This window comes from Ovis aries, chromosome 25 (assembly GCF_016772045.2).
Source record: "Ovis aries strain OAR_USU_Benz2616 breed Rambouillet chromosome 25, ARS-UI_Ramb_v3.0, whole genome shotgun sequence".
In the NCBI taxonomy this organism is placed as follows: Eukaryota; Metazoa; Chordata; class Mammalia; order Artiodactyla; family Bovidae; genus Ovis; species Ovis aries.
The window spans coordinates 38,068,887-38,140,975 of record NC_056078.1 but is presented as its reverse complement, the minus strand read 5'-3'; the positions used below and the strand labels follow the sequence as shown (position 1 = coordinate 38,140,975).

General features: G+C 43.2%; 1 long non-coding RNA gene across 1 annotated transcript; it reads left to right on the top strand.

Annotated features, from left to right (window-relative positions):
* The first annotated feature begins 37,973 nt into the window (after nt 1-37,973).
* On the top strand, nt 37,974-53,144 carry LOC132658668 (uncharacterized). Its single transcript, XR_009598593.1, has 2 exons — nt 37,974-38,100; nt 49,494-53,144. It is a non-coding gene; the product is annotated as an uncharacterized LOC132658668 (long non-coding RNA).
* Nucleotides 53,145-72,089: the final 18,945 nt, after the last annotated feature.

Genomic DNA, 72,089 nt, shown 5'->3' with positions numbered 1-72,089 from the left:
ACAGTTCAAAAGCATCAATTCTTCGGTGCTCAGCCTTCTTCACAGTCCAACTCTCACATCCATACATGACTACTGGAAAAACCATAGCCCTGACTAGACGGACCTTAGTTGGCAAAGTAATGTCTCTGCTTTTGAATATGCTATCTAGGTTGATCATACTTTCCTTCCAAGGAGTAAGCATCTTTTAATTTCATGGCTGCAGTCACTATCTGCAGTGATTTTGGAGCCCAAAAAATAAAGTCTGACACTGTTTCCACTGTTTCCCCATCTATTTGCCATGAAATGATAGGACCAGATGCCATGGTCTTCGTTTTCTGAATGTTGAGCTTTAAGCCAACTTTTTCACGCTCCACTTTCACTTTCATCAAGAGGCTTTTTAGTTCCTCTTCACTTTCTGCCATAAGGCTGGTGTCATTTGCATATCTGAGGTGACTGATATTTCTCCCAGCAATCTTGATTCCAGCTTGTGCTTCTTCCAGCCCAGCGTTTCTCATGATGTACTCTGCATGGAAGTTAAATAAGCAAGGTGACAATATGCAGCCTTGACGTACTCCTTTTCCTATTTGGAACCAGGCTGTTGTTCCATGTCCAGTTCTAACTGTTGCTTCCTGACCTGCATACAGATTACTCAAGAGGCAGGTCAGGTGGTCTGGTATTCCCATCTCTCTCAGAATTTTCCACAGTTTATTGTGATCCACACAGTCAAAGGCTTTGGCATAGTCAATAAAGCAGAAATAGATGTTTTTCTGGAACTCTTTTGCTTTTTCCATGATCCAGTGGATGTTGGCAATTTGATCTCTGGTTCCTCTGCCTTTTCTAAAACCAGCTTGAACATCAGGAAGTTCACTGTTCACGTATTGCTGAAGCCTGGCTTGGAGAATTTTGAGCATTCCTTTACTAGCGTGTGAGATGAGTGCAATTGTGTGATAGATTGAGTATTCTTTGGCATTGCCTTTCTTTGGGATTGGAATGAAAACTGACCTTTTCCAGTCCTGTGGCCACTGCTGAGTTTTCCAAATTTGCTGGCATATCGAGTGCAGCACTTTCACAGCATCATCTTTCAGGATTTGAAATAGCTCCACTGGAATTCCATCACCTCCACTAGCTTTGTTCGTAGTGATGCTTTCTAAGGACCACTTGACTTCACATTTCAGGATGTCTGGCTCTAGATGAGTGATCACACATTGTGATTATCCGGGTCGTGAAGATCTTTTTTGTACAGTTCTTCTGTGTATTCTTGCCACCTCTTCTTAATATCTTCTGCTTCTGTTAGGTCTATACCATTTCTGTCCTTTATCGAGCCCATCTTTGCATGAAATGTTCCCTTGGTATCTCTAATTTTCTTGAAGTGATCTCTAGTCTTTCCCATTCTATTCTTTTCCTCTATTTCTTTGCATTGATTGCTGAAGAAGGCTTTCTTATCTCTTCTTGCTATTCTTTGGAACTCTGCATTCAGATGCTTATATCTTTCCTTTTCTCCTTTGGTTTTCACAGCTATTTGTAAGGCCTCCCCAGACAGCCATTTTGCTTTTTTGCATTTCTTTTCCATGGGGATGGTCTTGATCCCTATCTCCTGCACAATGTCACAAACCTCATTCCATAGTTCATCAGGCACTCTATCTATCAGATCTAGGCCCTTAAATCTATTTCTCACTTCCACTGTATAATCATAAGGGATTTGATTTAGGTCATACCTGAATGGTCTAGTGGTTTTCCCTACTTTCTTCAGTTTAAGTCTGTTACCCTAGAGACTAGTAAAAAGTAAATACCCAGCAAAACAACAACAAAACTGTGATATACATGACAATATGATTCCATTTATATAAAACTCTAGAAAATGTGGACTACTCAAAAGTGACAGAAAGCCCATCAGTGGTTGCCTGGAGAGGGTGGAGGCAGGGAGAGGCGAGAGGAAGGAATTACAGCAAAGAGGCCTAAAGAAACTTCTTGAGTACCAGCTATGTTTTTGTCATGATTATGGTGATGGTTTCATGTATGTTCATACATCAAAAAATTCCAAATTGTACACTTTAAATACAGTACAGTTTCTGTACATCAATCATACTTCAAAATATATGCAATTTTTTGGTGTCAGTTATACCACACACAAAGAAGCCAGTGCTCTACAGATTAAAGAAGAAAAACAAAACAACCCATAATCCCAGTGGTCAGAGGTAAGCACTGTTTTGTTTTTTGGCTGCACCACATGGGATATGGGATCTTAGTTCCCCAACCAGGGGTTGAAAGCACAGAGTCTTAGCTACTGGATCACCAGGAAAGTCCCTGTAAACACTGTTAATGTAACAGTTTTGTACTTCTAGAACATTTTCTATGAATGTAATCACTGCTGTATCCATCTATCTCTTTCAAGGATTTATAATATTTTCCTGTTCCACCTATATATTTATATATAGGATATATATACATATGTATATATATGTATACATGTATACATAGGATATATATGTGAATATATATATATATATATATATAGAGAGAGAGAGAGAGAGAGAGTGAAAATGTTGGCTTAAAACTCAACATTCAAAAACTAAGATCATGGCATCTGGTCCCATCACTTCATGGCAAATAGATGGGGAAACAATGGAAACAGTGACAGACTTTATTTTGGGGGGCTTCAAAATCACTGCAGATGGTGACTGCAGCCATGAAATTAAAAGATGCTTGCTCCTTGGAAGAAAAGCTATGACCAACCAAGATAGCATATTCAAAAGCAGAGATATTACTTTGCCAACAAAGCTACATCTAGTCAAAGCTATGGTTTTTCCTGTGGTCATGTATGGATGTGAGAGTTGGACTATAAGGAAAGCTGAACACCAAAGAATTTATGCTTTTGAACTGTGGTGTTGGAGAAGATTCTTGAGAGTCCCTTGGACTGCAAGGAGATCCAACCAGTCAATCCTGAAGGAAATCAGTCCTGAATATTCATTGGAAGGACAGATGCTGAAGCTGAAACTCCAATACTCTGGCCACCTGATGTGAAAAACTAACTCACTGGAAAAGACCCTGATGCTGGGAAAGATCGAAGGTGGGAGGAGAAGGGGACGACAGAGGATCAGATGGTTGGATGGCATCACTGACTCGATGGACACGATTTTGAGCAAGTTCCGGGAGCTGGTGATGGACAGGGAAGCTGGGGCGCTGCAGTCCAGGGACTGCAGAGTCGAACGAGACGGAGCCACTGAACTCACTGACTGGTATAAGGTCAAGTTGCTGCTTTCAGGAAAATGACTGTTTCTGAGTGTTCTGCCATCCTCTCCCTCAGAGAAGAGATGCGGTGTTTTTGAAAGTGAAAGTGTTAGTTGCTTCAGTCTGGTCCAGCTCTTTGTGACTCCATGAACTGTAGTTTGCCTGGCTCCTCTGTCCATGGAACTCTGTAGGCAAGAATACTGGAGTGCGTAGCCATTTCCTTCTCCAGGGGATCTTCCCAACCCAGAGACTGAACCTGGGTCTCCTGCCTTGCAGGCGGATTCTTTACTGAGAGATTTGTCAGGAGTGCCCAAATCTTCCCTTCATCCCTTTGCTCCTATGTTTGAAGTGTTTGCCCATGAATGTCAGCCTGCCTGAGAACTGCGTCTCTCACATGTGTGTCTACAAATCCACCTCAGAACTTTGCAAAGCAGAAAAGGAACTGCTGTCTCGAAAGGCTGGCATCCTCAGACATGGCACTCTCAAGTTTTGAAAAGTGGTATTTACCTGATTGTGAACAATTTCTAGAGTGGAGTACATCACTAGCCTTGGGCATAGCTGCTGTGATTCACTCTCTCCAGGCAATTTTGTCTGGTTCTGCCGGGATTGCAGTGTGATCCACGGGGCTCTTCAGCACCCCAGGAAAAAAGCTTTCAACGGCACTGCAGTCCTTTCTGACCCACAATGATTGCTCGTCTGCTCCTGTGGCTTCTAGTAGCTCTTTGCCTCACTTGAATAAGAAGTTTCCTCTTCTGCTACTTAAAGCTGATATTCTTAAAAAGAAAAAAATATATATATACAATATATACATACATATACACAATATATTATATATATATACAATATTATATATATATATATATATATACACACACACACAATGTAATATATATATAGATTGGTCATCCTGTACCTCTGCAACCAAGAGAGAAAGGAAAAAGAGAGCAAGATTAAGAAATAAGAGGATTTTCAGTTGCTGTCTTCATTTCTTTTATTTCAGAACCCTTTACTTACGGCCAGGCCCATCTGTCTGCACTCTCTGCTCCCTTTACTAAGGCTTTAGCTTTTAAAGCTCTCAGGAAAGGATTTTGGGACCCAAAAAGTCAATAGGACTCAAAGAATTGTCAACATACTTATACACAGAAGCTAACCAATCTCAATAAAGCTCAAATAAGCACGGCTAACACTTGTCTATAAAGAATAGCTATTTCAACTGTTTGCCAAAGCATAGATCTATGAGCCATTTTATTTGCCATCTTCACAGACACAGTGTTATTAAAGTCATTCACCTACTGGAAATATTTCCCAAAAAATTACTGCCCCATGGGAAATTATAAAAAATTTAGAACAGTACATTTTAACTACTGAATATTAATGCAACCTTTTCTAACTACTACTAAAAGAATCAAATCCCTGTTTGTGAATATATTAAAAAGTTAGACCAGGCTGTTTCATATGCACCAGTAATTTTTTCACTGTGACATTCATTTTCACTTTAGAATTTAGACAGGATTATAATGGGACTGATAAAAGCAGAAGTATACACTTTGAAATATGTGTTAATTGTGCCCATTTTTGTCTTCATGACAGTTGATTGCAGTGTTTGCATCTGAGATGAATAAAAGTTCAGAGTCCTCAATTCCATGTGTGACATACACCATTATAGGGTATTCAGTTCAGTTCAGTTCAGTCGCTCAGTCGTGTCTGACTCTTTGTGAGCTCATGAACCGCAGCACGCCAGGCCTCCCTGTCCATCACCATCTGCCGGAGTTCACTCAGACTCACATCCATCGAGTCAGTGATGCCATCCAGCCATCTCATCCTCTGTCGTCCCCTTCTCCTCCTGCCCCCAATCCCTCCCAGCATCAGAGTCTTTTCCAATGAGTCAACTCTTCGCATGAGGTGACCAAAGTACTGGAGTTACAGCTTCAGCATCATTCCCTCCAAAGAACACCCAGGGCTGATTTCCCTACTACTTACTCCCCATCAAAAGGTTCAGTTACGCTGGTGGTAAAATTAAGTTGATTACCTCGACTTAGTTATGATAGGTGAGATGTCATGACTTGAATGTCCCAGTGGAATTATATTGATTGAGTCAAGACTAGCAGTTTAGGAATCAGGAAACCTGAATTTTAGTCCCATGTCTGTTTATAATAAAATTGGGCAATTATCAGTGGGCCTCATGTGTTTTGGGTGTGTGAATGTATATGAATGTGTGTATGAGTGTGTAGATTTATGTGTATGTTCATAAAAATGGTACGAAGTAAGACATTCAGCATAGCTGAAATATTGGATGTGTTATGAGTAGTGGTAGAAGATAGAGGTTTACAAGGAGGTCATATCATATGGGACATTATATACCATGTTAAAGAAAATGAATTGTATTTTATAAGTGCTAGGGAAACACATTAAAAAGTTTTTTTTTACTTTGAAATAATTTGAGCATTGCAAAGATATTCCCATATGCTATTTACCTAGCTTCTTCTAATGTCAATGACTCATTTATCAAAACTGAGAGGAGCCTGTTGCTGTTTGCCCTGTACTTCTCTGCGGCTGAGGTGAGTGCCTGGCACAGGGAGGGACGTGTGCGCCACGCGGGCTGGGACCGGGGAGCGGGGGCTGCTGGTGGCGCTGACAGCAGCTGCAGCGCTGGTACTCTTTTTTTTTTTTAATTTTTATTTTTACTTTATTTTACTTTACAATACTGTATTGGTTTTGCCATACATTGACATGAATCCACCATGGGTGTACATGAGTTCCCAAACATGAACCCCCCCCCCAACCTCCCACCCCATATAATCTCTCTGGATCATCCCCGTGCACCAGCCCCAAGCATGCTGTATCCTACATCGAACATAGACTGGCGATTCGTTTCTTACATGATAGTATACATGCTTCAATGCCATTCTCCCAAATCATCCCACCCTCTCCCTCTCCCTCAGAGTCCAAAAGTCCGCTCTACATATCTGTGTCTCTTTTGCTGTCTCGCATACAGAGTCATCATTACCATCTTTCTAAATTCCATATATATGTGTTAGTATACTGTATTGGTGTTTTTCTTTCTGGCTTACTTCACTCTGTATAATCGGCTCCAGTTTCATCCACCTCATTAGAACGGATTCAAATGTATTCTTTTTAACGGCTGAGTAATACTCCATTGTGTATATGTACCACACCTTTCTTATCCATTCATCTGCTGATGGACATCTAGGTTGCTTCCATGTCCTGGCTATTATAAACAGTGCTGCGATGAACATTGGGGTACATGTGTCTCTTTCTATTCTGGTTTCCTCGGTGTGTATGCCCAGCAGTGGGATTGCTGGGTCATAAGGCAGTTCTATTTGCAGGTTTTTAAGGAATCTCCACACTGTTCTCCATAGTGGCTGTACTAGTTTGCATTCCCACCAACAGTGTAGGAGGGTTCCCTTTTCTCCACACCCTCTCCAGCATTTATTGCTTGTAGACTTTTGGATTGCAGCCATTCTGATTGGTGTGAAGTGGTACCTCATTGTGGTCTTGATTTGCATTTCTGTAATAATGAGTGATGTTGAGCATCTTTCCATATTTAGTTCTTTGGCCCATTTTTTGATTGGGTCATTTATTTTTCTGGAATTGAGCTGCATAATTTGCTTGTATATTTTTGAGATTAGTTGTTTGTCAGTTGCTTCATTTGCTATTATTTTCTCCCATTCAGAAGGCTGTCTTTTCACCTTGCTTATAGTTTCCTTTGTTGTGCAGAAGCTTTTAATTTTAATTAGATCCCATTTGTTTATTTTTGCTTTTATTTCCAGAATTCTGGGAGGTGGGTCATAGAGGATCCTGCTGTGGTTTATGTCAGAGAGTGTTTTGCCTATGTTCTCCTCTAGGAGTTTTATAGTTTCTGGTCCTACGTTTAAATTTTTAATCCATTTTGAGTTTATTTTTGTGTGTGGTGTTAGAAAGTGTTCTAGTTTCATTCTTTTACAAGTGGTTGACCAGTTTTCCCAGCACCACTTGTTAAAGCGCTGGTACTCTTGACCCAGCTGGGCACCGCCGACCGCCAGTGAGCCGGCTTCCTGTGCCACCGCCGCGCTTCACCAGGGCTGGACAGGTGGCCCCGCTGAGCGCCGTTGCTTGCGGCCTGACCGCCTCGCTGCTCTTTCTGCTAAAACAAACAAACAAAACTGAGCCATTTTCGCTGGTACAATACTAATAACTAAATTATAGACTTCATTTAGATTTTTATCAGTTTCCCACTAATTTTTTTCTTCTAAGATCCAATCCGGAACACCACATTGCATTGGATTGCCATGCCTCTTCAGTATTTTCTTATCTGTGATTGTTTTGCAGACTTTGTCTTTCCTGACCTTCGCACCTTCACGTGTCTGCAATGTGCTGATCAGGTGTTTTGTAGCTGTCCCTCAATTTAGGTTTGTCTGAAGTTTCCTGAGGATTAGATTGAGGTTTTACTTTTTTGGCAAGAATAGTGTAGAAGTTGCCCTTCTAGGTGCCTCATGGCTGATGGTATTGATGTTGATATGTTATTATTGGTGATTTCAGCGTCATTCATTTGGCTAAGGTGAAGTATGCAAGGTTCATGCACTGTGAAATAATTTTTTTTCTTTGTGATTATTAAATATTTTGGGAGGACATTCTTTGACATAGTGTAAATGTCCTGCTTCTTAATTTTCTGCCCACTAATTTTGGCATTTATCCACGGAGCCATTATTATTGTAGTGTTTGAGTGGTGGTTTTCTATTTGCATTATTCCTGCTGCATTTATTAACAGGAATCTCCTGTAAAGAAGAGCCTTGGCATTATTTTGAGGAATGATTACCATGATGCTAATATGTGGATGATAGATTGGAAAGAAGAAAGAGTGGAGGCAGGGAGACTACAAGTTAGGAGACTGTTAAAATAATTTAGGAAAGATGACAAGAGCATGAACTGAGGCAAATGCAATGCAAGTAGGTAATTAATATGAGACCTTTTCAGAGGCAGACTATTGTCTGAACAAGATGACTTGTAAGAGTGAGCAAGGCAGGCAGGCAGGCATCAAGTATGGCAACAGGTTTCTTTCTTGGAGATAAGGAACATAGGAAAATAGATGATTTCAGAAGAAAAGAGCTAAGGTAAATTTAAGTATGGACATGCCAAGTGGAGGAACCTTTATGAAACATCCACAGAGGGTTGTGTAGTAGGTTGGTCATACAGAAGGCTGGAATTTAGAAGAGAGGTCTGGCACAGAAATAAAGAGCTGAAAGTCGTCTGTAGGTTGCTGGGAGTTAGAATCCATGGAAATGCACGACATTGTCTAGGAAAAGAATGTGGAAACAGAAAAATCCTAGCAGGCTAAGGGATCACCAACGTAAAGATGGGAAGAAGGAAAGGAACTCACACAGAGAGAATGAAATTGGGCATCTAGAACAGTAAGAGGAAAAGTAATATGGTGGGAAAATGCAGGCCAAGTGAGGAAAAGTCTCATGGGGGAAGGAATGCTTCGCCACCACCTGGGTTGCAGAGAAGTCAGTCAAGTAAGACATAGACTGGAACAACGGGGCAGCTCTGAGTGCATTTCATCAGAGCAGTTTCAGCACAACGGTGAGAGATGATTATTGCATACTCTGCCCTTTTCATACCCATAAGTTATGACTGTAAGTATATTTATTTTTTATTCTTTAGCATGGGCCATTCCCCTTATTTTTCTGAGTGCTTTTTTTTGATGGGGCGGGCCGGTGTCGGGGGCGGGGGGTGGACAGGCTCACTGCTCAGCTTGCTGGATCTTTATTCCCTCACCAGGGATCGAACCCCAGGCCCTGGTAGTAAAAGTGCCAATTCCTAACCACTAGACTGACAAGAAATTCCCTCTCTGGGTGCTTTACATTGAAATACACATACACATTCACACACACACACACACACACACACACACACACACACACATTATCATCTGGTGGCATTCTAGATAATTCATCATTCCACCGAATGACTGTGCTTCACTTGACTGGTACAGAATTACCTACAAGCATTTCATTATTGTATCTCAATTCAGTGTGTTTGGATTGAGTATTTGGCCAAGGTCTCAGTGTACTCAGTGGATGGGTCAATTTGCTTTGCTTGGCCAGGCTCCTGAGTGCCCCCCTGTCCCCAGCCTTATAAATGTGTCATCAGCTGAACAGAGAGCAAGGTGAAAGGAGAAAGGATGGTTCAGCTCAAATCTATCCCCACGAGGGAAAAAGCAATTCAAAACATATGCCCTGCTCACAGAGGAGCAAAAGCATTATCTTTGTATAACATTACTTCAATGTAGAGGTCAACTTTTCCTCAGTAAACTCAATTACTTCCTTTATTCTCTCTGGAAAGAAAAATATTTGCCACTAGAACAGCCTTCGAGCATGAGAAATTAACCCTGGAATATGAATCATTTAAGCTAAAAGTACAAGATATTCTGGAGGCTGAGTTTGGCTTTGTAGCTATTTATTAACATTTGTAAGAAACTTCTTTTGATTGTAAAAACAATGTAATAATAAAACAGAAAGTCAAAAAGCAGAAAAGAGCACCACTGCTAATCTTATTAGCATAGTTACTATCCTTTTTGAGTATTTCTATATTTCTTCTATATGCACTCATATTTTTACTTAATTACAATCATACAGATTATATATAGTTTTATCACTGGCTTTTTTGGTTGACTCAAGCATTGTTCTGAGTTGCTAAGTAGCCTTTATAATTATTCTTTTTAAATGATTGCATAATATTCCATGGAATATATAGGCCATAAGTTAATTAAATATTCCTCTACTATAGGACATTTAGTCTGTTTCTAATTTATCACTATCATAAGTAAGGCTGTATTGAAAAATCTTGTACATGTGACTTTATCCCTATATTTTATATTGTGTTGTAGGTTATACTTTCAAAAGTGGGATTACTGAGTCATAGAAGATGAACGTTTAAACCATATTTATTTCCATATTGCCTTTTATTATTTTTTTTAATGTTTCTTTTTTTAATTTTTTTTAATTTTAGTTTTTTATTTTTTAAGTTTTAAAATCTTTAATTCTTACATGCATTCCCAAACATGAACCCCCTCCCACCTCCCTCCCCATAACAACTTTCTGGGTCATCCCCATGCACCAGCCCCAAGCATGCTGCATCCTGTGTCAGACATAGACTGGCGATTCAATTCACATGATAGTATACATGTTAGAATGTCATTCTCCCAAATCATCCCACCCTCTCCCTCTCCCTCTGAGTCCAAAAGTCCGTTATATACATCTGTGTCTCTTTCCCTGTCTTGCATACAGGGTCGTCATTGCCATCTTCCTAAATTCCATATATATGTGTTAGTATACTGTATTGGTGTTTTTCTTTCTGGCTTACTTCACTCTGTATAATCGGCTCCAGTTTCATCCATCTCATCAGAACTGATTCAAATGAATTCTTTTTAACGGCTGAGTAATACTCCATTGTGTATATGTACCACAGCTTTCTTATCCATTCCTCTGCTGATGGACATCTAGGTTGTTTCCATGTCCTGGCTATTATAAACAGTGCTGCGATGAACATTGGGGTACATGTGTCTCTTTCAATTCTAGTTTCCTCGGTGTGTATGCCCAGAAGTGGGATTGCTGGGTCATAAGGTAGTTCTATTTGCAATTTTTTAAGGAATCTCCACACCGTTCTCCATAGTGGCTTAGGGCAGAAATAAATGCAAAAGAAACAAAAGAGACCATAGCAAAAATCAACAAAGCCAAAAGCTGGTTCTTTGAAAGGATAAATAAAATTGACAAACCATTAGCCAGACTCATCAAGAAGCAAAGAGAGAAAAATCAAATCAATAAAATTAGAAATGAAAATGGAGAGATCACAACAGACAACACAGAAATACAAAGGATCATAAGAGACTACTATCAGCAGTTGTATGCCAATAAAATGGACAACATGGAAGAAATGGACAAATTCTTAGAAAAGTACAATTTTCCAAAACTGAACCAGGAAGAAATAGAAAATCTTAACAGACCCATCACAAGCACGGAAATTGATACTGTAATCAGAAATCTTCCAGCAAACAAAAGCCCAGGTCCAGATGGCTTCACAGCTGAATTCTACCAAAAATTTCGAGAAGAGCTAACACCTATCCTCCTCAAACTCTTCCAGAAAATTGCAGAGGAAGGTAAACTTCCAAACTCATTCTATGAGGCCACCATCACCCTAATACCAAAACCTGACAAAGATGTCACAAAAAAGGAAAACTACAGGCCAATATCTCTGATGAACATAGATGCAAAAATCCTCAACAAAATTCTAGCAATCAGAATCCAACAACACATTAAAAAGATCATACACCATGACCAAGTGGGCTTTATCCCAGGGATGCAAGGATTCTTCAATATCCGCAAATCAATCAATGTAATTCACCACATTAACAAATTGAAAAATAAAAACCATATGATTATCTCAATAGATGCAGAGAAGGCCTTTGACAAAATTCAACATCCATTTATGATAAAAACTCTCCAGAAAGCAGGAATAGAAGGAACATACCTCCATATTGCCTTTTAAAAGAGCTTACTGATTATGACATCACCAGTTGAAGTTTGCTAAGTGGGTTGATGCTGTTGTTCAGTTGCTCAGTTGTCTCTGACTCTTTGCAGCCCCACGGACTGCAGGACACCAGGTTCCCCTGTCTTTCACTGTCTCCCAGACTTTGCTCAAACTCCATTGAGTTGGTGATGCCATCCAACCATCTCATCCTCTGTTGCCCGCTTCTTCTGCCCTCAATCTTTCCCAGCAACAGGTCTTTTCCAATGAGTTGGCTCTTCGCATGACGTGGCCAAAGTATCGGAGCTTCAGCTCCAGCATCAGTCCTTCCAATGAATATTCAGGGTTGATTTCCTTTAGGATTGACTGGTTTGATCTCCCTGCAGTCCAAGGGACTCCCAACAGTCTTCTCCAGCACCACAGTTCGAAAGCATCAATGCTTTGATGCTTAACCTGCTTTAAGGTCCAACTCTCACATCCGTACATGACTACTAGAAAAACCATAGTCTTGATTATATGGTCCAAAAGGCTAGAGCAGGGTCAGGTAGAATGACTCTCCCATGTGGAAAGAGGTTGAAGGCCACTGAAAGTTCCATCTAGGGATTTGCTGACAGTAAAACTCAGTGAAGCTGAAATTCTGCTGTGAACTTCAAGTCAGAGGTGGAATTGTAAGTAGGAGGAATAAAAGGAAATAGGAAGTGAAAAAGAAAAGAAAAGGTCAAAAATCTGATGGACACTTAAAAGACTGAAGAAGCAGTGGGGCAGAAAAAGCCAGGAGGGCGGGGTGGGCAGGGTTAAGTACAAGGTTTGAAGCCTGTATTGGTTGTGTATGTATCAACTCACAGGAAGTGTTTCAGACACACACAACGACACTGGACTCAGCAATAATTAAAAGTCGATTTTTACTGTCTAATGGATACTTTAAGTTTTTAAGGGACTCCCTCATTTCATCTTCATTACAGTATGAACTTCGGCCACATGATGTGAAGAACTGCCTCATTGGAAGAGATCCTGATGCTGGGAAAGATTGAAGGCAGGAGGAGAAGGGGATAACAGGGGATGAGATGGTTGGATGGCATTACTGACTCGACGGAAATGAGTTTGGATGGGAGTTTGCGATGGACAGGGAAGCCTGGCATGCCGCAGTCCATGGGGCCTCAGAGTCAGACGCGACTGAACTCAGCTGGCTGAACAGTATGAACAGGTGCTATGACTGCCCCCATTTTCAGGTGACAATGGCAAGGTTGAGAGGTGAGCTGGCCAGTGACTGTCCTCAGAGGCACAGTGGTCAGCTGTCAGATGATCTAATGCTTTTTCCCTTTGCCCCACCACGCTGTCCACTCTGCTGACGTTTCAAATTTTGTAAACACACTCTGGGTATTAATATACCTCATTCTTCTTTCAATTTCCATTTCTCTGGTTGCAAGTCATGCTCGATATTTGAATAAGACACTTGTAATATAAGAATTGGGAAGAGGGATTACTTTATACAGTAGTAGTAATAATATTTATTTAAACATTTGATATCCCCACTGCTAGAAGGACATAAGCATTGTTTTATTTCACTTAAAACATTTGTTTTTTGGCTGCATACTATGGAATATGGGACCTCAGTTCACTGACCAGTTCACCTGAGATCCCTGACCCTCTGCCCCCTGCTTTGGAAGATGGAGTCTTAACCACTGGACCACCAGGGAGTTCCCTTATTTCACTTTTGCGGTACTCAGCAACTGTTGTTGAATTGTCAAAGGGTTCTCATAAAAAGGTAGAAGAAAGGTTTTGAAATGTTAACAGTTGTCTTTGGGGCTTCCCTGGTGGCTCAGATGGTAAAGCGTCTGCCTGCAGTGTGGGGGACCCGGGTTCGATCCCTGGGTTGGGAAGATCCCCTGGAGAAGGAAATGGCAACCCACTCTGGTATCCTTGCCTGGAAAATTCCATGGACTGAGGAGCCTGGTGGGCTGCAGTCCATGGGGTCGCAAAGAGTCGGACACGACTGAGTGACTTCACTCACTCACTCAGCAGTTGTCTTTACATGGTAAGAAAATGAATAATTGTTTACACCCTACACTTTGGCATTTTCTAAATGATATAAAATTGCTATTTTCTTTGAAATTAATAAAAAAATTTTAAAACAAAAGAATTGGAAAGAGAACAAAAGGGTCACTTACATATCTGAAAAAAGTAGCCACAGACAAGGAGGTGAACATATTCTAAATTGATACTGAGTCAGCACAAAACTCAGTGATGGCATTCGACTTTCACATTCAGCAGTGTTTGCCCAACACCAAAGCTTCCTCGACCAAGGGTCCCCAACCTCTGGGATCTAATGCCTGATGATCTGAGGTGGAGCTGATGTAATAATGATATAAATAAAGTGCACAGTACATGCAATGCGCCTGAATTATCCCAAAACCACCCCCCCACCTTCTCATTCCATGGAAAAAGTGTCTTCCACGAAACATGGTCCCTGGTGCCCAAAAGGTTGGGGACTACTGTCCTAGATTATGGCTATGATTTATCATAAATATTTCACATTTAGAAATGAAAAGGAAACACAGTTAAGGCTTATTATTTCAGTGTCTTGGCCACATTGTGCATGGGATTATATTGTGTATAGATGAGAAAAAATTGTCTTTAGAGTCCAGTGAACTGAAAATGAAGCCAGTATCTTCTACAAGAAGGCCATGGATATCTTGAGCAGAAATACCAAATCCAAATGTGGCCAAAATTCAGTCTCTATACACTGGTGCTGGATTAAACCCCATAGAGCTTCGGGTGAAGTAGAAAGAAATGTCTTTATTGATTGGTTTGCCAGGCAAAGGGTGCCACAGTGGGCTAATGCCCTCAAGACTGTGCCTTGCCCCACAGAAGGTATTGAGGAGCAGGGTGTGTTCAGCTCATGGACATTCTTCTGATTGGCTAGTGGTGAGGTAACTGGGAGTCAGCATCATTAGCTTTCTGGTTCCAAATAGCCTGGGATCCATGTGCTAGTGATCAGCATATATAGTTAACTTCTTTCACCTGGGGCGGACAGCGGTTTGGTCTGTGTAAAATAGCTCAAAGGAGCTATTTTTGAGCTCACAATATTATCTGTAGCCCTTGTGTGCCTGTGTGCTAAGTCGCTTCAGCCATGTCTGACTTTGCGACCCTATGCACAGTAGCCCTCCAGACTCCTCTGTCCGTGGGATTCTCCAGGCAAGAATACTGCAATGGGCTGCCAGTGCCCGCCTCTAGGGGATCTTCCCAACCCAGGGATCGAACCTGCGGTTCTTAAATCTCCTACACTGGCAGGCAGGTTCTTTACCAGTAGCGCCACCTGGGAAGCCCAGAGGACATGTTGCCTCTCTGTCAGGAAATCAGGCCCTGGCCTCCCGAGTGACAGGTGGGGATGCTTGTCACTATACTAAGGAGGATGACAGGTGGGGATGCTTGTCACTATGCTAAGGAGGACAGCATGGTCCTTGAGGGGGAGCTCAAGGCCCTTAGCTTTGTTTAACGGCTAAAGTCTTATCATTTTGTCCTGCTTGACTGTTTTTGCGTTTTCTCACTTCTCTGATTAAATTTATTTTTTGACTAAAGTTTTCTACAGACAAAAGGCAAGCAGAGGACATGGGTGGGGGCCTGTCCTGGGAAGGCCTCATAGCGTCCTGCTTGGTTACACAAGTTTTCATCTTAGTTCTGTTTTTGAATAGAAGTCCTGAGCAAGATGCTCGAGGAAGTGGCGTGGATGGTCTTTGGTTTTGAAATGACACATGAATCTGTTTTTATTTCTGTTGATAACTTTCCTTTATGAAACTATGATGTTTAGATTAACACTGAAAAGATTTCCAGGGATTTCCCTGGTGGTCCAGCAGTTAAGACTCTGCCTTCCAATTCAGGGGCATGGGTTAGATCCGTGGTCAAGGAACTAAAGTCCCACGTGCTGTGGGTGAGGCCCAAATATTTTTTAAAAAAGGACTTTCAATTCAGCTTCCAAATGTGAAGAGCTTGGAATCTGTCACTCTTATCCTTACAACAAGAAAAACTGGACAACCTGAAAACCAGTGGCTTTTCTTGGCTGTATTATGGGAACGAGGATGAAGGGGAAACCACCATCCTGAAACCTTGGGTAGAGAACGAGTTCATTAAAGAGAGCAAGCGCTGGGGCTTCCCTGGTGGTCCAGTGGTTGAGAACCCACCTGCCAATGCAGGGGACACGGGTTCAATCCCTGCTCCGGGAAGTTCTCATGTGCCACAAGGCAGCTAAGCCCCTGCACCACAACTACTGAAGCCCCCGTGCCTAGAGCCTGCACTCTGCAACAAGGGAAGCTATGGCAATGAGCAGCCTGCAACTAGAGAGTAGGCCCTGCTGTCCACAGCTAGAGAAAGCCCTCTCGCAGCAGTGAAGACCCAGCACAGCCAAGATATAAACAAATAAGTTAAAAAGAATTTTTTTTAGAGATGTTTATAAAAAAAGAGAACAAGCACTGAAAATTAATAAAGTGAAAATTGGCATCAGTTTTTTAAAAATTAAATCAACGGAGTCCTAGACTGGGGTTCAGGGCCACCTGGGCATATCTGGAGAGTTTGCAGTGTCTCCTAGGGGAGAAGGCTACCTAAAGGACGAAGGGACCACGGAGAAGTTTTGAACCAAACAGAGCCAAGGGGATGTGGTTGGGAGGACTTAGAAGTGTTTGTTATTCCAGTGTGTGCCCAAGGTTTTCATCCTGGGGTTTTGTAGAAGACGTGGGAATCCCTTGGAGAACAAGTATGCTGTACATACTGTGACAAGGCTTTTTCTCCAGGCCACTTGGGCGTGAGCCACACAGCTCTGACATACCTGAAACAGAGCATAAGACGAGGGGAGAGGGGCCGCCGTGCACTGCTGATACCTCGGGGGTTCGGAGTTCAGCTGCAGGGGGAGAAGGGACATCGGGAAGGAACTAGAGGGACAGCAGCGGCACTCAGACGGCAGGCATGCTCGTAGATGCCCCCGAGACATAGGGGGGATGCCAAGAAACACTCCAGTTGCCCAGGAGGGGCATGACCCACTGCAAAATGAGTTATTTCTGTTAATGTCACACTGGTAGCTCCCACAGGCTGTGAAGGGCTGGGCAAAGTCTCATTACCTGCAAGAATAGTTTTGTGTCATCTCTCATTCTGGACATTCCTTCAACTAGCCCTTTGGTTGGCTTGCAGAAACATCCAGAACTCATCTGAGAAAATGCTTAGGAAGCAATATTATGTAGGATCGTTTCCTTGGTTCTGTTTCTCTGCTTGATTTTATTATAGAAAATATGACTTTCATTAATATCTCCTTGAAATGGATAATGCGGGCCAGCCTATTGGTTCAATTCTTTGTGCCATCTAGGTTTTATCCTCCTTCAGTAATAGAATTTAAAATTAGTTGAACTCTAAAGGACCCAGGTTTCTCGGCTTATCTCACACTTTACAGGTTTCCCCTAAGAACACTGTATTTGCTTCTCAGGACTTTGGTTGTGTGCTTTATTTCCTCTTTGGAAAGACCCCGGTAAAGTTTAAATTACAGTTAATTGATAGAGGCCAAGGAGGAAGATTGAAAAATTTAATTAGTTTCCCTGCAAAGTAATGTGTATTAAGCTGACTTTCCACACTAGAGACTAACATATCTTAACTTAGGGGCACACAAAGTGTTCTGTTTAAATATACAAGGTCTGAGTCATTCTCCCAGCTTATTTTCTGTCTAGACAGAGGAGAGAATCAAATCCCTTTTAAATTATAAAATTGTTCTGTGATTAGATATCATGGCTGTCTCCTGAGGCACTCACAGGACCTCATAAATAGTTAACACCTGTTAACACTTGATTATATATTAGGAATGGAGCAGACCTGTTGTTGGCCCGTGGTGCACGCCCTGAGCCCTCTTGGCCTCCAGCTGCCATGTGGCGGGAGCTTTCAACGCAGACCACCTCCCTTCTCACATACTCTTGGGACTCAGCTCTCTGCCTTACCGTCTTTCTCCAAGTGCAAGGGGCTTGCTCAGCCTGTGTGTTTGGGCCTGGAAGTGTGAGACAGGGGTTGGTGCCCCTAGATTAACCAACATCCCCTGGGGACAGGAACTGATGAATAAATACTCCAACCCAACCTTAGACCCAAGTTTCATTTCTGTGTATCTTCCCGAGCAGGACTGAGCAGAAACTGTAAGGCCGGACCCCGGGGCCATGATGGGCTGCCCCTCCTCTCCCTCCCAGATCCCGGGGGACCAATGACAGCACACTTCGCCAGCTAAAGCCCCCCCACCCCAGCCACGTAGAAGGACCTGTCAGCCCGCGACGCCTCGGCCTGGCAACCTATCCGAACCCCCGTCCATCTAGCCTTGACCATCCCTTGCAATGAACATATAGAAACCACCCCCAACATGATCCGAGCGCGGACTTCCTCGACCTGCCTCATTCGGTCCGGGAACCCCGCCAGGGAGCGCTTTGCCATTAAAAAGCCTGTTAGACACTCTTTTCGGTGTCCTGGTCGTCTTTACCTAACAGTAACCACCAGCTCCATCAAACAACTCTCTGTTGGGTTTTCGTCCTCCCCTCTCTCGCCAGCTTCTCTGGCCACTCTGAAATGAACTACCTGAGCCCTCGTCCTTGTCTCAGTCCCTGCTTTTGGAGAAGCCAAACTAAGAGGTGGTTAGTTTGGAGGGTTACATAGACTGATCTTGAACATACATTTGACTAGCACTTGCCTGCGACTATTCATTAAATGAATACCTTTGAGAGCCTCCTGTGCACTAGGCAAGGATTTTTGGTGTTGAACAAAGCATACAGAACATCTGCCCTCGTGACCTTTCCATATTCCTCTTTTAAACTTCACAACCATGTGAGTTAGATGCTATGTTTACCCCATTTCATATCTAACTAATATGGTTGAGGATTCTCAGCTCTTTGGGGATATGAACATGTTTAATTTTTCTAAAAAAAATTGTAGCTTTTCTCTGTTGTTCCCAGATTTCTTCCCAGTTTTATAAATCTTCAGCCATTTTTTCTGATTAATGATCCTATTCCAGTTTTATGACTCACTGCTCTTTTTTTAAATTGAGGGACTGTTGATTTACAATTTTATGTTAATTTCTGCTATATAGCAAAGTGATTCAGTTATACATATATGTATATATGTGTGTATATATATATTATTTTTAGAATTCTTTTCCATTTTGGTTTATCACAGGATATTGAATACAGTTCCTGTGCTTTAAAATAGGCCCTTGTTGATTACCTACTCTCATGTAGGTTACACCTTCAACGTCCTAATCAGTTCTAAAGTGCCCATTCCTGTGCCTTCTATGCTTGAGAAGGCTTAAAAATCCACTTGGAGACTTGTGTGAGGCGTCCGTGGAGGGAGTGGTTTTCGGTCTTGGCAAGCAACTCGGATGAAACTGTTGTGATTGCTGGCTGACTCCGCAGCTCCCGGGGGCAACCTGAGGCTCTGACCCCGTCCCCATCCCCTGTCTTTGGGATGGGAGTTCCGCTGGCTTTTCCGGAGCTGGAAGCTGCCTCACTCCTTTGGGAGAGTAGGTGTTGTCGAGATCACCTGGATGGTACATTTGACTGAATCCAGTAAAGTCCTCTACAGAAACTTATAAGATTTCGGCAGGTAGGAATGGAGAGCTACTTGTCTCATGACCACCCAGGGCCAGCCTCGTGAGTACGTCCCCTTTCTTACTAAACCTGCCACCTACCAGTCTGGAAGTGGTTTGCCTCTTTCTTCAGTCTGTCCCTGCCCTCCGTGTCCAGAGGGCCAGTTTCCAATTCAACCCCCGCCCCTCCCCGCCCACAACCCCCTCGCCGCGAAGCTCCCAAGGTTGGAAACTAACTGAAGACTGGATCTTGGGAGACACCCAGGGGGGAACTCCTGACTTGGCCATTGACCCCTCTCTATGGAGAGGGGTGATCTGTACGTTAGATGCTTTGGGCACCCGGTGAGTTCAGGGGCACCTGGAAAACACCGACTGGTCTAATGCACGTTTGAGGAACTGTGCAGAGCACCAGGAGGCATGGGAGAGAAACACGGGGCTGCGCGGTGGACTGGGCTCTGTCGTCCAGCTAGAGGTTGAGCTCAAATCAGGAAATTGCAAGGAGAACTGACGTTGGAGAGGATGTGCAGGTGTCCACTGCTCTGCTAATTTGGGGCTGGCGGATAAATCGGGAGCGCAGGAGACAGTACTGGAGGCCTTAGTGTGCAAAGCCAGGAGGGCTTACGCACTGCTGATCAAGTTCCGGGAGCTTTGGACAAAGCCTCTTTGGTCTCTCATTGCCCACCAGGTATGCGGACTAGTCCCAGATTTCACCCTTGGAACTCCCCGGGTTACGAAGCAACAGATACAGAGATACAGTTGAACAAAAGGGATTCTGAAGTCTCTGGTCCAGGGAGAATCTCTTGCGGTGAAGTTTTCTTCTGAGGAGTTTCTGATATTCATAGCAAACATAATGTATATGCCATTTGTACCTTTGCTACTGGGAAAAGGAAGATGGAGAGGAGAGAGGGCAGATACAGTCGTCTTCATCTCATTTATAATCAGCTTAAAATGACATGATCTCTTAGGGAGGAATGGCAGATAGTCCTGTTTATTCTACTTTGCTTGCATTGAAATGGAAAATATCTTTTAATTCCTGGGTCAGCTATGTTAGGCAGTGGTTGCCTGGAGAGCTGTGTTGAGAAGGAATCTGAGGCCATAAGCAGGTGTAACAGGAAGGTCGTTAATTGGTATGAAATTAATTATCAAAGTCATGGGTGTAGGGAGGGAGGAAAGCTACCCTTCTGAAATGTGTTTGGCATTCTTGGCCTGGTTTCATGTTAGCAAGTTGCACTTACTAGATGAGGCACCCTGAAAGTCTTCCAGAATTTTAACTTACTAGGTATTACTATTAAGGTCCAGGGCTTCAAACTACAGGAAATTAGGCAGAAAAAAAATGTACTGTAGGATATTGGAAATTCATTGACTCTCCAGGAAGGCTGGAGAACCTAGCTCATAAAATTGGCAGCAACCAAGATAACCTGGGGGCTTGCCTATGGCTCAGCGGTAAATCCACCTGCAGTGCAGGAGACATGGGTTTGATCCCTGGATCAGGAAGATCCCCTGGAGGAGGGCATGTCAACCCACTCTGGTATTCTCGCTGGGGAAATCCCATGGACAGGGGAGCCTGACAGGCTACGGTCCATAGGCTCACAAAGAGTTGGACATGACTGAAGTGACTGCGCACGCACACAAGATAATCTGGGCCATAGGCAGGCACCCTTGGTGTTCCTGGATGCTTATCACTGCCTCCAAACCCACCAGTGCTCTGGGACCTTCCCTGCAACACTCATGGGCTTTTAAAAAAGTTTTTGAAACTTTTTACAAAGAATTTTAATGTTTCATATAAAACAGTATAGTGAAGCTCCATGCATTCATTCCCAGATTCCTTGATTATTACAATTCTGTCAGTTCTATTTAATCTATCCCCCATTTAAAAATAATTTTTTTGCTGGAATATTTTGAAGCAATTCTAGACATCATAAGTCGTCACTTGTAAACATTGTGTAGTTTTCATTCTCAACTTAAAAAAAACTTTACTGACGACACAATTACACTAATTCCGGATGCCATCTATAAACTAAATTTTTGTTGGACTTTGTCATTAGTTGACCCTTTATTACTTTGTCAAGTTTCATCATTTCATGCCTACACTCTTGTAGCCCAGGAGTTAGGCTGTCCCTTGGTCATCCACTATGGGAGATGGCCAACCATCTTGGAATTATCAATACTCTCAGATAAGAAGGGTGTATCCAGTCTGGGCAGACAAAATGGTAGATGAGGAGGCATAGTAGAGTTTGGAAGGAACATGCTCACACAGTCATTTAAGTAGCCACTTGTCAAAATTGCCATTTATGTTTCCCAATTGTCTTTGACTATAGCCTAGCATTCTTCTGTAATTTCAGAAATATAACTTAATAGTCATTGAGTTTTTATTTAAAATGATATGGTTTCTACCTGGTTGGAAGGCTATTTTCTTCCTGGGAGGGTTATTAGCAATTATGTATGTAAATCTATGCACGCTTTCTTTTGATACATTCTCTTGGGGAAAATTACACCAAGAAATTATTAAGGTACATGAAAACAACAGTTAAAATTTCCAGAGGAAAATTGAGGCATTGAATATATTTACATATTTTAAGTCATCCAACCAATATCACTTGAGGGTGACAGGGTTGAGGAAAGAATGTTAAAATAATAATTTTCCCTGTTTTGACCAATGAATGTGAAAAAGAATTAAAGTTATGGACTATAGAGTTTCCAGAAGTAAGATGGAGACAACTGCAGGCTCTTGGCTTTATCTGGTAGGATCCTTACTTAATGCAAATTTCTGAGGTTTCCTTATATGAGAAGTGGGATGCATAATTCTTCTTTATCTTCTTGTTTTGAATCACATATTCGCCGTCATTTGCACTTCCTTTGACTTTCGTTTATCTTTTATCTTCATCATCACTAGGGATCATGAGTGCTAATCACAATCTAATTTCTACTGTCAGCCATCACTGGGGACTACAATTATCGAAATAAATTCAGCAAATACCTATTGATTGGTATTGATATATCCATTATGAAGATGGAGAGCCTAGCAAGGTTTTGCAGCTTCAGGAGGATCAGGGAAGGTAAGATGCAAAGCCGTAAATAAAGGTATCAGAAAGGAGCTAAAGTAAAAAGCATTTAGCGTTTAGAGAGGGAAAAGATTAGGTTTATTTTTGCCTGGAGAGATCAGGGAAGGCTTTCTGGAGTATGTGGCATTTGAACTGGGCTTTAAATACTGGCTTAAAGCCATTTAATGTGGAAGAGGCACATTCAGAAAGTATGGGCAGGCTCTAGGAATTGCCCAGCTTAAAGGTGTGTGCACAAGTGGATGCCTGTGCGCGTGTGTGTAAAGGGAACAATGTTGATGAATCCAACAATCCCAGTTGGATTCTGACTGAAAACAAGACATTTCAGAGTTTATTAGTAAAGTCTGTAAGAGAAAAGGGTTTCCCAGGTGCATCAGTGGTAAAGAATCCACCTGCCAATGCAGGAGACCCAGGAGACTTGGGTTTGATTCCTAGATCGGGAAGATCCCCTGGAGGAGGAAATGGCAACCTACTCTAATATTCTTGCCTGGAAAATTCCATGGACAGAAGAGCTTTGCGGGGTGCAGTCTGTAGGGTCGCAAAGAGTTGGATACAAGTGGGCATGCAGACATAAGAGAAAAATCATTCAAAGTTAGTAAGAAAAGCTTTACGGAGAAATGTCACGGTCACATAAGCTCTTTCTCGTTGGCAGCACCCTAGGGGGGTGCACACCTCCACGTGGCTCTGTGGGACAGGCTGCCACAGTGGACACAAGGCCCGCCTGGGGAGGTGCCCTGGGTGACCAGCGCTCCCCGCCTATACCAGCAGACCTAACCCGTGCTTCTTGGGGTTTTACATATATCACCTCCTCACTGTGCCTCCTGCTCTTTCACTGGTGGTGTAGCCTCTGTGTGCCCTGATACTGAACTGAATCTCAGAGGCACAGTTTTGGGTGAAGTAGAAAATAATAGCTTTATTGCTTTGCCAGGCAACGGGGGCACACAGTGGGCTAATGACCTCAAAACTGTTTGTTCCAGCCTGAAAGTGGTCGTGAGGAGTTGTATAGTAATGGTTCAAAGAGAAGGGTATGATCAGCTCATGGACATTCTTCTAATTGGTTGGTAGTGAGGTGAGTGGGAGTCAGCATCATCAACCTTCTGGTTTCTACTGGTCTGGGGTCTCTGTGCTAACGGGCAGCATGCAGTTAACTTCTTTCACCTGGTGGGACTTTCAGGCTCTGCAAATCAGCTTAAAGGTGCTGTTCTCTGTATCCCTAGAGGGGAAACCAGGATCCTGCCCCAAAGCTGCACGATTGATTTTTGACGCAGCCCAGCTTGTCCCAGCATCCCTCTCCCTTCCCTGATTAGCAGCTCTGTGAACCTGCCCTTTGGAACTCAGGGAAGATCACGTAGGCTGAATGAAGCCTATTTCCTGCCAAAAAGAAACTCAGGGGGTAGAAAGACTTTTGTGCCCAGGAGCCCCACAATGTCCTGTTTGGTTTCGGTAGGGCTGGGCACCAATCCAGAACTGAGAGAGCTTTGCAGTTGAGTCTTGCTTGTGGTTTTATGCTAAAATCAGCAGAAGCGAGGTCGGGAGCTCAGACTGTGAATACCTTTCTGTCGCAGTCTGTGTGTAGGTTAGGAAAGAATTTCCAGACGTGAGGCAGTGAGTGGAGAGTTAAAGTTTATTAGAGTGGGAGAAGCTATTAGAACAGCGGGTTGGCTCAAGGGAGAGCCAACCTTGAACGTGGGTCCTTGGTCCGTTTTTATAGCTAAGGGACAAGGAGCTGGCAGGGGTCTTGCGAGTCATTTGCTGATTGGATGAGGTAGGTATACCCGGTGGGAGAAGAGTAAGGTAAATACCTTTTTCTTATATGAGGTAGAAGGGGAGATAGGCCTTAGAACTCAGGAGGGTTCAAAAATTCCACAACGGTTACAGCATGGCGGAAAGGGTGATAAGGGTCTGGTTTTTCTCCATTCCTGCATTCCAGGACACTTCTTGTTCACCTTGTTCTTTTGTCCTTGGGGCACCACGCTTTTCATCCTGGGGAGTGAGTGAGCCTGGATGTGAGTATGGGCTCCAGTGCTTAGACTCTGCGTGATTTCTGGCAAGTTGCTTAGTCTCGATTTCAATGTTGTCTCACCTGTAACATGGTGGGAGCCATACTGTTTTCTCCCTTTATGTTAAGTTAACGGTATAAAGTACTGAACAGGCTTGCTGACTTTTGCTCTCGCTGGTGCAGCAGAGTGTGGGGAGGAGCCTTGGAGGGGGAAGGAGTACTGACGGACCTGTGGATGGTCTTGCATGTCAGGCCGGGAAGCTGAGGCAGGAGCCATCCTTGCTGCAAGAAGAGCAGGGCCTGGGCGAGCATCTTTATTTCTGAGCTTGAGGTTATTTCCAGCAGACTGGGAGTGCAGCTAATCCCTTTCTAGGTGCCGCAGGAAAACTGGGTCCCTCTCCTGTGGTTTCTAAGGTTACTGGAGGAGGGCAGTGGACACAGTGTCCTGCATAAGCCTGTCATACAATGAAATGGCCTGTGACTGCATCAAAGGAGTGGCTGGTGGGGGCATATATATGACTCCTAAGGACTCATCATGTGCCAGAAAGTGTCCCTTCTAAGGCAGGTCACACAAGAGTGCCAGGGATTACAGGATAGAAACGCTTGTCTGGGGAGATAGGCTTGTCAAGCTTAAAAGCCCAAGACCGTGGTTAAAGGAGTAAGAAGTAAAAATTCAGGTTGACGGTAAATCTTTGAGCCATTTTGTGCATCATGAAGGTATTGCCTTAGTCAACACAAAAGGCTTACACTGCTGTTCTGAACAAGTTTTGCAGAGCAGAAAATGTAAAAAAGTAAGATTACCTCAGAGAAAATCAGTGCCCTGGAGCCTGCAGGGCTGCCCATCAACTGCAGCTCACTGGCCAGGATGAATTAGCCCAGGATGAATTAAGCTCCCGCAGTTCCTGCAGGTTGAGTCTGAGTGTCCTGGGAGGGAGCCAGCTCAGGGTTCAGCGGAAGGACTGGGAAGGGAGTGAAAGCCTGGGAAAGCATTTGAGGTGAGCCATTGGTGAACATACATTCAAGGGCAGGAGGAAAGGTCCCCATCAGTTCTGTCCTGGGTGAGCACAAGGCTCCAGGCCCCCAGTCTCTTGCCCAGGAACCTCTCACTGAGAAGAACCCCCCTTTAAAGAGTTCTTTATCCAGTGTTGACTGAAAACCATTGAGGGAGTGTCAGCTTTTGAATATGACAAGAGGCCACATTGTCCAGTGGTGGTTGTTTTTTTTTTTTTTTTTCTAGGAAAATAATAAAATTTAGAAAAGTTAATGAGGGCTACTGTGTATTTTGCCTCCTTGTGAGGGTAGCACTAAGTAATGCTATCTGTCCAGCCATCTTAGCCTAAGAGGCTTTTGTCTAATCCAACCCTCTTATTACAGAAGAAAGATGGTCCAGAGACAGGGAACAGTTTACCTGCAGGTTCTCAGCTCAGCCTGTAAGTGGCAGAGGTGAGACAGGGACCCAGGTTCTCCCAGGTTTCGAGTTTAGCATCTAATACACTTGCCACAGCAGTGTGCTGTGATTCTCTAAGTTGTTTACATATTGTAATTGCTTAATATTCTCTTCCCTTTATCTGTTTAGGTAAGCACCAAAGATTATGGGTCTCATTCTGTGCAAGCTGGCTGGCATCACTTGGGATATTGATATCACAGAAGGGAAATGGAAGTAGGCAGCAGCTCTGTTTTTAAGTTCTTGATGTTTCCAAATGTCTCCAATGATGAGCATTTGTTTGAAGAGAAAAGCTTACAGTAGGGCACAGAGCGTCTTTCTATCAGGAAGATGCCAACAGCTCACAGCATCTTTCTTAGGGTTCCTGACATTTCCCAGAGAACCTTGCAAATTAGCAGCAGTGACTTGGACAAATGAAGGACCTTAAACATTTTGTAGTACCATGATTCACTAAATTCAGGACACTCATCAGTGGTTTGTGAGATGATTTTAAGCGGTATAAAGATCAGACCTTTTATTTTCTTAGTAGGGATAAATAGGTATTTATTTTAACGTGTGTAATACATCTATAATGCAAAGATACTTAGTACAACAGACCTATAATAGTTTCTTGCTTAGAGTGAAGCTAATTATGAGAGGAAGTTGATTTAAAGAAAAGTGCTAAATAACAGTATAAGTGGTACTAAAATTTGGCAAAAATTAGAGCGGACGTTACATATCTACGTACACGACTATAATTTGGGAAATACTTATTGAGGCCTCATATAACTTGTATCAACTGAACAGTTGTAACAGTCTGCAGAACTTGAAAGCGCCAGAAATGGGGCCCACAGTTAACTTATAATTGAGACTTTTATTCCCGTGAATGGGGGGGGGGGGTGGACTTCATCCTGGCCCGTTCACAAATAGCAACTATGGTCCACTGGTTTCCCAGGTGGATTTGGGATTCTTTTCTCAGTCCCAGTGTGGTGCCCTACTGCGGCCCTCATCCCACTGGCTCCCCCTGAAGGGTCTCCTTCAGTGATTGATTAGGGTTTGGAAGAGGGGAGAGGGGCTCCCTCTTGTCCTCCAGTGTCTCTCTTCCAGGATTATCTCTACACTGCCTAGTCAGCCCTGCCTGGCACAGGGGGCATCAGTCCATCCAGCCTGTGATGCAGGTAGTCTGTTCTGCCCACCTACACTTCCTAGGTGTACAGCAGTTCCCCTCCCACTCCATGAGTGTACACACACCCAACCACCCACCCTTCCCTCCAGTGAGTGTTTACACACAGACCTCAGAGACAGTTTCTTTGTTGTTCTGAAAGGACCTTGGAGCCTTCCGGATGTTTTCTAAGTTGATTCATTCTGCTGGACCCGGGTGGGTCTGTGGCTGTCTTTGCCCTCCTGTCCAGCTGCACCTTTATGCTGTTTCCTCTCGTTCTCATGCCTGTGGGCACTAGATGCACCTGTGGGGGTTGCTACCGAGCTGGACTCTCTCTAGTCACACGACTGCAGTCTCCCTAATGGGTGAGGGTGAAGGCACAGGGCCCCATTCACAATCTCCACGCGTTTCCTCTCTATCCATCCCTTCCCTCCTTGCCTTAGAGCTCTTCTTTCTTCTACCTGGCTCTCTAGGTGACATCTAGCCTCATGGCAGTTAGCAATGAACGGGACAGAAGTGGTGCCTGCCCTCACTAAGCTTACATTCCACTGAAGCCAGAGATTCAAAAGACCAGAGAATTGACAAGTAATATAAAATAATACAAATTATGATAAAGTTTTATAAAAGGAAGGAGGCTGAGATATAAGTATGTGAGATATATAAGTATGTATAAGTATATATAAGTATATAAGTATGCTGAGATATAAGATGTGACTATCTCATGCCTCAAATTTTGCTCATTCTTCAGATTATGATAGGTTCTTAAAAGTGGAATTATCAGGAAAAAGGTGATCATTTTCCAGCTTCTGAATATATATTTTCAAGGTTTCTTAGGTGGAGATTATAATTCAGAGAAGTTTAGGATTTTGGGGGTTGTGTGTCCCTAATATTTTGAGCTAGGAATTTAAGAAGGAAATAATAATTAAAAAAACAATTGTGGGACTTCCCTGGTAGTCCAGTGGTTAAGAAGCTGACTGCCAGTGCAGGGGATATGGGTTTGATCCCTGGTCTGGGACGATTCCACATGCCACAGGGCAGCTAAACCTGTGGACTGCAATTACTGAGCCCACATGCCACAACTACTGAACATCACGCGCCCTAGAGCCTGTGCTGGGCAAACAAGAGAAGACACTGCATTAAGCCCACACACTGGAACGAGAGTAGCCCCTGCTTGCCGCAACTAGAAAAAGCTCTGGCACAGTAACAGAGACCCAGCACAGCAGAAATGAACAAATACAAAAGCAGCTATGGGACCTCCCTGATAGACTAGTGGTTAAGACTCTGCACTGCAAATGGAGGGGATGCAGGTTCGATCCCTGGCTGGAAAACAGATCTTACATGCTATGTGGCCCAGCCAAAAGAGTAAAAAAAAACCCCAAAAACTCACAAACAAAAAAAACAGTTTTGTATCAATCAAGGTCCAATAAGGAGACAGTAGCCAATAGTTATTTAAGTAAGAAAATTTTAATGTAAAGAATTAACTATATCAGTGTCTTACCTACTAAGGAGTCAGTTCAGTCACTCAGTCATGTCTGACTCTTTGCGACCCCATGAATCGCAGCACACCAGGCCTCCCTGTCCATCAACATCTCCCGGAGTTCACTCAGACTCACGTCCATTGAATCAGTGATGCCATCCAGCCATCTCATCCTCAGTCGTCCCCTTCTCCTCCTGCCCCCAATCCCTCCCAGCATCAGAGTCTTTTCCAATGAGTCAACTCTTCTCATGAGGTGGCCAAAGTACTGGAGTTTCAGTTTTAGCATCATTCCTTCCAAAGAAATCCCAGGGCTGATCTCCTTGCAGTCCAGGGGACTCTCAAGAGTTGTCTCCAACACCACAGTTCAAAAGCATCAATTCTTCGGCACTCAGCTTTCTTCACAGTCCAACTCTCACATCCATACATGACCACTGGAAACACCATAGCCTTGACTAGACAGACCTTTGTAAGAGCCATATAAAACACACGGATGACAGATAAAAGGGAAGAGTCACCATCTCTAGAGCTGTGACAGAGAGCTAAGGAATAAACGAATCTTGAAGAGATTCTGCCATTAGGGCAGAAGTCTAGATCTCCTTAGAGAGGGTGTGGCTGTGTCCACGGGGTGGTGAAATTTGCTGCGGTGTTGCACCTGCGGACTCACTGGCCACCTAACCTCTACGGCACCAGGGGAAGTTGTCCCCAGAGATGTGCTTTGTGCAGGACTTGTCAGGGATCTGCTTGTGAGGTGGGTGTTGCTGCAACTCTTGGGGGCAGAAGGGAGTGCAGGGTGAGTACCTCAAGTGCTTCTAGCCAGTGGCTGCCCTAAAGGAGCAAACAGAGGGCATGGCACCAGAACCAGGAGCAGAAGGCCATTCCTCCTCCAGGGTCCCCCCAGTACCCTTCAGCAACAAAGTTTTACATTGTGCCAGTTGATAGGGAGATAAAGTCCCAGCATCTTAGGAGGCCAACAGAGGGTGAATTTGGAACTGAGAGGCAAATACATCAACTCCTGTTCTTCTTTGGTTGAAGATGACTTCTGGGACATTAATTCACCAGTACATTTGGCCACATCCTGTACAAGCCAGTCATATGTAGCTAGAGAAAGCCCTCAATTAATTGACCTATGATAAGAAGCGCTATTTGTACTGAACAGTAGATGCCCTGGGGATATGGATATAGCACCCAAAGCATCTGCAGTGGATACTCATCACTCACAGTGTGTGTGTGTGTGTGTGTGTGTGTGTGTGTGTGTACATATATATAAGATATATATAATTTTAGTTTTTTTTTTGACGTGGGCCATTTTTAAAGGCTTTATTAAATATTGCTTCTGTTTTATGTTTGGGTTTTTCGGCTATGAGCCATGTGGAAATCTTAGCTCCCCAACCAGGGGTCAAACCCACACCCCACTGTGTTGGAAGGGGACGTTTTAACCATTGGACCACCAGGGAACCCCCAGCACCCAGAGTGCATATTTGCTCATCTGTTTTCTGTACTGTCTGTATCTCCACTCTAGAATGTAGGCTCTATGAGGGCAGGAGTTTTGTCTGATTTATAGATTGCAGCCAGAATAATGTGGGATGCATAGTATAGGCTCAATTCATTTTTGGTGAATTAATGAATTTCCTGTGAATATCAGTGGCTTCAGTGTGCCTGCAGTATTAGTTTATGGGCTTCCGAGGTCTCCTTCCCTGTTCTTGAGCTGGTAAACATAGACACATCCAGAGCAGTGTACACCTTCCTGTTCCAAATGACTCTGTGCACACCAGCTTTAAGCGGGTCAGGCAGAACACAGTTGCTAATACTTCTGGACAACCAACACAAAGCTGGAGATCGCTCATTTTTCAAGGGTAGTTGCAAACCATAGCAGCTACCCTGGCCCAAGCTCACTGGGCATGTTTCCCTGCAAATGGGAGAAGCTTCTGACTGTTGCTGACAAGGGGAGGCGAACCTAGTGCAGACAGCCTTCCTCAAGGGAATTGACCCCAGCCTCTCTCATCAAGATATTCTTATCTCCTCAGCCGTGAATGTGTGGGACTCTTTACCCATTAATTCCGTAAGGCACCATCAACACTGAACTCTGGTTGCGTGTCAGAGGAACATTTGTACTCCAGGTGTTTCACTTACTGTTTTGAGTCAGGTTCGATATTTCAGGATAATTTATTTTACTTTGGAATGAAAGTTTCTATATTTATCAATTTTGTCTAACATCAAGTCATCTTGGACTGTAATATAAAAGGTCACATTTTAATCTTACCTTATACTTTTATACATCGAGAATTTTTTTTTTTTTAAATGGGATTCAGGGGCAGTCCCAGAGTCAGGATCTGGACTTTGGCATCTAACTAGAGGTCCAGGTGACTCAGGTGGAGACAAGTACAGATTCCAAATTAAACTGGTGATAAATTTAGAGAACAGCATAGAATTTATCCCTGAGCCTGCAGTTAGGGCTTTTAAAATGATTGAGGGTATGAATGCATGATTCAAAACTAATCTCAGGAACCAATACAAAGCTCAGAAGCTTTATCAATGCTAGCTAGATCAATGGGGTTTGAGATGAAATATTATAAATCAAGTGTGAGCAGGTGTTAATCCAAATCTTGCCTCCAGCTTGGAAGGTTTTATGTGAGGTGAGAGAGTCTCAGGGAAGAAGTGACTGGAAGAAAAGAGACTTTTTTTTTTTTTTTTTCCCAGGGAGGGCAGTGTCTCAGACTTAGAACCCTGGAATTCAGGAATCAAATCTGTCAGAGAACATCCCCTTGTGTGCACTGCAGTTCTGAAGGGTTTTTCACTTCACTTTCTTCATATTTAGATACCAGGGCATATGGAAGCATAGATACATGGTGTTTTCAGGGTTTGGCTAAGGACTGAAGCTTTCAGTGTGATGTTTTGGGAAGGCAGCTGGTGGGAAGGCTCACCGGTTGCGAGACTGTGAGGCCATCCAAATGTCCACGTGTGTTCCCGAGGCAAAGTGCTCTGGAAATAAAGAATGATGGCTCCTCAGTCTAGCAGATCCTCCAGAGACATGGTCTGTAGATGCCTGACTTTGCCTCTAGTGGCAGGCCAGGTGCATGTCGGTCAGGTGAGCCAGTCTTGGGGGCTGGAGTTTTGCCTCAAGAAGCTTCTCCTGGGATGCTGAGGGTGAAACACGCCTCCTAGAGGTGCTTTCCCAAGTGCTTATTAAAGGAGCATCTGGCTTTCATCTCCGAGGAGGCACAGTTTCAGTTCATCTTCCAGATTCTACTCACTGTCTCCCATTCTTTCTCTCTCTCCCCTTTATGTTTTCTGGATACATTTATTGCAAGACTTCTATCCTTTTTTTTTTAAAATTTTCACCATGAAATGATGGGGAAAAGTATTAATCAATTTTGGAGAACTTCAGGCTACTTAAAACCCAGAGTGTGCTCCACGAAAGTGAAACAAAGAAACCAGAGAATCCAAAACACGCTCACACTGTGATAGCTGGTAAAAGATCAGGCTTACACACAGAGGTAAGATAACCAAATGCTTACGAGTGGTTCTTGCTGGAAGTGGTACCTGGGGCACTGCGCTGGGCTCTGCAGTCACAAAGCAGACACCGCCACTGCCCCGGAGGATTTCCCGGGGGATTTTGGAAAGCATCTGTTTACTCAACGGTTTCTTTCATCCAGGAGTTACCCACTTAATTCATATATTAGAAATGCCACTGGGCTCCTGGGTACCAAAAGAATCACATGATTAAGAGATGTTGGGCGCTATTAGAAGGAACACAGGCTTTGGAATGAGATCTGGGTTGTCCAGTAGTTGGTTCTGTAATTTTCTTGACATATGACCCTGGGTTGGTCTTTGCATCAGTTTCTTGAGCTATAAGATTGGAATAAGTACATCAGATTTGTAGAGGAGTATGTATATCTCCTAAAATATTTACAAGTGGCCTAAGATATAAGGTGTCACCATAGTGGATCACGTAGGACAGAGGTTAATCTGCACACTCATTCTTCAGTTGCAGACCCTGAATAGTCCCCGTAGGCGTTCTATATATCAGCTACCTATTGCCATGTAACAAACCACTCAAAAGTTAGTGACTTAAAACATAGGATTCTACAACCTGGACAAGGCTCAGTGGGGACAGCTCATTGCTGCTCCAGGTGGCAGGGGCTGGGGTCACTCACATGGCTACAGGCACTTGAAGCTTGGCTGGGCAGAGACACATTGCTTTACTTACACATCTGGTGCCTCTGTTGTGCTGACTAGGACACCTTGGGGCTGGCTGGGTACCTTTCTATGTGGTCTCTCCAGCAGGGCGGCCCACCTTAGCTGGTGGCTGAGAACTCCAGGAGAGCAAAAGAGAAAGCTGCCAGGCTCTTTAGGGCCTAGACCTGGAGCTGGCATGGCATCTCTCATGCCACATTCTGCTGGATCAAGAAAGATCTCCCTGTAGCCCAGATTCAAGGGCAAAGGATACGCACTGCATGTCTTGATGGGAGGAGAAGCCAGAATTCATAGCTGTCATTTAGCGATGACAATCATGGTATAAAATTAATCACTTTTCCCAGCTCTATCTTGACCACCGGCAGTGCATGTTGGCAAATCCTAAATTAGGAAGATATAATTGCTGCCACCTGCCAGAACAGAAACAGGTGCTATTAACAGCCCCAGAAATATGTCTGGGGTTCTGGGAGCGAGGTTGGGGAGCAAATCGTTTCTCCCTGAGCCGTCTTCCAAAAGTGGCACCTTTGCAAACATTTTGAATGTAATATGTTGACATGATGTTTGTTGCAGCTGTGATGAAATGAAGCTGGAGGAACCCATTTAACAGCAGCACCTTGAGATATATAGATAATGTACTGAAAGGTGAACAGTCTGTACTTGCCTTCCTTATAAACAATGCAGACCTCTTTCCCTGCCCCCAGCTCCTAGATAAATATGGACTTCCTTAATACTAGGACCCACCATGCCTCTCACAGGGCCAGAGCACCGTGGAAGCTGCTGTTGTGAGGTCATGTGTGCACATGTATGTACATGTGTGTAAACGAGTATGTATAAGCACACGTGTGCATAAGCATGTAAAGATGAGTGTGTGAGTTGTGTGATGGTGTGGATATGCACATAGGTATGAGTGTGTGTGCATGCAAACGTGTGCGTGGGTATGGAGACAGAGAGCATGCAAGTGGGAGTAAACCCAGAACTGGGCAAAGAAAGAGAGCACATGGAATCCTGACTCAGAGCGATGTGATGAGGAACTGCCAGCCTGGAATGTTGCCTGGCTGCAAAGCCTCCAGCTCCTGCTGCTCATTGCCGATGGTGACACATTGGAGTATTTTTAAGTGATTGAAAATAAATGATATGATTCCTGCCAGCTCAGGATTGGCTGAGTCTGGAGAGTCTGCAGCCAGCACTGGAGGGAAGGGAAAACACTGAAGGTGCAGAGGTGGGGGATGTTCAGCGTTTGAGCAGGAGGGTTCTGTGAAGCAGGCACTGGGTTCCAGAGCCTGCCCTGCTCGCACTCTCGCCCCTTCATCCTGGCAGTGGGTATCCTTGAGGAGGGGAATGTAGCGCACTGTGAACTGGCATTTTTCTTTTGGTGCTTTGGAGTGCAGTTCCCGCCAGTCTCTGGAGACGCTATTGCGTTTGTCCCAGGCTCAGACGCGTATTCCGGTTTCCTAACCACTGAACGTCCGTTGATATAGAGGCTAGAAGGAGTAAAGGGATAAGAATCTTTATCAATTTTCTTTCTTTCTTTCTCCCCCTGCAACATTTCAGCATCAAGATGAGATTCTGTCTTTGTAGCTTGGAAAAATAATTTTCCCTCATCTTGGTTCCACTTTTAAATTCCATATATTTCTGCTTTTTTTTTTTTTAAAGTTTAGGATGATTGATGGGTTTTCTGTGAAGGAAATAATAACAAAAAGTAACTCACACAGCACTTTCACATACATATCTTACTGTAGTACAGGGATATTCGAGAGGTAATTTCATGAATGATTTGTTAATAATTATTAACATTGATTTGAGTATGTACTTTGTGCCAAGCACTGTTCTAAATATCAATACTGTGTACATGCCATTCTAACTTGCAGATGAGAAAAACATGGCCCAGTGATAGCAGGCAGCTCTTCATGGTCCCACTGCCAGTAAGTAGTGTGGCAAGGCTCCATCCCAGGCTTTCCGTCACCTTGAGCACCCACGGTCTGGGTCAGTAGACACTGCTGTGTCAGTTAAGAGTGTGACCCAAATACTCAGGTGTCACTTGTCAGAGAGTGAATTTATCTTGACACTGCCGTTCACCTTCCATTGGCTCTTCTTGCCCCTAACTCTCTTCAAATCCTGTCTTTTTCTGCATCAATGACTTTGATTATTTCAGGGAACCCCTCTGGTGCTTTCTTGTGCCCATGAATTAGCTCTAGTCGTTATTCTCTTGCTGGGACAGCAGAAACTAAAATCACTCACTTCCATTGCATATCCTAAGGACTTAGCTTAAAGTTTAAACATTAACACACAGGGAAAACTGTCGTTGCTGAAGTGTGACTGCAGCTGCTTCCTTATTTGAGTTCCAAACCACCCTGTTAGGCGGTGGCAGGATGTCATTATCACCCTCACCCCCATTTTATAAATGGGAACCTGCGACTCAGTGAGGTTATTTGTCTGGAAAGCCATAGCTGGTAAAGAGTGGCGTTAGGTTGATCAGAGCTATTTGTTGTTGTTGTTGTTTAGCTGCTAAGTTGTGTCTGACGTTTTGTGACCCAGATGGACTGTAGCCCACTAGACCCCTCTCTGTCCATGGGATTTCCCAGGCAAGAAAGTTTGAGTAGGTTGCCATTCCCTTCCCCAGGGGATCTTCCCGACTTGAGAGATCGGACCCACATCTCCTGCATTGGCGGGCGGATTCTTTACCGCTGATGGGAGAAGCCTGAAGAGATCTGTGTTTGATCCCAAATGACCACATATTATGAATCCCTGGAAGCTCTCATGTATACTTGTCACCATGGGTGTCCATGGGCTTCCCTGGGGGCTCAGAGGGTAAAGCGTCTGCCTGCAATGTGGGAGACCCAGGTTCGATCCCTGGGTCGGGAATATCCCCTGGAGAAAGAAATGGCACCCCACTCCAGTATTCTTGCCTGGGAAATCCCATGGATGGAGGAGCCTGGTGGCCTACAGTCCATGGGGTTGCAAAGAGTCGGACACGACTGAGCGACTTGGCTTCACTTTCCCTATGGGTGTCCATAGCTTTGACACTTATTTTTATGACAAAACATGTTATCTGTATGGTAGAAAGAACTAACCCATTGAAACTAAGCATTCTTCTGACTAACTCTTGATTCAAAGAGCAAATAAAATCAGTATGACAGAGTTCTTACAAATAGACCGAAAAGAGAACAAAATATATGGGATTCAGCTAAAGATATGCAGAGAGGAAAACACGTTGTCCTTAGATGCTTTTATAACTTAAAGATTAAAAAATAAATGAATTCACTTTTCAGGAAAGTAGAACATGATAGCAGAATAAGCTAGAAGAAAATGAGGGGTCTAATATTTAGGAAATAGAGAAGAAAAATAATAGGCGTTATTAAAACTAAAAAAAACAAAATGGGAAGCTCCTTGTGTGTTCGGGGGAGGGAGAGGAGGAGAAGGAGAGGGAGAGATGATATTAGAAAGTGGCTATGACCAAAGCATAGAAAAATATTTCTAGAAGTGTAAGAGAATGTTACATACAGCTTTATAGAAATACATTAAGAATGTATATAAAATGGACAATTTTCTGTGAAAACATGCATTACTAACTTTGATTGAAGAAGAGACAGAAAACTGAAAGGGACCAATAATACAGGATAAATTGGAAACTTTAGTAAAAATCAGCATTTAAAAAGGCACCAGGCTCAGATGGGTTTACCCTTGAAATATATGCGTGCGCGCGTGTGTGTGTGTGTGTGTGTGTGTGTGTGTGTGTGTGTGTGTGTGTGTATAGTTAACAGGACTCTTCTAGATAACAGGAGTTTTCTTTTTAGTTTATAAAGCTGGTGCAGGCTAATGACAACAGCTTAAAAAAATAACAAGGGAGAAAACTACAAGCCAGTTTCACTTGTGACTATATTAATAGATGTAAAACTTCCATATAGAGTGGTAAATTATAAACCAGTTCTAACAACACATTAAAAGAATAATATATCAAAAATAAATACGCACAGGGAACTATTAACATATTCAATAGCCTGTGATTAACCATAATGGAAAAAAATATGAAGAAAGAACATCTATGTGTGTATAACTGAGTCACTTTGCTGTACAGCAGAGTCTGGCATAACATTAAGATTTTTTTTTCTATCAGTACAAGGAAGTTTCAATATTAAGAAATCTGTTAACATAATTCATTATACCAACAAACTGTGACCATGTTCTTAATTCCTAGAAAGCCATTTGATAAAATTTTGAGCAGCTAATTCTAAAAAAAAACAAAAAAATGTAAAACCCAAATCAAATAAACCAAAAAGACCTAGCATAGGACATAGACTAGTTACTAGAAACTAAGAATAATGGCTGCTGCTGCTGCTAAGTCGCTTCAGTCGTGTCTGACTCTGTGCGACCACATGGATGGCAGCCCATCAGGCTCCCCCGTCCCTGGGATTCTCCACTATGCATGGTGAAATACCCAGGTCATTGTCCTTAGAATCATTCCCAGGACATGCTCGCCTGCTCTCTTCTCTGGCCAGACACACTGCTTCAGATGCATTTTACATGCCAGTGACTCACAAGTGGACCTTCCAGTTTGAGCCTCTTTCTTTAGAGCAGATTGATAATAATGCCTACTCTGAATATTCAGTTGAATGCCTTGTTGTTGTTCAGTCGCTAAGCATGTCTGACTCTTTGTGACCCCATGGACTGCAATATGCCAAGCTTCCCTGTCCTTCACTGTCTCCCAGAGTTGGCTCAGACTCATGCGCATTGAATCGGTGGTGCCAACCAACCGTCTCATCCTCTCTCGCCCCCTTCTCCTCCTTGAATGCCTTACAAATTTTCTATGGCCACACTGGAGCTCTGGATCCCTGTTCCTCCTCTCAACTGATCCTTCCCTGCTGTTTTCTCATCTCAGTAAAAGGCACCACTTTGACCAGAGCCCTCTTTGTCCCTCACCTTTTAATTTCATCTATTAGCAAATTCTGTCTTTTCTACTTGAAAAATGTATCTTAAAGCCGTCTCCCCTGGAGACTAGGGGACTGGTGGGGAGATAATTAACTTAGAACACCCATATTTGTATTTTACAACTTGTTACATGCCTAGCTTTTGTAATTTGAGATCTAATAAAGTAAAAGGTAAAAGAAGAGAAAAAAAATCACTTTGACACTGAATCATGAAAAGTGCTTCTCATTGCCTTTTGAAGCCACCTTTCTGAGAAAGCTTTCTGACTGGAATAATAAATTGTGCATGAAAAACATAGACACTGAGGAGAGGGCAAGGTCACCATTGAAATGGAAAACTAAGTGACTCATGGCTTGAAAACTCTCCGAGTCACTGGCGTTCCCCTGATCACTGAGTGGAACAAATAACTCCCCAAACAAAATATAAGTCAAGATTTCTTTCAGAATGCCACAAGTGTGGTTTCTTTCCTTTCTCCCTTTCCTCCTTTTCCGTCCCCCTTCTCTCTCTCTCATAATTGGAGAAAATTTATATCAGCCTATCAGGTAAGTGGTTTTCAAAAATGCAACAATGTTTTCAATAGTGTATTATGAATATGACTGTAATATTATATGCCATAAAGTTTTGTAACAGTTGGCTCGTTAGTGTATAGGCCAGACAGCCATGAAGCGGTTCTCTTGCTGCTGCTTATCATTGCTTCCAATTGCTGTTATCAATGCGTGAATACCTACAAATAAATATGAGTTTCTTTTTCTCATCATCTTTTAATTTTTGATGTCCAGTGTTAGTAATATGTATAACATCCACAGTTTGTATCATGTAAGACAACATTTGTGTAGGTACTGACAGATAGTTCTTCTTGTAAAGGGTGATTTGGGTTATGACATCCATAAATATGGTACAGTCCTGTAAACGTATCTTATGTATGATTTTCCATTTTCTTTTCTCTAGCTTACTTTATTGCAAGAGTACAGTATATAATACACATAAGTTACAATATAGGTTCCAGTCAAAAGTCAAAATTATTCATGGATTTTTGATCGCATGGGGTGTCGGCGACCCTAACCCTTGCATTGTTCAAAGGTCAATGTATTGAAAACAAATTTGGATTGGGTTTGATGTCTAGCGCTCTCAGGTTTTCTGATTTGAATCTCCCTCTCTTTTTCTCTCTTATTTTAACCGCAGGATTTTTCTTGTTTCTGTTTTCTTTTTTGACTGTACCACACCCACATGGCTTGTGTGATCTTAGTTTCCTGACCAGGGACTGAACCCAGTTCCTCAGCAGAGAAAGTGCAGAGTCCTAACCCTTGTACCACCAAGGAATTCCCTGCAGACATGCTTTTATTTACTGGTTTCTTTTCAGTGCTCAAACCCATTCTCCCTAAGCCCATCCCATTCTATCATCTCCTGCTTTTTTTCTCTACAGTCTATACAGTAAGGATCAGGACTTGTGATTTCTGCATCTAACTGTAGTGTAATTTCTGCATCTAATGACTCCTATTTTTGAAAGCTTAATAATGTTTTTACCCTAGGAAAATTTCTGCTTGAAATTTCCAGAAAGCAGAGCCCCCTAGGCCTGAGACCTGAGGACCAAGCAGCCCCTCAGCCTAGAGAATTACCTTGTTGCCTTCACAAAGAGTTTCCGCAACACTGGGCTTCCAGGTGGGCAGGTTAAGAGCCTGAATAAGATTTGTCTTCCAGGGAAGTCAGCATGAATAATTGAAGACACCTGCTTTGCTAAGCCCCCTGGTAGCACAGGAAAACTCAAAATAGCTGTAGTCTTGCACGAGGCTCCTCTTACACACGCTACTCATGGTCCCTGGAGACCCACACTGGCAGAAATGCCATTCAACAATCTTAAATGTGGGGGAAAAGCTACCAGTGGGTTTGCAAATGGGACCGTAGCAGAATTTCCTTCACCACTTACTTTAGCAAGACATTTTCCAACTTCCACAGGTTACAACAAAACCTGAACTGTAATCGTTTTTGTGTTTTCTCTCTCTAACCAAAAAATCGGTGGTTGTTATAATTGTTGGAAAATGTTGCTTCTTAATAGGTATCAAGAGGCATTTCAGGGATCCCCAAGGATTGTGGCAGTATCCATCTGATGTTGAGCTAATCTCATATTCCTATTTTCTAGAATAGCCTCACAAAGTCTGGAGAAGTGAGATGTCTTACCCAAAATCACATGGGCAAGGAACGGCAAAGGAGGTGTATCAGTTGAGGCCACTTAGGAGATGGAAGCCAAATAGTAATTTGAAAAAGGAAGTTTCATATAAAGAATTATTTACTGCAATTTTAGTAAGGGGGATAGCAAAGAATTCTAAAATAACTCTTGGGCTCTGGGACAATACCCAGAGAAGGACTAACTTAGAAGGAGAGAGGGACTCAGACCTCATTGGAGAGGATGTGGCTATAACCCACTGAATGCGAGAGAATTTCACTAGATTGCCTGGGCCAGCACTGGTCTATAATTGACTCTGGAGCTATGGGCTATGGGCTGAGGCTGATAAACTGGAAATACCCGCAGTGGGGAGCCATCTGCCCTAGACTGGCAGGAAACTAACTGCTGGGATGCTGATGAAATTTTCTGGGAAGCTACCTATGGATGGTGCTGCTGAACTCACTGCAAGGAAACCAGTGGGGGCACCCATGCCACTCACTGGGAATCCACTTGCTGGGCAGGAATGCAGCTGAAGTCTCCTTTAAAACTTCCGGGAAGCTAGCTGGAACACCCTGGAACTCACTGGGATTCCATCTGCAGAGCTTCCACTTATGTTTGCTAGGGGAGAGCTTCATTTGGTGTCACGCATTCCAGCCCCACGTTGCAAGAGCAAGAAACAGCAGCAGGAAAGGATGCTCTTATCCCAATGTTCCTACAGCGCTCTCTACTGCCGAAGGTTATTATCGTGCTGTAGGTGGAGGAGATAATTCCAGCATCTCAGGTAGGGCAGTGATTTGAAGCTGAGCGTCAATGGTAGGCTGCATAGGGGACATCAAGGGTTTCCCGAGTGACTCAGTGGTAAACAATCCGTCTGCCAATGCAGGAGATGAGAAATCCCATGGACAGAGGAGCCTGGCGAGCTACAGTCCGTGGAGGTTGCAAAGAGTAAGACATAACCGAGGGACTGAGTACTACAGGGGATATTGAGACTTAGTTCTTTTACCTCCTAGTGAGCTCACCCTTTCACTGCCTTATGTGGCTTGTGTGTGTGTGTGTGTTAGTCATACAGTTGTGTCTGACTCTTTGTGACCCATGTACTGTGGCTCGCCAGGCTCCTCTGTCCATGGCATTTTTCAGGCAACAATACTGGAGTGGATAGCCATTCCCTTCTCCAGGGCATCTTCCTGAGCCAGGGATTGAACCTGGGTCTTCTGCGTTGCAGGCAAAGTCTTTACCATCTGAGCCACCAGCGAAGCCCCTTACATGGCATATCCTCTAAAAAAAATAGTTTATTTTTCATTTTTGGCTGTGATTGGTCTTTGTTGCTGCTTGGGCTTTGCTCTAGTTGTGGTGAGAGGGGAAAACTCCCCAGCTGAGGTATGCGGGCTTCTCGCTGTGTTGGCCTCTCTCATGCTGAGGGGCACTGGCTCTAGGCCATGCGGTAGGTACAGCTTCCGGGGTCTAGAGCACAGTCTCAGTACTTGTGGCACATGGATCTAGTTGCTCCACAGCATGTGGGGTCTTCCTGGATCAGGGATGGAACCCATGTCTCTTGCACTGGCATGCAGATTCCTCATCACTGAGCTACCAGGGAAGCCCAGCATGCCTTTAATGATGATTGTTCTTTTCTTCTATTTAATTATGCACCAAGAGACAACAATCACGGTAGAGTATTGGTATAGGTATTGATAGACAAAAAAGGGATCTAGAATTTATCCTAGATTTTATTACATTCTCTGATCTGAATACTTAGGGCAGTGATCGAAATTTAACACCAGAGGGAATTCCCTTGGTGGTCCGGAGGTTAGGACTCCACATTTTCACTGCCAAGGGCATAGGTTCAGTCCGTGGTCAGGAAACTGACCACAAGCCTGTGGCATGGGAAAAAAAATTAGCACCAGCCACTTGGGCTCAGTTCTGCACTGCCAAAGAAATACTAGGAGAATTGAAAGAATTAAATAGGAAATTCAGCCCCTATTTTTTTTCCCCAACATCACAGTCAAAGCAAAGTGAAGGATCTGGGGGAGAACATCTGGTGAATTTGTCAAGTAGAGACCCTTACTGTCCAATAAACTATCACTAGCCACATGTGGCTTTTGACCACTTGATATATGGCTAATGCAACCAGGAAGCTAAATTTCTAATTCAATTAATGAATTATAATTGTTTAAGTTAAAATTTTCAGAATGAAATTAAAAGACACTTACTCCTTGGAAGGAAAGTTATGACCAACCTAGACAGCATATTAAAAAGCAGAGATGTTACTTTGTCAACAAAAGTCTGTCTAGTCAAGGCTATGGTTTTCCAGTGGTCATGCATGGATGAGAGTTGGACTATAAAGAAAGCTGAGCGCCAAAGGATTGATGCTTTTGAACTGTGGTGTTGGAGAGGATTCTTGAGAGTCCCTTGAACTGCAAGGAGATCCAACCAGTCCATTCTGAAGGAGATCAGCCCTGGGATTTCTTTGGAGGGAATGATGCTAAAGCTGAAGCTCCAGTACTTTGGCCACCTCATGCGAAGAGTTGACTCATTGGAAAAGACTCTGATGCTGGGAGGGACTTGAGGGTAGGAGGAGAAGGAGACGAAAGAGGATAAGATGGTTGGATGGCATCGCCGACTCAATGGACATGGATTTGGGTGAACTCCAGGAATTGGCGATGGCACGGGAGACCTGGTGTACTGTGGTTCTTGGGGTCACAAAGAGTTAGACACGACTGAGCAACTGAACTGAAGTTAAACATTTCAGAATGATATTTAATTCAGTTATTGAAAAACTTTTCTACTTTGAGGAACACATGGGAGGCTTTATGGGCTAGGCCTGAAGGGGGTGAACTTCATTTTTGCTCCCAATCCATTGGCTAGAAGTCAGTCACTTTTTCACAAGGAAAACCGTGCCCCTGAAGAAAAGGAAATCCCTTTGGTGGATGACTAGCCAGGGTCTGTCCGCTGAGGGTGAGATAGAATTAAACCCACCTGGGGTGCCAGAGGAAGGCCCTGTGTGGTTTAGAGCAGCAGTCCCCAACCTTTCTGGCACCAGGAACTGTCTTTGTTGATGATTTGTCCACAGAACCAGCGAGTGGGAAATGGTTTTGGGATGACTCAAGAGCATTATGTTTATTGTGTACCTTATTTCTACTATTATTCCATCAGCTCTGTCTCAGATCATCAGGCTTAGATCCAAGACTGTCCCAGGGACATTCGGAATGTTCTTACTGTGGTGGTTTTGTAACTCCTGTTTCAGAGCAACCAGCTTATCTCATCTTTGGATATCACAGTCAGTTCATAGTTGAGGAACTGATCTAAGCTGATCCAACTGGAGTGAATCTCAGGACCTTGGCAAAGAATGCCAGAATACAGACTCTGTCCACGGGGTAATGATAGCAGGTTTAGAGCTGCTCTGCCCATGAGGAGAGAGCCTGGATTGTTGAAAGACATGGTCAGAAGCCTCAGTGTGAAGCCTTCTGAGAGGAAGCCAGGCCCGCCCTGCTGATGTCATGTGAGGTCTAGATGCAGACTGTTTAGTTATGACCTGATACTTTCTCTTTTAACCTTAACCAGTTTGTTACTTGTAACCAAAAGAATTCTAACTACTCCATATAATGTTCCACAGTAATTCGGTTCTTTTGTTTTTAAATCAAGGTATATTCAAGCTACCTTGGGAAAATGAAGGTGAATTATAAGGTTATGCATGGAGTGAAAGTACCCAGCAAGGTGTAACTCTAGGAAATAGTAGCTCTCTCTACCCTTTCAGTGTTTCCACGATCTCACACATTCTTATATCTCTGGGTCACTGTGGACATCTGCTCTGTAATTCATAATTGTGATCTGTACTCTGCCATTCTGTTAGGGTGATCAGATGGCCACAGTGCATAGTCTATTTTATCTATATCTCTTATCGGGGCATCCCTTCTGGTTGAGCATGCATCCTGAAGTTTTTCATTTTCAATGAAATATTCTTAATGAATAACTGAAATAAACATGAATACATTTGGCAGATCTTTACTTTGAACCTTTTGCTTTTACCACAGTCTTGTCGTGTAAAACGTGAGATTCCAGGGCAATACAGTATCATTTTAAGCTGAGGTTAAATCGGAAAGGAGTCCTCGATAATCTTCCTCTTTTCTCGACCTCTAGTATTAGATGTGATAACTAACACCCCTCTTAAAGGCCAGTATGCCGGGTGCTCACTGGTAAAGTGTGTGCTTTAGCTAGGGACAGCTGCACTAACTCTCTGGCCTGGCTGGCTCTAGAAGTATTCCAGCGCTACCTCTGCCGGTCATTTCTCCTACCAGCTGGTGGTGCTGTGGCCTGAGCCTGTGAGATGTACAAAGCTGTCATCAGGTCACTGGGGTATTTAGGAGAAATTATAGGTGACTTCAGTGAATTAAGTGCAGAAAATAGAGGCTTAGTAGTCCTGGTACAGTGCCCATCAAGGACATTCTGTATGTTCTTACTATGGTGGTTTTGTAACTTACTGTGTGGTATACCCCTATAACTCTGTTTTTGATAACACCTTTATAATTTGCAGTCATTATGATTGTCTAATTTGAAGACTTTTTTGTTCCTTCTTTCATTCTCAAAAGTGTCTCAGTTTGGATGATAAATTAGGTGGTCACCCTTGTTGTGAGTCCATTTCACATCCATTTTTTAGTTTCATCTCTCTGTGTTAATGGGCTCATTCCTTTCTCTCTCTCTCTCTTTGTTTCTTTCTAAGCTAAAATTCCAGGATATCTGGCTCTAGGTGAGTGGTCATACCATCATGATTATCTGGGTCGTGAAGATCTTTTTTGTATAGTTCATCTGTGTATTCTTGCCACCTCTTCTTAATATCTTCTGTTTCTGTTAGGTCCATACCATTTCTGTCCTTTATTGAGCCTATCTTTGCATGAAATGTTCCATTGGTATCTCTGATTTTCTTGAAGAGATCTCTAGTCTTTCCCATTCTATTGTTTTCCTCTATTTCTTTGCATTGATCACTGAGGAAAGCTTTCTTACCTCTCTTTGCTATTCTTTGGAACTCTGCATTAAATGGGTATATCTTTCCTTTTCTCCTTTGCTTTTCGCTTTTCTTTTCTTTTCACAGCTTTTGTAAGGCCTCCTCAGACAGCCATTTTGCTTTTTTGCATTTCTTTTTCTGGGGGATGGTCTTGTCAAGGCTATGGTTTTTCTAGTAGTCATGTATGGATGTGAGACTTGGACTACAAAGAAAACTGAGTGCAGAAGAATTGATGCTTTTGAACTGTGGTGTTGGAGAAGACTCTTGAGAGTCCCTTGGACTGCAAGGAGATCCAACCAGTCCATCCTAAAGGAGATCAGCCCTGGGTGTTCATTGGAAGGATTGATGTTGAAGCTGAACTCCAATATTTTGGCCACCTGATGCGAAGAGCTGATTCATTTGAAAAGACCCTGATGCTGGGAAAGATTGAAGGCAGGAGGAGAAGGGGATGACAGAGGATGTTGGTGATGGACAGGGAGGCCTGGCGTGCTGTGGTTCATTGGGTCGCAAAGAATGGGACATGACTGAGCGCCTGAACTGAACTGACGCTAAAATTCCTGAGATAATGTGTTTGGTCCAACTTGTGGGAATGCTGGCTTATTTGTCATTGGTGACCAATGAATTGTTTACTCTTTTTTTTAAATATTTTATTTATTTGGCTGTGCCTGGTTTTAGTTGCAACATTCAGGAACTTCAACCTTCATTGTGGCATGTGGAATCTTTACCTGTGGCACATGAACTCTTAGTTGTGGTAGGTGGGACCTAGCTCCCTGCCCAGGAATCGAATCCAGGCCTCCTTCATTGGGAGTGTGGTGTCTTAACCGCTGGACCACAGAGCTTACACTAGGTCCAGTCAACTATGGTGGGTTGCGTGGTGCGGAGGTGTCATGTGATAGAAAAGATGTTTGTCCACATTTCACTTAAAAAGTGAAGTACATTTCACTTAAAGAGTGAATGTGGGCATGGTCATAAATTTGAATTTCTATGTAAAAGCACTTAAAAACTATCAAAGCTTAGAGTGAAAAATTGATTCTTGAAAGCCGAAGCACTGATTACTGTTAATAATATCACTTAATAGAATTAATAGAATCACAGTTGTGCCCCCAGCATCTGTAAATTCACATAATAGTTATTCAATAAATATATATTAAATACAAGAGAGTAAGTTAGTTTTAGATGTTGGGCTCAGAAACAAGAAATTGCCGTCTGCCTTGGAGGAACTTGGACCCATTGTTGATCGTATGTTTTTGCTCCACTGAATAGTGATTCTGTGGAGTATGGCAGCAGGCTGAGTCAGCTATGATGGAATTGGGGTAGCTGTGATCCATATTTGTCTTCTGTTTCAGGTTTAGATTTCCTAAAAATCAGAAAACAGAGTTAAAAAATATCTTTTAAGAGCACCCTATAACCTGATAATAAAGCCTAAACACCCACTTTGCCAAAAAGAGCAGCTTCTTCTTCTTCATGCCCCTCTCTGTAGCCCACTCCCTGTACCCCCTTCTTTCTATTGGCCTTCCTCTAGACAAGCTACTCCTAACTATTCATGTTACCTAAAAACTAGGTTTACCTCTTGGTGGGTGTAGAGCCAAAAGATACCAAAGATTGGGAGAAAGAAGGATTTACTACTTGCAGCAAGTAAGGAGAACCCTGGGGTTCTTTGCCAAAGCAGTGTCTCCCTGAACAGCAAAGTTGAAGGCATTTTAAACCAAGGGTACGTGTGTATTCACGAAGGCGCTTGGGCAATTGACAGAATCCAAGCTTTAGTTGACTGATGTCTAAAGGGTCAGAAAAGGTCGATGTCATCTTCCCTTAGGTTCCAGTTGATCTGGTCATCGAGAGCTTGAGGTTAATATCATTAAAAGAGAACTAGGAGTCTTTACAACAAATACCTTATCTTTTCTATTGTTACTTCTCTTGCCTAATAGCAGGCAATATTCCTGCATTCTTTTGTTCTCTTAAGGTCAATAATTACTGAGACCTCTTCAAGGAAAACCACTGTGAACACCTTATCTTTGACAAAGGAGGCAAGAATATACAATGGAGTAAAGACAATCTCTTTAACAAGTGGTGCTGGGAAAACTGGTCAACCACTTGTAAAAGAATGAAACTAGATCACTTTCTAACACCGCACACAAAAATAAACTCAAAATGGATTAAAGATCTAAATGTAAGACCAGAAACTATAAAACTCCTAGAGGAGAACATAGGCAAAACACTCTCAGACATAAATCACAGCAGGATCCTCTATGATCCACCTCCCAGAATTCTGGAAATAAAAGCAAAAATAAACAAATGGGATCTAATTAAAATTAAAAGCTTCTGCACAACAAAGGAAAATATAAGCAAGGTGAAAAGACAGCCTTCTGAATGGGAGATAATAATAGCAAATGAAGCAACTGACAAACAACTAATCTCAAAAATATACAAGCAACTCCTGCAGCTCAATTCCAGAAAAATAAATGACCCAATCAAAAAACGGGCCAAAGAACTAAATAGACATTTCTCCAAAGAAGACATATGGATGGCTAACAAACACATGAAAAGATGCTCAACATCACTCATTATTAGAGAAATGCAAATCAAAACCACAATGAGGTACCACTTCACACCAGCCAGAATGGCTGCGATCCAAAAGTCTGCAAGCAATAAATGCTGGAGAGGGTGTGGAGAAAAGGGAACCCTCCTACACTGTTGGTGGGAATGCAAACTAATATAGCCACTATGGAGAACAGTGTGGAGATTCCTTAAAAAATTGCAAATAGAACTGCCTTATGACCCAGCAATCCCACTGCTGGGCATACACACCGAGGAAACCAGAATAGAAAGAGACACATGTACCCCAATGTTCATCGCAGCACTGTTTATAATAGCCAGGACAAGGAAACAACCTAGATGTCTATCAACAGATGAATGGATAAGAAAGGTGTGGTACATATACACAATGGAGTATTACTCAGCCATTAAAAAGAATTCACTTGAATCAGTTCTGATGAGATAGATGAAACTGGAGCCGATTATACAGAGTGAAGCCAGAAAGAAAAACACCAATACAGTATACTAACACATATATATGGAATTTAGAAAGACGGCAATTATGACCCTGTATGCAAGACAGGAAAAAAGACACAGATGTGTATAACGGACTTTTGGACTCAGAGGGAGAGGGAGAGGGTGGGATGATTTGGGAGAATGGCATTCTAACATGTATACTATCATGTAAGAATTGAATCGCCAGTCTATGTCTGATGCAGGATACAGCATGCTTGGGGCTGGTGCATGGGGATGACCCAGAGAGATGTTATGGGGAGGGAGGTGGGAGGGGGGTTTATGTTTGGGAACACATGTAAGAATTAAAGATTTTAAAATTAAAAAATAAAAACTAAAAAAAATTAAAAAAAAAAAACAAACCACTGTGGCCAAGCTTAGTTTACAACATAGCTTGGATCAGAAATGGCTTCTATTATGTCAAGAAAGCAATGCCTGGTTCTCTTTCTTCAGGGACCCTGTACCCTATCTGCTTACACTCAGAGTCGCCCAAACCACCCAGGATTTTCCATGCCCCTGTGCTATTTCCTCTGCCTGGAGAGCCTTTTTCTTCACACTTGATGAGATCATGTTCTGTTTTTGATGCTCACCTCTCACATTAGGCTTCCCTCATAGCTCAGTTGGTAAAGAATCCGCCTGCAATCCAGGAGACCCCGGTTCGATTCCTGGGTCAGGAAGATCTGCTGGAGAAGGGATAGGCTACCCACTCCAATATTCTTGGGCTTTCCTTGTGGCTTAGCTGGTAAAGAATCTGCCTGCAGTGTGGGAGATCTGGGTTCGATCCCTGGGTTGGGAAGATCTCCTGGAGAAGGGAAAGGCTACTCACTCTAGTATTCTGGCCTGGAGAATTCCATGGACTATACAGTCCATGGGGTTGCAAAGAGTCGGACACGACTTTCACTTTCTCATATTGGTTTACTATTGCTGCATAGCAAGTGATGACGGACTTAGGAACGTAAAACAACACAGTTACTATTTCACAGCTCCATCAGTCAGTAGTTTAGGCATGGCTTAGCCGAGTCCTCTCATCAAGCCTGTGTGCTCTTCCTTTCTAGAGCCCAAGATCTTCCCCCAGCATGAAGTTACTGGCAGAATTTAGTTCTTTGTGGTCATAGCACTGAGGTTCCCGCTTTCTTGCTAGCGGTCAGCCAGGGGCCACCCTCAGGTCCCTGAGGCTCCCACAGTTCCTGGTCACGTGGCCCCCTCACAACATAGTGGCTTACATATTCAAGGCCAGCAGGAATCTTTTTCACTGCAGTCTGCTAAAATGGAATCTTATATAGCATTACAGAAGCAGAGGAGTTACGGGGCAGAAGCCTGTCACAGATTCAACACACACTCAGGGGGCAGGGGATACACCTGGGTGTGACTCTTTGGGAGTTGCCTTGGGGTGTGTCTGTCACAGTCTGCCCTCCAGCCTCCAAAGATTCACATCCTTCCATAGGCAAATACATTCATTCCATCCCAAGGGCTCTGAAAAATCATCCCATTACATCATTCTTCTTCCCCCTTCTTCTTCCCTGGTAGCTCAGACAGTAAAGAATCTGCCTGCAATGCAGGAGACCGGGATTCAATCCCTGCATTGGGAATATCCCTTGGAGAAGGGAATAGCTACCCACTCCAGTATTCTTGTCCGGAAAATTCCATGGACTGGTAGGCTATAGTCCATGAGCTCACAAAGAGTCGGACACGACTGAGTGACTAACACTTTTGCTTTCTTTCCTCTTCTACAGGATTGGATTTCCTGCACCTGTGTTTCTCTCTAATTTCACCCGTGCTGCTGTTACAAGATGACCTGGAAAAGCTTAGGTCTCCGTGGGTGACCCATGGGTCAATTTGATTACATCATCAATTCCTTCTAAATACAGTTATATAGTGAAAAACATTGATGGCTCAGAGGAGGCTTTGTGAGGGGAGGCTCGTAAGCCACCTTGCACAGCAAAAGTTATCCCTCCATCCCCTTTGAATGTCTTTGCTTCTTTCCCGTGTCTTAGCCCAGGGAAACCCCTGCTTTCTGCTCTTCCTCCCTCATTTCTCTCCCACTGCTAATGTCTCTCTCCTTCCCTCCAGCTCTAGCTCTCTCTTGGCCGCATGTGTTCAAGTCTTTCCTCTACATGTCGTCTTCCCTTCCAGATCGCTTTATCACTTTTTTAGTGTTCCAGTGCAGCCTTCTCCTCTTTTATAGCTTCTGGGCTTCCCTTGTGGCTCAGCTGGTAAAGAATCTGCCTGCAAAGCGGGAGACTCGGGTTCGATCCCTGGGTTAGAAAGATCCCCTGGAGAAGGGAATGGCAACTCACTCCAGTAATCTTGCCTGGAGAATTCCATGGACAGAGGAGCCTGTTGGGCTACAGTCCATACATCACAAAGAGTCAGACATGACTGAGTGCCTGAGCATGGAAGATAATTTATCTAGACAGCTCAAAGTACCCCCAAATTTGCACTTTGGGTTTACTTGCTTTATCTTTGGCCTGAATTAACACAGTGCCTTGGTTGGCATCCCTGTACATCTTGGAGCCATAGAGCCTGCTTGGGGAAGACTCGCAGGATGACCTTGCTCAGCATCAGCTCTCGTGCATCGACTCCCTCTGATGCGTCCCTGTTTGGTTGTCTCTGCTGTAGAGACAAGTCATCACTTTTCAGCTTTGACGGGTGCACTTCCCTCCCACAGCTATTTCCAGCTTTGACGGGTGCCTGCTGAAGAGAGTATTCACACAAAGGGCTTAGGGTAGGTCATGTGAAAATATGGGGAGGGCCACTGTGGTTGAAAATAATGTCGTTCAGAAATATCTCAGTTCTCCCCTCCCCCCAGGCACATGGTAGGATGGGACTTCTTTACCCTCCTTGAAGAGAGGTGTGGCCATGTGACTGACCTTGGCCAATGAGACGTGAGTGGGAGGGACGTCTGCCACTTCCTGCTGCAGTTTGCGCAGCTGTGTTACCTGCCGGCTGTGAAGCGTGTGGGCAGAGGAATCCTCTGCCAGCCTAGGTGCTAAAGTGATGCAAGCTTCCCCTGCCCCTGACCTGCGTTACACGTGTGGTGTGAGTGAGAATTAATGTTTGTTACGTTAAGCTTTGAGTTATGACTGCAGCTTAGCCTGACTGATACAGTCACCGATAATCAGGTTTGCCAGGTGAATACAATTCAACTCATTCTCAAAGTAATTTGATAGAATCACATTTTCCAATCTTCTGAGGCATATACAGAAGGTGCTAGATGGGATGCGTTGGCTGACAGGAGAGCTGCTGACAGGAAGTAAATTTGCTTTTGGCTCTCCTTTCGTCTCTTTTTGTCGGTAATCTTTTTTCTAGGATGCAGTGCCTCTAAAGAGCCAGTGGATGTAAATCCTTGACACCGAAAGAGTTTGGAAGCAGCAGAGGAGAGCACTGAATAATTGCTGCTCCTTAGTGCTGAAATGATGTGCTCACTTTCTGGCAAGATTCAATTTCCCTTCAGGTGCCTGGGTCTCAACTCTTCTTCTTTCACGTACACTCTTACCCTTTCTTTCTAAGTTGTGAACATTGCGTTTGGAGGAATTTCATTTAACTTGGAGAAACATCATGTAGTAAAGGATGTGTTTATTCTTCACCATAAAAAAGCCCTGTATCAATGTTTGTAGTCTACATATTTGTATTTGAACACTGGGTGGAAGTCTTATGATCAGTGTGGCCCACTGGGTCTTGCATTTGAATGCGAGCAGAGGCAGGACTGGAGTTGATAGAAGGGATGATGGGGAAATGAGCCCCCAAGGCCTCCATCTTACCCCCTCACAGTATCCGAAGGGCCGGAGGAAGGATGGCAATTACTCTCTTTGGCAATCCAATTGTGTGTCTTTGGAAAATGATAGGATGAAGAGTGGAAGGAACAAATAATACCTTTCCTACTGCCCAGGTATAAAGAGCTATTTATGATCCCTGCTGTTTTTTAGGTTTGGCTTTTAGTTTTTCTCTGCACTAAAGATTAAACCTTAGTGGAGGTTTGTAATAGAAGAAGGGGATGCTATAAAAAACGAAAATACTTGTAGACATCTGCAAACAGCTTTGTATTTGTCCCCCTCAAAGGCATCTCCTGGAGAGATTGTACACATATCTAAATAGCATTGCTGTATCACAAACTTTTAGAGCTGCTTTTTTAAAAAATCATTTTTTCAAACCTTCTTTAATATGGTTCATTCATCCATTCCTTTAAAAAATATATGTTGAATTCCTGTTATGTGTTAAGTACAGTGCTAGAACTTGAGAAATAATAAAGAGCAAGTATATCCTAGCTCCTCCAAGATTTTTACCAGTTATTTGGGGACCATCAGTTCAGTTCAGTCGCTCAGTCGTATCTGACTCTTTGCGACCCCATGAACCACAGCACGCCAGGCCTCCCTGTCATCACCAACTCCAGGAGTTTACCCAAACTCATGTCCATTGAGTTGGTGATGCCATCCAACCATCTCATCCTCTGTTGTCCCCTTCTCCTCCTGCCCTCAATCTTTCCCAGCATCAGGGTCTTTTCCAATGAGTCAGCTCTTCTCATCAGGTGGCTGAACATCAATATCAGTCCTTCCAATGAACATCCAGGACTGATCTCTTTTAGGATGGACTGGTTGGATCTCCTTGCAGTCCAAGGGACTCTGAAGAGTCTTCTCCAGCACCACAGTTCAAAAGCATCAATTCTTTGGCGCTCAGCTTTCTTTAACGTCCAACTCTCACATCCATGCATGACTACTGGAAAAACCGTAGCCTTGACTAGATGAACCTTTGCTGACAAAGTAATGTCTCTGCTTTTTAATATGCTGTCTAGGTTGGTCATAACTTTCCTTCCAAGGAGTAAACATCTTTTAATTTCATGGCTGCAGTCACCATCTGCAGTGATTTTGGAGCCCCCCCAAAATAAAGTCAGCCACTGTTTCCACTGTTTCCCCATCTATTTGCCGTGAAATGATGGGACCAGATGCCATGATCTTAGTTTTCTGAATGTTGAGCTTTAAGTCAGCTTTTCACTCTCCTCTTTCACTTTCATCAAGAGGCTCTTTAGTTTTTCTTTGCTTTCTGCCATAAAGGTGGTGTCATCTGCGTATCTGAGGTTATTGATATTTCTCCCGGCAATCTTGATTCCAGCTTGTGCTTCTTCCAGCCCAGCGTTTCTCATGATGTACTCTGCATAGAAGTTAAATAAGCAGGGTGACAATATACAGCTTTGACATATTCCTTTTCCTATTTGGAACCAGTCTGTTGTTCCATGTCCAGTTCTAACTGTTGCTTCCTGACCTGCATACAGGTTTCTCAAGAGGCAGGTTAGGTGGTCTGGTATTCTCATCTCTTTCAGAATTTTCCACAGTTTATTGTGATCCACACAGTCAAAGGCTTTGGCATAGTCAATAAAGCAGAAATAGATGTTTTTCTGGAACTCTCTTGCTTTTTTGATGATCCAGCGGATGTTTTCAATTTGATCTCTGGTTCTTCTGCCTTTTCTAAATCCAGCTTGAATGTCAGGGAGTTCTCGGTTCATGTATTGCTGAAGCCTGGCTTGGAGAATTTTGAGCATTACTTTACTAGTGTGTGAGATGAGTGCAATTGTGCAGTAGTTTGAGCATTCTTTGGCTTTGCCTTTCTTCAGGATTGGAATGGAAACTGACATTTTCCAGTCCTGTGGTCACTGCTGAATTTTCCAAATTTGCTGGCATATTGAGTGCAGCACTTTCACAGAATCATCTTTTAGGATTTGAAATAGCTCAGCTTGAATGCCATCACCTCCACTGGCTTTGTTCATAGTGATGCTTCCTAAGGCCCACTTGACTTTGCATTCCAGGATGTCTGGCTCTGGGTGAGTGAAGACACCATCATGATTATCTGGGTCATGAAGATCTTTTTTGTACAGTTCTTCCGTGTATTCTTGCCACCTCTTCTTAATATCTTCTGCTTCTGTTAGGTCCATACCATTTCTGTCCTTTATTGAACCCATCTTTGCATGAAATATTCCCTTGGTATCTAATTTTCTTGAAGAGATCTCTAGTTTTTCTCATTCTGTTGTTTTCTCCTATTTCTTTGCATTGATGGCTGAGGAAGGCTCTTTTTAATCTCTCCTTGCTATTCCTTGGAACTCTGGATTCAAATGGGTATATCTTTTCTTTTCCCCTTTGCGTTTTGCTTCTCTTCTTTTCACAGCTATTTGTAAGGCCTCCTCAGACAGCCATTTTGCTTTTTTGCATTTCTTTTTCTTGGGGATGGTCTTGTTCCCTGTCCCCTGTACAATATCACAAACCTTCGTCCGTATAGGCAGTAAAGAAGGAGATTTCACTGTGTGTTTGACAAACGCAGTGGTAGACATTTGCATAGTGTGCTAGGGGGAAAAAATAGGAAGGACACCCCATCCAGGCTGATACATGGTCAAGGAAAGATTCCTGGAGCAAATGGCTCCTGAAATGAACTTTGAAGAAAGCAATAGGTGTTATGTTGGACAGGAGGGAAGAGGAAGTGGACTAAAGTCTGGAGGTTAGTGGATGACCAGTTTGGAGACCAGCAAATCATCTGCATGCCTCGAGATTATGGGGTGCAATAGGAGTGGTGGGAAGGGAATTATGTTCAGTTTGGGGATCTATAACATCCAAGTGAACATGTAGAGTAAACTTACATATTCACATACACGTGTGTGTGTGTGTGTGTGTATAGCAGTATCTGTATATCTATATGGAGATATACATACAGTTATTACATCAATGTTTAAAGCCATGAATCTGGAAAAGATCACAGAGAGACTGAGTGTAGACAGAGATAAGGAGTGATCTATAGATGGGGGCCTGGGGCATTTAAAGACCAAGAGGTAAAGGAGACAGAGATTCATATTTCTAGTAAGTGAACTTCGTTGTTCTGACTAACCCTTCTACTGAAAACAATACAAAATGCTGCATAAATTATGAAAAAATCACCTTCCCCAATTTAAGAGCATTAAAGACCTGCAAAGATAGTCTAAAATCTGTGAGAAAGTCTGAAGTTAGAAAGATAAACGCGTTATTGGAATGCCAAAACCTGCAGGACTTTTCTGTTACTGCAAAATTTGGTTAGGTGACCTAAAGATCAGAGGAGACAGATGTCCGGAGTCCACTGCAGGTGTCTCTAAGGAGTCTTTTCCCACATTATGCTGAGACTCCCAAAGGTTAAACCTAAGGTATGGATAGTGTGTGTGCCAAGTCGCTTCAGTCGTGTCTGACTCTTTGCCACCCTTTAGACTGTAGCCCACCCGGCTCCTCTGTCCATGAGATTCTCGAGGCAAGAATACTGAAGTTGGTTGCCATGCCCTCCTCCAGGGGATCTTCTTGACTCATTGAACCTGTATATCTTACATCTTCTGAGTTGGCAGGTGGGTTCTTTACCACTAGCACCACCTGGGAAGCCCAAGGTAAGGATAATGTATAACCAAACCAAACTGCCTCCCTGTTATCCAATGACGGGGTCTATGGAGAAGTTTGTTTTTCTACTAAAGAGAGTAGGAAATGAGTAAAGACAAAAAAGCCTCCTCTCTTTCCTGAAGAATTGTGACAGCAGATTGATCTTTACGTAGATATGCATCATGAATACACACACATCCTAGGTGGGCCAGTCCACCTCCAACTGTGAGATTGGCTGAAAGTGGTCCTCTTCCCTAAGGATCTGTAAGAAGCAAACTGAATGGGTCTCTGGAGAAGAGCACATTCATTTGAAACCTCACTCACTTTATATAAAAAATTTCTCAAAGGCAGTGTCCAGCACACAAAGAATCTCACAAAGAAATAAGGCAATGATAACCCAGCTAAAAAATAATTAAAAATCAAGTGTAGAAATAGACTACAAATAATTCAGATAATTATCAAGCACAGATTCTAAAGCAAGTATGCTTCCTAGTTTAAAGAACTAAATGACAAGCTTAAACATATTAACAGAGAATAGGAATCTATAAAAATGACAGAGAAGATCTGCAAAAGAGCTACATGGAACTTCCAAAAATAAAATGTTTAATAATTAACATTAAAAATTCAGTGGATATCTTTGGCCAGACTAGACTCACCAGATAATTAGTGAATTACCATATATATATCAGAAGAAACTAACCATAATGTAACATAGAAAGAAGGGAAAAACAGAATTTGAATGTGCATGCTGTAATTTCTAGAGCAATCACTGTGATGAACTGAATGTTTGTGTCCCTCCCCTACTAAGTTTATATGTTGAAGCCCTAACCCCCCAATGTGATAGTAATTGAAGATGAGCCTGTAGGAAGTAGAGTTAGATTAGGTCATGAGGGTGGGGCCCTCATGATGGGATCAATCACCTTTAGAAAGAAGAAGAAATTGCTTTTTCCACACACACATGTACATGCACCCGGGAAAAGCCATGTGAGGACATAGTGAGAAGGAGCCATCTGCAACCCCAGGAGAGAGCTCTCCCTAGACAACAATCCCTCCAGCACCTAGATCTGAGATTTCCCAGCTTTGGCAGCCTGAGAAAACGAAGACAGACCCTAAAGAAATAGATCTCTTCACTCACAGAAGGGGTAAAGGAATGAAATGAAAATATTGTCAATCCATATGAATGTAAGAATGGAGAGAAGGAAGCATAAAACCGATGGAACAAATACAATGTGAAAAATGGCAGGTCCAAACTTCTAGGCTTAGAGTAAATGTACTGATCGTTCAAGTTAAAATGCAAAGATGATCACACTGGATCTTAAAATTGCCTGTAACATCATGTGATGTTTATAAGAGATATATCTAAAATGAAAAGATTTAGAAAATTTGAATGTAAAAAAGATGGAGATACTAATTAAAAGAAAGTTGTTATAACTAAATTATTATCAGGTAAAATGGACTTCAGTGCTAAAGTATTACTAGAAATAATGAGTGACCGCAAAATAATGTAGGTTTAGTTCACCAACATGATATGGAAATTTAAATTTCTTTTGGTTCTAATGATTTAGTTTCACAATACATAAAGCAGAAATTGGTGGACCTTCAAGTAGAATAGAAAAATACACCATCACGATAGAGATTTAAATGTGTTTCTTAAGGAAGAAGTTGTTGCCATTAATTTAAGACTGCTGGTACATTTGGGGGAGAGAGAGAGGTTTTCATTAGGAGAAAGAGGTTTTCATTAGGTGAAGAGCTTCTGGAGTTCTAGAACATTCTATAATTTGGTGTAGGTGGTGATTATATAGTCATAGACTTTCCAACTATTTACTGAACCAGGCATATAGGCTTTGCTTACTTTTCTGCATGTATGTTACATATCACTATAAAAATATTAAACAAATGAAAAAAGAACAGATGAGCAACCTGCGTTAGAATTGAGAACAGGTGAATGATGTGATAGGAGGAAAACCTAAAGAAGTGGTGTCTTGGAAGGTAAGTACAGAAAACACGTCAAGGAAGATGAACCAAGAACTATGTCACCTGCTGTTGATAAGTCATTTAATGCAAAGACTGAGCGCTGACATCTGGATTCAACAGTGTAGGTGACGTTGAAAACTTAGACATGATTGCTTTTAGAGAAGTAGGGGCAAAACCCGATGTGAGTGGGTTGAGAAGAGATAGGAGGAGAAAAATCAGAGACAGCCATTAGTTTGCCAGGGCTGCCAAACAAAGTACCACAAACAGTGCTTGAAACAATAGAAATGTATTGTCTCACAGTTCTGGAGGGCTGGAAGTCTGAGATCCAGATGTCAGCAAGGCACTTTCCTGGTGGTCCCGTGGTTAAGAATCTGCTTTCTGGGGAAGAAGAGGGTGGGCCGTATTGAGAAACAGCTATCATGTGTAAATTAGATAGCTAGTGGAAAGCTGCTGTGTAACACAGGGAGTCTAGCCTGTCACTCTCTGATGACCTAAAGGGGTAAGATGCGGGAAGAGGAGGGAGACTCAAGAGGGAGGGGAGAGATATATATATATATATATATATGGATATGGATATAAATATACACACACATATATATGTATATTTATAATTATGATAGATTCCCATTGTATGGCAGAAACCAACACAACATTGTAAAGACATTTTCCTCCAATTAAAAAAAAATAAAAAGGAAGCCCTGGTGGGAGGACATAGGTTTGACATAGGGGACATGGGTTTGGGGACATAGGTTTGATCCCCCGTCAGGGAACTAAGATCCCACATGCTGACGGGCTACTGAGCCCAGGTGCCACAACTAGAGAGAAGCCGTGTGTGGTTGGTTTCTTCCGGAGCCCACGAGAGAGAATCTGTTTCTCGCCTCTCTCCTAGCATCTGGGCTTTGTTGGCAGTCTCTGGTGTTACCCTGATCTCTGCCTTCCTCGTTCAGTGGCATTCACCCTATGTGTGTGCTTCTGTGTCTGAATGTCCCCTTTTTATACGGACACAAGTCATATTGGATCAGGGGCCCATCTACTCTAATATGGCAGCTTCCCAGGTGGTGCAGTGGCAAAAGAATCTGTCTGCTAATGCAGGACGTGTGCGTTCAATCCCTGGGTTGGGAAGATCCCTGGAGAAGAAAATGGCAACTCCCTCCAGTGTTCTTGCCTGGAGAATTCCATAGGAGCCTGGAGGGCTATAGTCCTTGGGGTCTCAAAGCGTCAGACATGACATAGCGACTGAGCATGCATGCACTTCTCCAGGAGTTAACTGCATCTGCAAAGACCCTATTTCCATAAAAGATTCATCCCAAGATGTCAACCTATGAGTTTCAGGGGAACACAAATCAGCCTATAACAGCAAGTAGAGGCAAACCCTAAATGGGAAAAAGAAATGGAGTTTACTAGAAGGAGATATATATATGTATAAAGATGGGATAATGAGCTTGTATGTATGTTGGTTTCAATGACCCAGTAGAAAAGGGAAGAATTGGTGGTTCAGGGTCAGGAGGGACAATTACTCGAGAGATGTCCTTGAATGGGCGAAAGGGTAGAGGATTTATTGACTAAGCAGAAGCATGGAGCTAAGAGAAGAGTTAGGACACCATATCCATGGTGACGGGGGGAGGCAGATAGACAGGCACAGATGGAGTGGATTGTTTACCATGGCAATTGGCTGCTGTGGGAGGTCTTCTGTTTGCTTCTATTTGTCAGGGAAGGGAAGCAGGACCATCAAGGAGGGAGAGGAAGTGGTGGATGGTTGCCAGGGGAGGAGAAGGTGTAAGATGATCCTAGAGGATAATGAAGTATAGAAGTGTAGTGTGATTGCTGGGGCACGCTCAGGGCTGGCTTTAGATTATAGCTGTGATAGAGGACAGTTCGTTTGCTTGTGGTTGGTCTCTAACCGTGGTTGACTGTGTGGGTGCAGGTTCAGGCGAGGCACAGAGCTGGACCTAACTAGGGGTTATTTTTATCACGTGAATAATAAAGAGTGAGAGAGGTGAAGAAGTTGAGGGAATTAGCGAGTGAGTCATGATAGGATGGGCCAGTGAATCCAAGCTTGGGGAGGGAGAAAGCAAGGACATAAAGGTGTTAGAACAGTGACAGTGGGGAGGGATCAGTGTAGTAGCGGGGTTGAGAGATTCTGGGATTTGAGGGACTACAAAATATACTTTAAGATCACATCCTGTCTCTGTTCAAAATCCCCAGTGAGGATGCATCCTCATGGTGGAAGTCCTTCCCGTGGCCCATCAGGGTGCCTCCAAGATGTGCTTCCCCACCCTCTTTTGACATCTCCAGCCTTTTTTTGGGGTGGGTTGGGGAGGGTTTCCTTGGTGGCTCAGATGGTAAAGAATCCACTTGCCATGCGGGAGACCTGGGTTAGACCCCTGGGTCGGGAAGATGCCTGGAGGAGGGCACGGCAACCCACTCCAGTACTCTTGCCTGGAGAGTCCCATGGACAGAGGAGCCTGGACCCCCATGGGGTCCATGGAGTTGCAAAGACTCAGGTTCTAAGCACAGCATACACAGCCTTTAAAAAAAAAAAACAAAACGGCACTCCCATCCGTCCTCTTCAAACAACACTGGTCTACTCACTGTTCTTGAACACCCCAGACGAGCTCCCATCTTGGGTCCTTTGCTTCTGCTCTTGCCTCTTTGAAGAATGCTCTTCTTCTAGATGCCTGCATAGCTCAGTCCCACCGCGCTCAGGCCTTTGCTCAGTGTGTGTGCAAGTTGCTCAGTCATGTCAGACTCTTTGCAGCTCCATGGACTGTAGCTCGCCAGGCTCCTCTGTCCGTGGAATACTCCAGGCAAGAATACTGGAGTGGGTTGCCATTCCCTTCTCCAAGGAATCTCCCCATACCAGGTACTGAAGCTGCAACTCCTGCACGGCAGGCAGATTCTTTCCTGTCTGAGCCGCCAGGGAAGCCCAGTCTTTGCTCAAAATATCTTTATATGAGTGTGTGTGTGTGTACGTGGCTAACCTTGGCCACTTTTTGACAACCTTAACTTCTCCAGTCCTCCCTAATTCCCTTTCCTGCTTTATTTTTCCTTATAGCGTTTATCACAGACTAATATAGTATGTTTTGTTTACCATCTTCTGTCAACCTCGTGTACGTTTCATGAGGCCAGAGAGTTTTGCTCATCTTCATCAGCTCTACATGACCCACATCTTGAACAGACCCCGGTACATAGTAAGCTGTTGAATGAGAAAATGAATACAGGGAATGATGAACAGAGTATAAGGCGTTTTAAAGATTCCTATTCTCTGTTAATATTTTTAAGCTTGCCATTTATTTCTTTAAACTAGGAAGCATACTTGCTTTAGAATCTGTGCCTGATAATTATCAGAATTATTCATAGTCTTTCTCTACTTTAGTTAAAAAAATTTTTTTTAAAATTGTTTCCCACTTATAGTTATGGAGACTGTTAGACAAAGTCTAGGGTAGGGCTTGAGAATATATGGTAGGTGGTAAAGGACAAATCAGTAGAAAAGAAGAGATCAAGCACCTGAGAGGTCGGACAGATTTACTCCCCAGAACTTTGAAATCACTGGAAATTATAGTGAATAGTGTTAGAGAGAGTGACAAGAAATGAGGAGAGAAAATTAAAGGGTGACAGAATCGGATGACGGTAATAAGAAAGAATGCCATGCTGTTTAATGGGGTGAGCCTCAAGGCTGGGTTTTTAGGAAAGAGAAAGGGAAATCGGTTTAGAATCTGTAACGAAGAAGAAACAAGAGTCCTACCCCATCGTCAGGCTCTGTGGTATGCAGCACGGAGTTGAGAAAATGACAAGCACTTGAGAGGCTTGCAGGGGAAGCTGGGTCCTTGGGGAGAACCATGTTTCAGTAACGCAGAAAAATAAAGGGAACACTTAGAGAAAAGGTGATTGCAATGGGGATTCTGCAGATGATGTATTGCGATTGTCTAGGTCATAGAGGAAAAGGGGTAGCAGTACGATTAAACAGTTATGGGGAGAGTCTGGGCAGTGAGGAGTCTGAGCATCTTGGACTTTCTACGGTGACTAGAAAAATGGCAAAAGGCATCAGCTTTGCTGGAATCGAGGCAGGCTGGTGAAGCATCGGGGGCTGGAGGGTGGAAGCGAGGCAGACTAGTGAAGCATCGGGGGCTGGAGGGTGGGATCGAGGCAGGCTGGTGAAGCATCGGGGGCTGGAGGGTGGGATCGAGGCAGGCTGGTGAAGCATCGGGGGCTGGAGGGTGGGATCGAGGCAGGCTGGTGAAGCATCGGGGGCTGGAGGGTGGGATCGAGGCAGGCTGGTGAAGCATCGGGGGCTGGAGGGTGGGATCGAGGCAGGCTGGTGAAGCATCGGGGGCTGGAGGGTGGGATCGAGGCAGGCTGGTGAAGCATCGGGGGCTGGAGGGTGGAAGCGAGGCAGACTGGTGAAGCATCCGGGGCTGGAGGGTGGGATCGAGGCAGGCTGGTGAAGCATCGGGGGCTGGAGGGTGGGATCGAGGCAGGCTGGTGAAGCATCGGGGGCTGGAGGGTGGGGGAGGAAGGGAGAGGCGGTGGGACCTGTCTGGGGCTGTTGTGTGTGTGCTGGGATTTCCTCTTCTCTTGTCAGTGGTAGTGGGGAAGCTGGGGAGGAGTGGCCTTGCCTGGGAAGGTAGAGTCAGAATAAATATTTTCTCCTTTTCTATTAGTTTTCTAGGGCCTCTGTAAGAAGATATCATAGACTGGGGAGCTTAAATGGAGAATTCATTTTCTCATGGTTCTGGAGGCTCAGAGTCCAAGATCAAAATAGCAGCAGGGTGGTTTTGTTTTGAGTTTTCTCCCTCTTTCGCTCATGGATGGCTGTCCTCTTGCTGTGCAGTTACATGTTTGGCCCTTGGCCTGTGTGTGTCTGTGTCCTAATCTCTTCTCATGGGGACCTCAGAATATCAGGTCAGCCCATACGACCTCATTTTGCCCTAAGTACCTCTTTAAAGTCCCCTTCTCTGAATACAGTCACATTCACAAGGCTTAGGACTCCTGTACCTAAGGGTGAATTAATTTGGGGGTGGGGGGAAGGAACAACCATATTTCAGACCCAAATACCCTTTCATTCTGGAATAAATACACAGCATTCTAGGGGACTGTTTTGAGGTCATTACTATTATTACTCCCTATGGAGAGAAAGTTAATTGTTCACCCTTGCTCCAGGTCACATCGCCAGGGAAGATTCTGAAACTCACTTTATAGCATTAAGCCATTCCGGCCTGCCCAGAACCTACGCTAGTACCTGGAACACAGTGGAGTTAAAAAAAAAAAAAAAAGAGTCCACAAGTGCATGGTTTTGATTCCAAGTCATTTCTGTCTATTGCCCAAATGAAATCTTCTGAAAACAGAAAAGAAAGTTTATCACTACTGAGGAAAGATAGAAGATTCCAACATTTATTGATTATCGATACTTGAGCGACTTAAAAAAAAACCTCTCTCCACATCTTTGTTATATGAATATTTCTATTCCTGTTTTTACAGAAGAGGATATTGAGGTTGAGAGAAATTGAGAAGCTGCTGAATGTCACAGAGATAACAAGAGGCAGGGCTTGTGGTTTAAAACTCATGCAGTTTCCAATACACCAACCATGACATTATACATAGGCACTCTGTTCTGGACTAGCGTTCCGCTTGCAGGCAGCATAGAGAGGCCTTGTGAATATTAAGAAGAGTCAGGATGATGATTGGATAATTCACTTCCAAAACAGAATTTCTAAATTTGGGAATAAATACACAGTTTCTCAACATGGTGACTTTGAAGGGAATGGGACTCATTTGGATCTTTTAAGATTTTATCTACTAAAAGAAAAACATTTTTTGTGTGGCTTCATTTACATACTTCTATTTATATTACTGTAAGCAGATCACTGTGATTTGAAAGGTCCGTCCTTTCAAAAGGCTTCCATTAACCTCTTAGCAATTAGTTCAGGGCTTTATAGGTGCAAAATAAAATGTATTAATATGTTTTATTTTTAACTGAGTATTTTTAGAAAGTGTCTTCCTTTTTTGTTTCGTCTAAAGAAATTCTCGGTCTATTTTATTAGACCGAGAAAACCTTTCTCATTCTGTTCCCAAATCAGCCAATTTCTAGCTCTCAGAAGCTGGCGGCCATGGGTAAGGCTTTGCCATACTGGTGAGTCACAAAAGGACAAATTTATTTGCTCTGATTTTGAGAGACATCCAAGGGGGAAGGGAAGGGAATGTTTGTTATTTATTACAGCTGACTCTAAATGTCATTTCTGACTTTAAAGTCCTGTCTCTGCTTACTGTACCTTCACGTTTCGGCGATCCTCCAAAGGAGGCTGTGGGCTCCTGGAGTTATCTGTCCATCAAAGCAAAAGTCAGTTCCCAGAGGCTGAGTCTGAGCTCAGGCGTGTCCAGGAGATGTCTCTATCTAGGCCCTACTAATGGCGATGCTTTCATTCTACCACAGGCGGTTGTGTCAATACAGCAGGTACCTTGGACAGCGAAATACTACTACTCACTCTTAGCTCCACTGTGCTTAAATCTGGGAAGTTGAATATCTGAGGCCGTGCCTCACTCCAGGTGGAATTAGACTTCATAAGACGTCGGGCCCCATTGATGGCGTAGGAGGCTGCACAGCACAGCATAGGCCTGGGTCCGCTGGATGGCCGTTCAGCTCTTCCCCAAATTTCTAGTTTCCCAGACTCTTTCTCCCTATTGGAACATTTAATCTACTGCCTTTAAAAAACTTTATTGAGGTAGAAAAAGCATGTAACATTAATGCATCCATTTAAAGTGTACAATTCAGTGATCTGTGACAAATGTGTATACCTATGAAATGACCACTGCAGTTGACATGCAGAACCTTTTCATCACCCCCAAAACTTGCTGCATGAATGCTTTGCAGTTAGCAATGGCACCCCGCTCCAGTACTCTTGCCTGGAAAATCCCATGGATGGAGGAGCCTGGTGGGCTCTAGTCCATGGGGTCGCAAAGAGTCAGACACGACTGAGCGACATCACTTTCACTTTTCACTTTCATGCATTGGAGGAGGAAATGGCAACCCACTCCAGTGTTCTTGCGTGGAGAATCCCAGGGACAGCAGAGCCTGGTGGGCTGCCGTCTAAGGGGTCGCATAGAGTTGGAGACGACTGAAGCAACTTAGCAGCAGCAGCAGCAGCAGCAACAACCACCTTCTTCTACTTCTAGTCCCAGAAAATCTCTGATTTTTTTTTTTAATTGTTTATTTGTCTGCACTGGATCTTAGTTGCAGAACTTGGGGAATCTTGGTTGAGGCGCTCGGGATCTTTAGCTGTGGCTTGTGAAGTTTTAGTTGCGGCATGCGAAATCTGGTTCCCTGAGCAGGGACCAGACCCCTCATTAAGATCTTGGAATCTTAGCCACTGGACCACTAGGCAAGTTCCCCTCTGATCTTTCTTTGTTATTATATATTAGGTGGCATTTTCTAGAAATTTATATAAATACAGTCATCCCGTTGGCATTCTTTTGTGTCTGGCTTTTCCACTGAGAATGATTTTGAGATTATTTAAGTCTACCATTTAATTTTATTTTTTGTATATTTCTTGTATTTCTTGTTCCTTTGTTCCTCCTTCCCTCCTGTCTTTGGGTTATTTAAATATGTTTTTTGGAATTTGAATTCATCTACTAGCTTTTAAGCTATATATGTTTACATTATTTTTTAATGGCATCTTTAGGGATTGGACTATATGTTTGGCCAGGTTGTCAGTTTATTGCTGCTCAGTTCCAAATCCATTCCTCACCTTTTTTTTTTTTTTTTTTTTTTATGCTTTATGGAACTGGAGCTGGAACTTGCAGGTATTTTTCCTTTGATAGCTGGTGCAATGTTAGGCTTTGCCAACAGAGGGCAGTGGAGGGCTGCAAGTTTGTGGCCAGATGGTTTTGGTTGCTAGCATATTAACACTAAGAAGGTCCAGGGGGCGTTTGCTCTCCGGAGAGCTTCTGCCACCCAGGAGGCCTCTTTTGCAGACAAGATCAGACCCACCAGCATCCTAGCAGGCCATGTCCTATACACTAAGTCTAGCTTGTTTTCTTTTTTTAACCCTATAGTTGATTTATTTACAGTATTGTTTGTTTCAGACATACAGCTTCTTTTTCCATTATAAGTTGTTATGAGATACTGAATGTAGTTGCCTGTGTTGTGCAGTAAATTCTTGTTATTTTACATATAGTACTGTGTGTATGTTAATGCCAAACCTCTAATTTATCCCTACCCCTCGCCTTTCCATTTTAGTAACCAAAACTTTGTTTTCTATATCTGTGAGTCTATTTCTATTTTACAAATCAGTTAATTTGTATAATTTTTTAAAGATTCTTCATATAAGTGACATCATATGATATTTGTTTTTCTCTGCCTCACTTCGCTTAGCATGACCGTCTCCATGTTGCTGCAAATGGCAGTGTTTCATTGTTTGAAAATCCACTAACATTCTACTGCTGGCATCTGTCTATCTCCCATCTTCCTTATCCACTCATCTGTTGATGGACATTTAGGTTGCTGCCATGTCATGGCTATGATGAGTAGTCAGCCTGCTTTTGCCTTTTGTGAAGCTATTTATCAGGTTGTTCCAAAGGCCAGCTGTGTCTCACATATGCTGGCAAGTTTCTTTGCCTCTGGAAGGCTGCATGTTCCTGTGGTGGCCATGACCGCTTCAATGAGATCTTAATCTCAGCCTTGAGAGGAGGTAGGGCCCTTCCAAACTTGTGGTTCCTCCCTTCTATCTCTCAGCTCTAGAGGTAGTAGCTGTGTCCCGTATTTGCTATTTCTTGAAGGATACTTTTGCACCTTTAAATCGTTAACTGCATTTTGCTAATTAAATGTTTTTCTATTACATTTGCTCTTTTCAAATCCCTGGTATGGGTTCTGTCTCCTGACTGGATCCTGATGATAATATATCCTTAGCTACTCAGAGGTACTGTTGTGCCATTTACCTTGGGCTGTAGAAACCCTGTAACCATGGACGTCCATTCCCAGCGTCCTATCTTCATGCTCTTGTTGCCACGTGCGTGGGTTCCACCTGTTCTGCAAACCGTACAAGGTGGTGTCATACCTGCTTAACAAATTATGAGGAAAATAGTAGCCTTTTACATTTCTTAGATGTTTACTGTTATACTTAGAGTCTCTTCGTTCTTCTCCAAAGATCTAAATTTATCCTGGTATCATTTCTCATAAGCCTCAGTAACTTCTTGCTGTTGTATTTCTTACAGTGGAGGTATGTTTTTGTGTCCGATTCTCTTAGTTCTATGTTATTTATACATGTCTTCCTGTTGCTTTCATTCTTGAGAGGTGTTTTTGTTGGATATAGAACTCTGGGTTGACAGTCTTCTGTCTTCCATTGTTTCTGATGAGAAATTTGCAGTCATTTGAGTTGTTTATCTCTTTGAAGTCGATATGTTGATTTCCTTTAGCTGCTTTCAAGATTTTTACTTTTAATCTTTGGTTTTCAGCAGCTTTATATAACGTGCTTAAGCATAGTGTTCTTTGTATTTGCCCCATTAGGCATTGCTGAACTTTTTAAACCTGTAAATTTACATCTTTAACCAAATTTGTGAGGGCTATTAGCCAAGCTTCAAAGCAAGCCTGAGTCCCAGGTCTGTCTCTGGGTGGAGGTGGGGCAAAAGAATGGTGGGAATGCCAGAATGGAGGTCAACCATTATTTCATACGTATTTTTTTTCTACTCCATTTCTTCTATTGCTTCTTTCTTGAGGTATATGATGCTATTTGGATTTTCCCAAAAGTCCCTGGGCTCCTTTAATGTTTTTGTCAATCATTTATGTCTCTCTTCATCAAATTAGATTCCTTTCTTCTTCCTTCCTTCCTTTCCTTCTTCCTTCCGTCTTCAAGGTCACTGACTCCTTTGTCATATTCATCCTGATATTAAGACCACCCATTAAATTTGTAATTTTCAGATGTTACATTCTTCATTTCTAAAGTTTCCATTAGACTTTTTTATGTTTTCTCTTCAGCTAAGATTTCTTTCATTGTGAGGGTATTTTCCTTTACTTCATTGATCATAGTAATAATAGCTGGCCTGAAGTCCAAATTTCAGTTCAATTTTCCACCCCTCCCCTCCTCCACCCTTTTTTTTTTTTTTTTTAAACCTGGGATGTTTACAGCCTGTCTGTCATTAGTGATTCAGGAGTCAGCCAGAGAATGGGGCAGAGCTTACACACACGCTGGGCTCCCCTTCTTCCGTTCTCCTCTTTCTGGAGTGCCCCCTCCTCACCAACCAGTGGCTGTGGCCGTCCTGGGCTCTTTTTCCCTTTGGACAGAGAGGTAACACGTTTCTTTCAGAAGCAACTTCCTGCTGCTGTGACCACAGCTCACTCTAGAACCAAAGCCATAAAAATGGGGAACTTAGCTGGTGTCAGTTGCCTTCTTCCAAATTTCAGCTACTGCCAGCCTTTGTTCACCCTACAGAGGATTCAGGCAGTGTTTTAGTAGTGTGCCCAGAATTTCCATTAATTGTTTTAAAGAGAGTCAGTCTGCTGGGAAAATTCCATCACCTTACCAGAAGTAGGAATCCCTTGCCCACTGCTCGCCATTACCTGGGTAGTGGGTCTGAATCTCAGTCCAGAGCCTTCTACGCCCAGGTAGAGAAGAACTTGAGTTCTGTAGTTTTGTCTCTGTTTGGAATTCCCGATTTCAGCCCTTCAGGGCTTTGCTTTCCTTCTTCCCGGTTTGCTGCACAATCCCAGGATCATATGACACAGCACAGACATTGGTCCAAACAGGCCACCGTGCAGCCATCTTTTGCTCCCGTGTATGCGGCCTTGTTGGGTCACTTGGCTTTCTGCTGCTCCCAACCACACAGGTGAGAGACTCTCTTAGTTCTTAGGTGGACAAATGAACCTCTCTCTCCCCTCTGTAGTGTGTGCTCAGCTGCTTCAGTTGTGTCCGACTGTTTGTGACCCCATGGACTGTAGCCTGCCAGGCTCCTCTGTCCGTGGAATTATCCTTACAAGAGTACTGGAGTGGGTTGCCATTTCCTCCACCAGAGGATCTTCCTGACCCAGGATCAAACCTTTATTTCCTGCGTCTCCTGCATTGGCAGGCAAATTCTTTACCAATAGCATCACTTGGGAAGCTGATAACTTCCCTTGTGGTGCTGTTGGAAAGGAGCTGCGGGTCATCTCCTCTCCCAGGGTCCCTGCACTTCTCTCTTCCTTGTGTCTGTTTCTCCAAGCACGAGATCAATCTTGGTCTCATCTAGGATGATGTTTTCCTTTATGTTTTTTCAAGGCACACTATATTTTCCTGTAATGTCTAAGATTTTTCCAAGTAATTTTAGGCTTTTGGATTTCAGAACCAAAGAGACATATGAGCTACTTCTGATTCCTCCCTGCCAAACATCTCACCTGAGACTATGAGCTCAGAATTAACCAACGGATTTTGTAAAGGACGACTGGAAGGCCAGGGAGGGAGAAAGTGTTGTAGGAAGAAATCCCATAGCTTGATAACCTCCAAATAATACTTAGACAGGGGAAATATCTCATTTGTCACTGATTCCCCAGCCTGTGCTTCAGTGTCAGGCTCATGATGATTTCCAAATAAATGTTTATTAAAGCAATGAGCTAATTTGCTGTGTAATATTGGGCAAGTCTCATGACTTCTAACCTCTGTTCTCTGAACTATAAAATGAGGATAATGATACTGATGTCACAGCGTTGTTGTAGGATTAAAGGAGATTAGGCCCTCTTCGTGAAGAGTGCTCTAATTGCCGTGTCTCATTACTGTTATTATAAATGTTCATTGAGCTGAGATAGTGCTTGGCATCTTTGCCCAAACTCTGGGTGGTTCCAGGCAGACCTAGTCAACTGGAAACATGTGTTTATCTTTCTCCCAGAGAAGCTGTATAATTTCAGTGTGGTTTTTATTTTTTATTTTTGTACTCCAAATTATTCATCCTCCCAGTGACAGTTTTTATGTCAGCTTGCTTGATAATTTCTAGATGATGAGAATCGATTTTGGATTAGATTGTACCCAGCAAGGAGTAATAAGTACAGGACTGAGAAGATGCTGATAATGTTATATCCCATCTTAAAGGCATGCTTTGGCTATTTGCATATTTTAGTTAGAATTTAAACTGAGTTCTAATCACATGATACATTCAGGCATACTTTCAATATACTTTTTAAGTGTTCATAGAAAATGCTTTCCAGACTGCCTGATGAAGTGAAGATTGAGTGACATATATATCTGGTTGTGTGTATGTGTGAGAGTTGCTCAGTTGTGTACGACTCTTTGTGACCTCATGGACTGTAGCCCTCCAGGCTCTTTCGTTCCTGGGATTGTGAAAGTGAAAGTGAAGTCGCTCAGTTGTGTCTGGCTCTTTGCGACCCCATGGACTGTAGCCTACCAGGCTTCTCTGTCCATGGGACTTTCCCAGCAAGGGTACTGGAGGCGGTTGCCATTTTAAACCTCTGTAAAGAGGCTAAGTGTTTAATAAGTGATGATGGTGTCTGTGAAAAGGACATCGTTGGACTTCTCTGTGGTCTGGTGCTTAAAAATCCACCTGTCAATGCAGGGGCCACGAGGTTGATCCCTGGTCTAGGAAGATTCCACATGCCTTGGAGCAACTAAGCCTGTGCACCACAACTACTGAAGCTCAGCGCCTAGAGCCCAGGCTTTGCAACAAGAGAAGCCGCCGCCACAAATGAGAAGTCTTGCACCGCAACTAGAGAGTAGTCCCAGCTCTCTCACGTGTGGGGCAAAGAGACAAGCCCACATGCAGCAAACGTAAAAAAGGGAAAATAAAAAATAAAAGGACTTATTTCTAAAGAAAAGCAGCAATAGGAAGGGTTGGCTGGTACTCAGTGACCTGGTATCTTCCAAGGAGCTTGTAAAACGTGGCAGATTGCACATATGCCTCTGTCAAAGCCCTTGGGACAGCTGGACAGCAGCATGACAGACACACCCACCCTGGACAGATCTTGGGTTTCAGCCTTGGAGCAAGTCTAAGACTGGGATTTGAGGCATGGAATGATGCACATGAATTCTTTGTCAGGTCTGCAGAAAGGGATATACGGTATCACAGTTGTTAGGGAAACTTCATGGTCATGATGGTTAACAATTCTATATTATATTTTTGTGAGTTGTTAAGAGAGTACATCTTGAATGGTTATTTTGTGAAAAGATAAGAGGTTAACTAACCTTGTTGTTCAGTTGCTCAGTCGTGTCCGACTCTCTGCAACCCCACGGACTGCAGCATGCCAGGCTCCCCTGTCCTTTCATCATCTCCTGGAGCCCGCTCAAACTCATGTCCATGGAGTCGGTGATGCCATCCCACCATCTCATCCTCTGTTGTCCCCTTCTCCTCCTGCCTTCAATCTTGCCCAGCATCAGGGTCTTTTCCAATGAGTTGGCCCTTCACATTAGGTGGCCAAAGTATTGGAGCTTCAGCATCAGTCCTTCTAGTGAATATTCAGGGTTGATTTCCTTTAGGATTGGCTGGTTTGATCTCCTTGCAGTCCAAGGGGCTCTCAAGAGTCATCTCCAACACCACAGTTTGAAGGCATCAGTTCTTTGGCACTCAGCCTTTTTTATTGTCCAGCTCTCACATCTGTACATGACTATTGGAAAATCCATAGCTTTGACTGTATGAACCTTTGTTGGCAAATTAATGTCTCTGCTTTATAATATGCTGTCTAGGTTTATCATAGCTTTTATTCCAAGGATGAAGCGTCTTTTAATTTCATGGTTGCAGTCACCATCTGCAGTGATTTTGGCGCCTAAGAAAATAAAGTCTGCCACTGTTTCCATTGTTTCCCCATCTATTTGCCATGAAGTAATGGGACTGGATGCCATGACTTTTGTTTTTTTGAATATTGAGTTCTAAGCCAGCTTTTTCACTCTCCTCTTTCACCTTTATCAAGAGGCTGTTTAATTCCTCTTTGCTTTTTGCCACGAGGGTGGTATCATCTGCATATCTGAGGTTATTGATATTTCTCCTGGCAATCTTGATTCCTGCCTGTGCTTCATCCTGCCTGGCATGTTGCATGATGTACTCTGCATGTAAGTTAAATAAACAGGTGACAATATACAGCCTTGACGTACTTCTTTCCCGATTTGGAACCAGTCTGTTATTCCATATCCTGTTCTAACTGTTGCTTCTTGATCTGCATACAGGTTTCTCAGGAAGCACATAAGGTGGTCTGATATTTTCATCTCTTTAAGAATTTTCCACAGTTTGTTGTGATCTACAGAGTCAAAGGCTTTAGTGTAGTCAATGAAGCAGACGTTTTTCTGGAACTCTCTTGCTTTTTCAATGATCCAATGGATGTTGGCAATTTGATTTCTAGTTCCTCTGCCTTTTCTAAAGCCAGCTTGTACATCTGGAGATTCTCAGTTCACATACTGTTGAAGCCTAGCTTGGAGGATTATGAGCATTACTTTGCTAGCATGTGAAATGAGTGCAGTTGTGTGGTAGTTTGAGCATTCTTTGGCATTGCCCCTCTCTGGGATTGGAATGAAAGCTGAGCTTAATGTGTAACCACTTTGCAATATATACATTTATCAAATCATCACATTATGCACCTTAAACTTATGTGTATGTCGATGTGCATGCATGCGTGCTTACTCACTCAGCTGTGTCCCGCTCTTTGTGATGCTCTGGACTGTAGCCTGCCTGGCTCCTCTGTCCATAGAATTCTCCAGGCAAGGATACTGAAGTGGGTTGCCATTCCCTCCTCCAGGGGGTCTTCCTGACCCAGGAATTGAACCTGGGTCTCCTGTGTCTCCTTCATTGTAGGCAAATTCTTTACCACCTGAGCCACCAGGGAAGCCCTGTAAGTCAATAATAGTATTTCAACAGAGCTGGAGGAGCAGCAAGCCCCGTGTTCCAAACACCTCTCCCTGGGGAGGTGATGGAAAATACTGGTGAGGGTGCCAGTAGGAGGTGATGTCACTGCTGAGAGGTCTGTCTGAAGGCCTTCAGATCTCAATCCAGAGGACAAGGATGTTCACGTCCAGGAAATCCAGT